Below are 72,089 nucleotides of genomic sequence, written 5' to 3' on the forward strand. Positions count from 1 at the left end.
TCCAAGAGGAAGATGAAGGAAGTGGTGGGTCCCACAGATGTGATTTGGTTGCAATAGAAAAGAAAAGGAAAATGTTATGTGCCTAATGGGGCCCACTATAGTGTATGGGCACTAGATTGGGCCAGCCTAGTATGGGATAAGCTTTTGCGTATTGGTCAAGTACCAACATTTTAGGTTAAAGGGCTTGATTTAACGATTCATCGCTCGAGCTTTGGCGTTGTCAGTACCTAACATTTGGAGAGAGGCAAGGTTCGAGTCACGGAAGGCTAGAGAAGGGCTACGGTAGAGTGAAGCCGTAAGAAAGGCTACTCCAGCAAAACCTGGAGCGAGTGAAGCGCGAAAGGGCTACCTACGCCAGAGTGAAAGCTACCTGAGTGAGCGCAGGACGCATGCGGGCGTGGTGGTCTGTTGCTAATGGGGCCACTATAGTGTATGGGCACTAGATTGGGCAGCTAGTATGGGATAGGTTAAAGGGCTGATTTAACGCATTCCATCACTGAGCTTTGCGTATTGGTCATACTAAGAATTGAAAAAGATACAAATTACGGATAAATAAATTTTCAAAATTATTTCTCTGTTCATCCAAAACTTTCAGGTTGATGAGAGCACGGCGGAAGGTAGGGAAGCAGGAATTGAGGCAGGGATTGATGAGAGCATGATGGGACGGGGTTGCAGGGGAGGGAAGAGTGAGAGTGGGATAGGGAGAGGGAGGGGGTGTTGCAGGATTTCTGAGGAGGGGAAAGTGAGAGTAGGACAAGGAGGTGGTGTACTGTTGCAGGTAGGGTTGAGGGGTTGCAATGGTGGGGATTGGTGCGTTTGTGGACAAAGGAGGAGAAGGAGGTGGTGGTGGGACCCACAAATGTGATTAAAATGAAAGAATTAAATAAAAATGTGTAAAAAAAAAAATGGAGAGACATGAAGTTTTGGGTTATTTTAAGAAACTCAATTTCGTTTACCAAAAAGAAATATTTTAGGAAATTCAATTTTAATTTTTTCTTTGAACTCCTTGGGCAATAACTGACTTTGGGATTCAATAAATCTTTTCAAAATCGTAACTAATGCATGTAAAATAAATTTTAAACTTTCTTATCTTGTAATAAATTTTTGGGCTCATGTTCTCTGTGCCGCAACACAGGCTGTGCCTAGACACATGGGCCTGCCACTCAGGAGGGCAGGGTGGTCATTGCGCCAGCCCACATGTGTCTGGGTGCAACCTGTGCCCCCGGCACAAAGAACATTCTCCCTTAATTTTTTGAGTAAACATCTAGTACACCCCCTGAGATTTGTTCACCTATCTTGTAGCCCCCCCACTATTTAAAACCTTACTTACGGACCCCTGAGACTGACGGAATATCCATTCCGTTAGGGTGAACTTGTTAAGTGATGATGTCAGTAGGCCATAAATTCTTAAAAGGCCAAAATACCCTTATATTGCTAGGAGTTTACCATAATACCCTTTTGAATAAATTAGAATCTAATGGAAGAAAAAATAGAGTTTGAGAGTGTTTGGGACGGTTGTAGAGGGCGGTGACGCCTTCAATCTGGACGATATTGACACCAACGACGATGGAACCCATTCTTGACGGTGGAACGTTTATGATGCCTGGAGCGGTGGTTGCAGATGAGGTGTTAAAAAATCTAGAACATCTCCGACCTCTGCAAATTGCCACGTTCTTCTCCGGCGTCTGCAAATCGTGAAAACAAAGAGGGAGACTAACACGGTGAAGCTGGTCTCCCTAAGCCAGGGGACCGTCATAGAACAACATCTATAGCCGCATTACTTCTAATGCTTCTTTCTCATTTTTGCTTCAACCCCCGCCATGACCATCGACCTCTGCCATCCCTATTTTCTTTGATGAAACCCTCTTCATTTCCCATTTAACCAAACCTGAAATCACCTACAACCCATCTCGGTCCTTCCTCATTTTCTCCCTACGATAATCGCACGCTATCTCCATCAACACCTCAACCTAAACCCACCGACAGAAACCATTTCCATCTCCCAAATCCCTAACCATTTCCATAGCTAAATACCCCTCTTCTTCTTCTCCTAGTTCTTATTTTATTTCGGTCATTAAACCCCCAGTGGGCATGATTGAACTCTCCAAACCCAGACCCTATGTATCTCTGATTCCGCCATCTTTGATACCAATCTCACCATGTCATCTCTCCTTCACTCTCTCTTCGATACAATCGAAGTCTCTCTACTGTTTAGATAATTATGCCATCTCTGGACAAGGATAAGATTAGAAAAACTTTAGGGTTGAAGATTCAGTGGGCCCAAGATAAAACCATAGTTTACCCCATGAGCATTACAGGTGAGAGAGAGAGAATTTCATTATCTATAGATCTGCTACAAGCCAACGACGGAGGTTGCAGGGCCACAGAGAAGAGAGATTTGAAGCTGGGAGAAATCGATTTGCAGAGCCCTTTCACGGAGAGAGAGGAAGATCACCAAATATGGTTGTAGAGCTTGTGATTTTGGGCCGATTGTAGATCCATGGAGAGGAGAGGAAGAAGACGATGATATTCGATTTTAAAAGGCCATCTCTTTCACTTAAGGTTTTGTTTTGATTTGGAAGAAGGTCTACAAAGGCTATTTTAGTCTTTTACATTGTAAAACTAACACCTAACTAACACCGTGAGGTTTATGGGTCTATAAGTAAGGTTTTAAATAATGGGGGCCTACAAGATAGGTGAACAAACCTCTATGTTTACTCTAATTTTTTTATGGGAAGCAGTTTTCTGTACTGGAGTATGGCCTACGCTTGCATTCCCATGTGTTTATCTCTTTCCTCGTTAAAATAAGGGGGTAGAGGTGTCTTTTCACACGGGGAAGAGAGAGATAGACTCATGGGAGTGCTGGCGCAGGCCACATTCCCGGACGGAGAATTTTTTTCCTTTTTTTATATAATGGTGTAGAAAAATTTCCTCTTTTGTTATCCGATTTGGCCCAATGACCCCGACCTGGACCAACACGAGCTCTCTATTGAGAGAAACTCCACTGTACCACATTTTCTCATTACAAACCTCCCCCAAATAAATTCGCTATATGGTCATCCTTCGTGGTTCGGTGGAAATACAAGGGCATTTTTTAATATAGCACAGAACATAGTACAGAATCATTCACAGGGCAAAAATAAATTCTTGTTGGAATCCGCGAGTATAAAGTGCAGCTGAAAAGCGCGCGCGGGCAAGAGAGAGAGAGAGAGTGTGTGTTGCGAGAGAGGAAAAGTTGCAGAGAAAGGAGGAGACGAGAAAGGGTTTTGGTAAATGTAGACGAGAGTCGGACTTTTCGATCCATAATAACTGGTACTCGTTCTTCATTTGGTTACATATTTTAATGTGAAGCTGTGGATTAATTGCAGAAATTGGTTTTCTTGATTTGGTACTGGTATCTGTTTCGTTAAGAGTATCATTTCCATCTTCATTGGTGTAAAACATGAAGAAAGCTTGACTAATGCTTCGATTCTTGTCTTTCTTCATGGTTTTCTGTAGCTAGACACCAAATTTCTTTTAGGTAGTACTAAATAGCTGAAAAGTACACTTCTTTTACTTTATTATGTGTCTTTCCTAACCTGATCTTTGTATCTTCTTCCGGTTTTCTTCCAGAATGTGATACCCTTGTTGAGAGTCTCTTTCGTTATTTTCTTTGCATTTTAGCTCTAGTTTTCCTTTTGTTTTCAGTAATTTAAGTTGTTTCGTAGAGTAATCCTGATTTTAACTTTTTTTTTGGGGGGTGCAAGCCCACAGTGGGGAAAAAATTACTAAGCCTCATAGGGCAAAAACTGGAGTACAATCTTGAGGAGATCCTCAGGGAAACAGGACTCTCAAAGATCCTTGTGAGGGTAACTCAAAGTCCACTGCAAAATAGCGTGAGTAAAATCATGTACAGACCTATTAACATGGAGAAAAAACACATGAGAAGCTTGATATCCATAAGGATGGAGTAGATATCATTGGGCGGTTGGGATGCTTCGGCAATGAACCATCACTTGATTTTCTGAGTGGAAAACAACACGTCTCAAGCCAACATGAAGAGCAGTCGTCACCCCTAAACGGCATGCTAACGTCCTTGCCAACGATAGCCAAACTCGTGTACATATATGATCAGTGGCAACAAATAAAAGCTTCCGCTGGTCATCAAAAGCAATGCAGCTCAACCCCATAGCTTTTGGTTTTGTACAGAGTGGTGCATCTGAATAGATGAGGTGGTAGCCTAGGCTGTAGACATGATTTGGGGGGGGGGGGGTAATGAATGACATGTACCCCGTGACTCTGGAGACCCTGAGAGCAATGACTTAGCCTACTCCACATTTCTGTTAACTATTGCAATCCATGTGCTAAAACCAATGGAGATTTTCTGAACACCATTGCATCTTTGTGCTTCCATGTCTCCCACCAATGATGGCATGAGTAGTGAATATTTCTTGCTGCTCTTTCTTTGTCATACCCAAGCTCTTCCCCATTTGAGGACCCATTTAGAAATTAACAGGCTTGGGTGTGAAGCAGTCAGTTCACAACGTTACACAAGCTGCAAACCAAGTTTGTTGGGCATTGGGGCATTTAAGGAGAGTGTGCTCAACAGTCACAACATAGGCATAACTCAAAAGGAACAATATTTCTGTGCTTGAGGTTAGCATGGACTCCAATATCATTTAACCAAGCCTTCCACCTGAAAAATTGGATTCTAGGAGAGAATTTTGAGTTCCACAAAATTTTCACACTACCTTGGGAATAAGGTTAATCCATGCACTTGAACTTGATTATGAGGGAAGTAAAGCGGATCCAAACCTAATCTGACTTCATTAAAATGAGGCCTTTTGGGTGGGGGCCCCAATGGAGTGTATCTTGATAGTCTTCTAAGCTACTATCTATAAAATAGAATCCATTTCATCATTCATGAAAAGCCTTCTTATTTTTGAAACATTCCATTTAGAATTTGTAGTGATGAGATCTGATACACATCTCTCTGTGCAGTTTGCTGGCTTGATACTCATACTTTGTATCCATCAAGTAGTGGAACCCAAGGCTATCCCCAGATTTGAATAGATCTACCAGTACCAACTATCTAAATCAGCCCTTTCTGTAAATGCCCTTTCGGTAAATGGTTTATGCCTTTAAGAATGCTTCTCCAAGCCTAAGATGGTTCACTAAGCTGCTGAGCTTGAAGGAAGTCTTCATTTGGGAAATAGATGCTCCAGAGAAGCTTTGCCCACAGAGAATTTGGATTACCTAGCCGTTGCCATCACAACTTTGCTACCATGGCATCATTTTGAATGGTGAGATCTCTCAACCCTAGGCCTCCCTCCGGCTTGGGTTTATTTTGTTTCTTAGCGTTTTAGGCATCTTTGTTTATGAAAGCTAAAGGGTGCTTTACAATGCTTGGTGGTTTCATAGCCGTGTACACTGTTACTTTGTGCGAATAACATAATATGTTTGAATGGAATAACTAACATATAATATGAGGTTGATAAATGGTGGAGGCACAGACAAACCATGAAAATTTATTGTGTAAGATGGAAAGTGTCTTATGAAACCATCTGTGAGAAATGGTACCTTAGCCAAGTATATCTTAAAATCTTCCTTTATTGTTAGCTTTGCCCCTTGTCTGTTTCTTTCCACAGTATAGTTTTGCTGTGGGTACCAACGTCCATCCATTTGTTCAGAATCCTTGGTTTTAATGCTCCCACAAAACTGAAGACCTATCATTTTTTATCCAAATTGCAATTAGAGCCAGTGATGTACTTGTGATTTTGTTTTTGGTCGATGTATTCTTGTTTTTGATCTTCCCTAACCCCAATGTTTATCTTCCAAGAAAGATGCTTAGAAAGACTAAAGAGCGAAGAAGGAAGCAAAATGTCCACTTTCTAGAGCTTTTTTGACAACTATTCATTATTCAGTCCAATGCGGAATGTTGTAGTTAGAATGCTGAAACTTGTCAAATGAGTCATTGCACTAGAATTTTCTCTTTGAGGGGCATATTTTTTATGTCCAAGTGTGCAGCAGGGCTCATAGTATTTAAGTTCAGAGGAAACTAGCTCAGCTCTCTGCTGTAGTGCTGCTTCAGCACTATTGAATGGCGTCTGTAGTGGGGAATGAGGTACTGCATTCCCAAGAAAATCATCTGACCTTATGCATCATTTGTCCTATAAGGAGTTTAATGTGTTGGAAAGGAAAAAAATAGAAGAGCTTTAGAAACTTTTTAATAGACATCAATGATTGTCCGAGATGCTATTAATCATTGTGTATTTTCTTTTATTCGTGAATGATTTGTTGCAGTTCTTGTTACATTGTAATGGCATGATAGTGATTTCCACTGCAAAGAACAAAGCTTATGATGGGTTAGTAGAACTACACTTGTACAAGGGAGTTATGTGGAATTCCAGCTAGAAGAAAAGATGGCCCTATTGTTTTGGGCTTGGTTTAGTTTTTTTGTGTCCAACTGAATCTATGGTTCAAGTTTGGTTTAAGGTGGGCTTAATTTGAGTGCCCAAGGGATTGTATGGCCCATGGGCTTAATATTTTTGGTTTTGCTATTGTAAATTTGTAATGGCCCAATTCTATAAGCCCAAATATTAGGGAGTCAAGTCTTGTACGGGATTAAGTAGTTAGTTTCTATTTTGTAATGTTCTAGAATAACTTTTATTTTGAAGAGAGACTTAAGTTGTAAAGGATTCCTCTTACCATATGTATGGGTTGCCTCCTTTAGTAATTTCTATGAAGTTATAAATAAAGGAGAAGGGCCTAGACCATCCAATGATTTTGACAACCTAGTTGTTTTATAGCAGCAGCAGCCGAAGATCTTCATGCAACCCTAGTTTTTTTTTATATTTTATTTTATATGTTTCAATAGGTTTCACATACAACCAAATACAACAAAACCACAGGAACAAAAGACCCAAAGGAGACTCTCAAAACAAAAAACGGATCAAATCTATGGATCATTCACAGCTCTAATATCATGTTGCAGTTTCAGACCTGGAACAATCAATAAGAAGAAGAATAAACAGAGAAAGTGAAGAAGAAAATAAGGCAGCAAGGTACTGCCGAGAGAGACAAAGGAGAAGAGAGGAGAGAAAAAAAGGGGAGAAGAGACCGTCGATTAGAGAAAAGAATAGAATGACTCTATCGGCAGTCCCCTCATCTTATTATGTAATAAGTTAACTTATCAATAAATTACAAAGGACAAGTATCCCCTTACTCCCTTGCGTAACCTTAAAGAAAATAAACAAAACAGTACTGTAGGGATGACAAGTATACCCCTACTGTAGAATAAATAGACCACAACTTAACATTTATAACCTCATTGTAATAAGCAAAATAAGAAATCCCCCATGAGTGGAAAGGAGGAATCCCTTACAACCAGAATTTAGAAAGTCTCTAGATTTGCTACAATAGAAGCTAAGGGCTGGTACTTGTGAGACATCCATTCAGACTTCTAGAAGCAATGAAATAAAAAGAAATACAACTTAAATAAACCTCACGCAAGTAGTAAAAGGACTAAGCCGAGGCCTAAATTGTGGGTTCAGTTTTATGACAAAACCTGGTCCAAAATTTGGACCAAGAGTGCTGAACCATGTGGCACTTCAAATTTGGATATTGGGTGGTTCTTCCTCCTGCACATGTACTTTTGAGAGAACCTTGGATATGCATCATCTCTACCCGGCTTGAAATCATTCATCCCCGACAAATGCATGAGCATCATATAGAGCTAGTACAAATCTGGATTGAGGCGCTTAAGAATAGGAGCAGAAAAGAGGGGACAGTGGGATTATGGAATCAAACCTGGGAAGAAATTTGGATCGAATCAAGCAGGAAGGTTGAGAGGAAAGAGAGAGAAAAAGACTCCTATTCTCCTGATTGTATCCTGAAAATGAAACTGAATTGAACTCAAATTCTATCCCCTACGACTCCTTTTGTTGGCTAACAACTTATAATAATAATAAAATTCAACTTATAAGAATAACCCCATAAAAGGAAAAAATACCCTAGATATCCTTACTGAAATGAAAACCAGGTTTGGACCCTGTTCTTCATTGTCTGGGTTTTTAGACTGGGTCAAACCGGTCTACCCATGATACAGCAATTGCATCAACTGTCTGGCTGTAAGAGTTGGAAATCAGAAACCAGAAAATAGATGAAACCCAAACTGCTTATTTTTCAAGCTATAATCAAGGACTGAGAAAATGAGACAGATATTGTTGATCAGAACTATCAAACTGGTCCATAACCAGATCAGGAAATAGATTTATAGATCAAATAAGAGAAGAATATAAAAGAAAACCAGAGAAAGAGAAGGAATTGGAAGAATTGATAAGGGATTAAGGAAAGATAAAACCTGGTTGCAGAGAAACCAGAACTAGAAGATAGAAGATGTTGATCAGGTGTGTTCTCACCAGTCCATGCATCCACAGTCCAGCAACAATCTCTTAAAATTAAAAAATTAATGCTCTATTAATTAGATTAACTTGATTGATGGGGGGGCGAATTATATATAAATATGCTTTGAAAATACTTAACTTCACTCATACTTGGACTCTGAATCACAATATTGAAAAAATAACCAAACTCAATTTATAACTACTACTAACCAGTCCTATATGGTCTCCTAGGACCTAAACTGACTCAAACTCTTAATTAAAATTGAAACTAAGAATGTCAAATACCTGTCAATTTCTATAAGACTACAACAACAACAACAAAAAAAAACTCAGCCTTATCCCAACTTAATGGGGTCGGCTACGTGGATCCAAACAAAACAAGTAGGGAAAACTGAGATATACACAAAAAGGGGATGAAGAGATGGGAAAAGAGGGATGGAGGATGAGATGAGAAATGCAAAAATGGAAAACTACAAATGAAAGATAGGAAATAAAAGGAAAAAGTAAGATGTAAGTAAGAGGAACGAAGCACAGCCCAGTAAGTCGGGGAAATCTCAGCTAAATGGGCCTTCGATTCTATGTGTTTTCTTTGTAATGGGCCACTTTAATGGGCCTAAAATATGGGTACAAGGAAGGCATACGGGATTAGGCTTAGTAGCAGCTTATTTTCATATATCTAGGTAGTTAAGTGTCTTTTCATATTCTTAGGCAGATTTATTATTTCTTGTTTCTAGTTCCTAGGTTCTTGTTTATTGTTCTTAGATGCATGGGGGGTGCTTTCTATGTAATGGGTACTCCACTAAGTTGGGAATACCAACAGTCCATTAATTACTTACATGTATCTAAGGGGTTTTTGGAACTCCTTCCTCCCCTATAAATTTAAATCGTGAAAGGCTGCTTTGGCATTCCAGAATTCTTCAAACAAAAAAGACTTAGTCTTCTTCTCTTTGAGAACATGCTTGTTAGTTTATCAAGTGGTCTAGGTGGGATTCCTATGGTGGGACACTAGTGAGATTCTAGTTGTCTGAATTATTTATCCTTCTACTATTTCAGTCTTAGACTATCAATTACAGCGGACAATCTTCAAGTAAGTTCTTCAAGCTATCCTTTAATCAGTCCCTGCACCCTCTTCCATTTGCAAACCTTTTTCTGCCTTTAAAACCCCATCCATAACCCTCTTTTATAACCTTCTAGCCGTGGCCTTTTCTTTATCTTCCATTAGAACCAGCAGTCAACCACCCCAATCAACCCTAGCCTAATCAAACCAAGCTCAGTTCAAAACCCTATTCTCTACTAGTTTTCGATCTTGGCTTGTAGTCCTTTTAGGTCTACACCACCATGTTTTGGCTTAGGCTGCCAAAGCCTATCCTCTTTATCAAGCCTATCCATAGCCCAACAACTTCATCGGAGCAGCTCACACAAATAGAGGTTGAAGAGAAGAATGACAAGTGAAGAACAACTTACAATTGGTTGAATTGAGTATCTTTGATGAAATTTCGAATGCTTTGATTTTTGTTTTATAGATTTCAATTACTTCAATGTTGCTACAACCTTCTTCAATTGTTGGAAATTGAAAATCTTGGAGCTTCATTTTGTCTTTGAGTTGCCAGTGTTAATTCTCTTGAAACCAAAATATTGCAAGGAACTAAAACTTGTCTCAAGTACATGTTTCGAGCTGGCCAAATAGCGAGTTGGGTCAAGATCGAGTTGGGGTAATTTTTTTTCCAACTCAATGGCTCGTTTCGCTGGGTTTTAGACCTATTTTGGGGCAAAAACTTGGTACTCAGTGATGCAGTTGCCTTAGCCTGGCTGGACCCGCATGACCCACTTTGGAAGCCCAAACCAAGGACTGGTCCTAGACCGGTTTTCTGGTCTGGCAAGGGCTGGTAGTTTAGTTTAGGATGCAATATTTGTTTTATTTCTTGGGTAGATTACGTAGGAGCTTATTTGGAAGTTTCCTTTTCTTAGATATGTCTTATTTTGGTAGTTTCCCTTTCTTAGATATGTCTTATTTTGGTAGTTTCCCTTTTGGTTAGTTTCTATTTTATGTAAGGGTATTTTCCTTTAAATTGATGTACTACGATAGAAGAGTCAGCTTTGAAGATTTGATTAATAGAAGTTATTTGTGAAGCTCAGTTCCCTCTTTCCTTCCCTCCTTTCTTCTAATTCTTCTACTGTTCCCTCTGTGAAGCCCACCATAGCGGACCACCCTCCCTGGTTCTGCATTATCTGGTATCAGAGCCGAAGGATCCATCTACTTCCCTGTCCATCTATCTCATCCCATTCTTCTTCTTCTCTATACCCTCCTTCCGTTACTGTTCTGCTATACCAGAAGCAGCAGTGAAAAAAAAAACTCAACTACCCCCTTCGATTCCAGGCAACCACACCTTCCCTTTGTCTCCACCCCCTTAGCAAAACCCAACCCCTTTCTGTTTCCCTTTCTTCCTCGCTGAACAGCGAGGCCCACTCTTCCTGTCGATTCCAGCAACCCATCCCACCCCCTGCGATTCCTACAGACAAACCCCCAGTCCCATCTCTCCTGATTTCCCTTAGCAGAACCCCCACTGCCTTCCCCTTTCTCCCTGTGAACCGATCGAACATTCCCACCCTTCGGTTCCAGCGATTGGAAAAAAAAAAAAAAGCAGCAGCATCAGAGACGAGATAGTGAGAGGAATCGAACCAAAAAAAAAAAAAAAAAAAGAGGAACGAGAGGAAGAAGAAAAGAGAGACAACAAGCACAAAAAAAAAAAAGGTACCTGTTTCAGAACTGTTGCCTCAGTCGACTTCCCAAATCAGTGCCATCCCTCGATGTCGCATATTCCCGTCGAAGATGAAGTTGAAGTCACCGCCTCTTGCTGGTTTCAGTCCTGTCAAAGTCCACATCTCTGCCCTTTGAAGAAATCATCGCCTATTACTGATTTCAAGCTGAGTGAAGAACTCTTCTGCGCACCCAAACCCCACTCTCTCCCTGCCAAAGTCGAAAACGGTAACCCCAAGCCTAACCCACGATTTCACTTTTCTCTTTTTCTTATTTTCTATTCCTAAACTGCCCCTCAGTCTTTTTATTAATTCTGTTTTACTCCATTTTTCACTTAGTTTCCAAGATTACCCTCCACCCTTCCCCATACGACTTACTTATTCTATCCTTCTTAAACTTCGATATTACAGTTTTACCCCTTTTAGGAACTTCTACTTAATTACAGTTCTGCCATTAGTGTCATAAAATTCCCTTTTATTTACTGTTTTGCCATTCACCTTTTGTCTTTAAGTGTTTCTTCATTAGCTTAACCATGGTAACCAACAGTGAACTTAACCAACAGCTCAATTCTTATAAGGCTGAAACAGATGCCAAATTGGACACTCTTACCACCACTGTTAATTCCATTCAAACAATGATGGAATCTATGCAAGCTTCGATTGATCGATTGGTGGCTTCTGAGAAAGGAAAGAGTCCCATGATATCTGTGGATTCTTCGAATTACACCCCTCCACCACTACCACCATATGGGGCTAGACAATATGAAGGAGTGGACAAAGCAGCAAAGTTGGATGTCCTTGATTTTTATGGGGACCACGACCCGGAGCAATATCTTGGCTAGGTTCATAGCTTGGAAATTTTCTTTAGATGGTACAATTTGCCAGAGGCCAGGAAACTGATATTTGCAGAGGGTAAGTTGAAAGGCACGGCCCGAGTTTGGTGGATCAAACACCAACAACAGAACCGTACTCGAGGTCTTGGCCAAGTTACTACATGGGCTGAGATGCACACTGCAATGGACCGAAGATTCCAACCAGCTGATTACAAGCAGCGTGTACACCTCAAATTTGTGCAGTTGAGACAAGATAGTTTGTCAGTTGAGGAGTACATGGCCAAGTTCTATTACTTAGCCACTCGATCTGAGTTTGAGTGGGACGAGGAAGTCTTAGTGGCGCAGTTCCGCAATGGCTTACATCCACAAATCAGTGCCGCAGTTGCTGCCAGTAGACTACCTACCATGGAGGAAGCAGTTCAGATGGCCTATTAGGTTGAGGAAAATTTGAGGAAACCTTATAATCGAAGAGATTTTGGTGGCACATATTCTAGAGGTGATAGTTTTTGCCCACATTAGTCTTCTTTTCAGGAGAAGTCAGCTTCGGTTAACAAACCACAGGCTAGTGATTCTTCTGTGGCACCTACACGACCGGTTCGTCCTTACTCTCCACCTCGGCAAGGTTCAAATAGACCTTATTCTCCACATGGGCGTGGATATGACAGAAATTCGGTGATGCCGAAAGCAGCTATTCAGTGCTTCACGTGCAAGGGGTATGGCCATATAACTGCTCAGTGCCCTAACCGTTTGGTAGCCCACATTGACAAGGATAATTTTATACCATTTGATCCAAAGGAGCAACGACCCACAGGGACAGTCAATCTAGTGGCTGAACATGCGTGAGCCTAGTGAGGTTGATGATGATGATAGTGATGGCGAGCGTCAGTATTGCTATATTATTTGCCCCCTCTTGACAACACAGAAAGTTTCTAATGAGGAAGATAAAGATTGGCGGCGTAACAGTATTTTATAGACCAAGGTGCGATGCAATGACAAGCTATGTGATATGGTGATTGATTCAGGCAGTTGCACCCACGTTGTCGCTGAAGATGCTGTTCGCAAGTTGGGTTTAAAGACGGAACCTCATCCGAACCCCTACAAGGTTGCATGGGTGAACAACACAAACCTCAAGGTTAATGAAAGGTGTTTGCTCACATATTCTATTGGTGGACTGATTGATCAAGTGCAGTGTGATGTCCTCCCTTTGAAGGTCTGCCACATTCTTTTGGGACGCCCATGATTGTATGACAAGAAAGCCAAGCACTGTGGTTATGAGAATACATATTCCTTTCAGCATGGTGGCCTTGAGATGAAATTCCTCCCATCTAAGGATCTTCCACCTATCAAACTCAAGAAGACAGTTGGTACATTTCTCCTACGGCGAGTTGACTCAGACAGCATTCTTGGGCCCTATGCGAACTCGTCGGAGTCGAGTTCTTTTCAGAGGAGGAGAGCTGATGCAGTTGCCTTAGCCTGGCTGGACCGGCATGACCCACTTTGGAAGCCCAAACCAAGGATTGGTCCTAAACCGATTTTCTGGTCTGGCAAGGGCTGGTAGTTTAGTTTAGGATGCAATATTTTTTTTATTTCTTGGGTAGATTACATAGGAGCTTATTTGGTAGTTTCCTTTTCTTAGATATGTCTTATTTTGGTAATTTCCCTTTTGCTTAGTTTCTATTTTACGTAAGGGTATTTTCCTTTAAATTGATGTACTACGATAGAAGAGTCAGCTTTGAAGATTTGATTAATAGAAGTTATTTGTGAAGCTCAGTGAGAGCGTGTGTGTGAACGTGAGTTCCCTCTTCCCTTCCCTCCTTTCTTCTAATTCTTCTAGTGTTCTCTCTGTGAAGCCCACCATAGCAGACTACCCTCCCTGGTTCTGCATTACTTAGCCTATTTTAGGCCATTTAAACACAATGGCATTATCAGATTTTGCAAAAACAAAGTCCAAATAGGAGTGTCACATCGGACCCTAGGTTAGTAGGCGACGACATACTAATAAACCCTATTCTACACATAATTTAGTAATTAAAAGCAATCAAATCATACAATTAATATAAAACAACTTAAATAAACATTACAAATGTTAAAGTGTACAATACATCTATCTGTTTAACATATCACATCTCTCATCCCATAAAATGTGACTGAATCACGTATTCAGTCCCATATTGTTCCACAAAGTCTTCCCATGTCATAGTGCTGATGTAGTGTTGCACATAGATTGCCACAAGACTCATATAAGTGTTGTCATCAACATATTCCAAGTTCCCTGTCTTAGGGTATTGAAGAGCTGGTTGCGATGAGGGCCATGAGGCGTGAGATCTTTCAAAGGTTCCTCACAATTGAGCTGAAGAACCACAAATCATGCACAAATCTTGCACCACAGTAGCTGAATGATGTCTCCGGCAGCTTCTACGACAAAATCCAGGCGAAAAATGGCGAAAAATGGCTGGCAGCAGCTTGGGAGCAAGGTCTGAGCACCTCTTGGTTGAGATAGAGTCGAGAGTCGAGAACTGGAACTAAGATGCTTGATTTTGGGTCGAGATCTGGGTCGGTGAGATCTTGACTCGACCCGAGATCTCACCGAGATGGGGTAATAAATGGTATCGCCTAAGATCTCGTCTCGAGCTCACGAAAAAGCGAGATTTTTGTCGAGATCTTGTGAGATCTCGCGAGTTTTAGTTCCATGAAATATTGTCAAAATAGTTATAGTGACTACATTATGGCATTATGCAGTTGTTAGATACTTAATAAACAACCAACTTTACTTCATAACATGTATGCACACATAATTGAAAACATATATATACACATACTCACCAACCTAGCCTTTTATAGTTGTGCTTTGGTCTAGGTGCTTGATGACCTCATGCACTTGACAGCACGGATAGTGCTTCTTTTGTTACTGTCAACCCTATATCATGATGAATTGGTGTATGCTTTGCACTGAATGAATGCTTTTTTTTTTGTTTTCTATTTTGTAGTTCATTTTAGTTTCTTCACTTCATTATAGTAATTTCTTTTATTTTGTTTTTCGTTTTGTTCTAATGGTACTACACTATTACTGTTACAGGTGCACTAACATACGAGTCTCTGCAGCTATTTGGTTATAGAGGACATGGTGCCATAAGGGCACTTTATAAGGGGATCTAATGTTATGTAATGATTAGTGGAATGATGGACTGTTTTAGGGCCATTGTTCAGTGTAATGGTAAGTTCTTGAGAAGTTCACTATTTCATATGAATACTTTGGCACTTATTTTGAGTTTTAGTTGCCTACTTTATTACCTTCTACCATTGTGAAAATGGTTGAACCTTAAATTGGGATTCTCTTGCTTTTTGTTAACATTTCTTTTTAGTTTTTCTTATAGATATGATATTTGGAAAATTTGGTGGTGCATTTCTTACTCTAGAGTCTAGACTAATACCAATACCCCATATTCCTCAACTCAAGACCACAGATAAACTTGTTTATAGCCCTATTAATGGCCTAATGGGTTTCTAGTCTCCTAATGAGTTAGGGTTTAGAAAACACAGGAAATTCCAGGACCGCATGTGAGGAACAAACCAGATTTAAGAACTTACTCAAAACAAGGTTGAGGGGTCAATAAGAGAGGAGAATGGCATCAGTAAAATGATTTGAATCTGATTGTCAGATCCCAAGTTGATGAGGAGTCCTAGGTGCTAGGATTCTAGTTTAGAAACCTCGAACAGCAAAATTGATGGCAGGGCTTAAAGGGACAAAACCAGAATTGAAGGTCCAGAAACTAGGAAACAGAAATACAGTTTCAGAAAGTTCAGATTTGAAGAATTGGAGTTGATTAGGATTTCAGAAATGGCTGGAGAAAACTGAGAAAATAGAAACTAGTAATTGATTAAACAAGTTGATAAAATGAAGCAGCTGCGATTGGTTAGTGATTAACTCAACAGCTAGGAATTTTACTAACCAGAAACTGAAACTAGAAGATGTTAGCAGAATTAGAAATCTCAGCGAAGAAAGTTCAGAAAATCTGACCTGATTTGTAGACCTGGTATCCCACCAAGGCCAATCCTGGAATCCACCAGACCTTCTACTGGATCCACAGCAGAAAGGGTCTGAAATCCACAGAACTAGCAAACAGAGCTTCTCTTTATTTATAGAAATAGATAGAGTCCAGGTAAACTTCACAAAGGAGAGTCTAGAGTCTTTTGTGGATGGAACAGGAAATAAAGAAAACAAAACAAACTGGGAAACCCTTCAATCGATAGCTGTATTTGAAGATTTCTTATTGCATTTAGGAAACTGAAAAAAGAAAACTGACTCTAAACCGGTCTGGAAGTTATAATTCTTATTCCAGCCTTGACAAAGCAATAGAATAATAAGAAAATTAAGAAAATAAAGAATCTAAACAAAGCCCACGATTCTGGTTTTAGGAGCACTAGAAACCTGAAACGCAGGGCCAGAATTGAACCAGAAAACTGGTCCAAAACAAGAATATCATGGCTAGGAAGGACCAGCTTCTTCATGTTGCCGCTGGCCCTTCTTCTTCTTTGAATACTTAAGCTTGAATCTTGATTCTACATCAATTCTCCCTGGCTTGAAATCAAGTTTTTTTCTAGAGATGTAAACGGATAGTCGAAAATCCGCATTCGATTCGTATTCGTATCCATTTAAAGGTATCCGTATTCGAGAAATCACTATCCGAGAACTATCCGTATCCGTCCGAAAGTTAATCAGATACGAATTCCGATATACCAATTTTCGATCGGATATTATCCGATCCGTTTAACTTTAAATAATATATATAATATATTATATGCCAAATTGATTGTCAATTGTTACATATTATATAATAGTATATAAACATCATGATTATCGACATTTGACCATAATTCATGCAAATTTGCCCCACCGTGTCACTCTCAATTGACCTTTTTAATTTTAAATTACCCCCATAGCCTCACTATTTAGTTTTACAACGTGTATTTTGGGAAGAGGATTTTGGATTCCTCTCGTCTTCTTCTACTTTCTTTGTTTTTTTTCCCTGTTTGTTGCTGCCTTGCTTCTTCAGAATGGCCGCTTGTTCGTTGCTCTCTTTCCTTCTTCAACAATGGCCGTTGCAGATGTTGAGTTTGGAATCTTCTGATGCTTCGTTGGTGGCCTAGCACGAGTGATCGATGACCAAACCCTTGAGCGAGCTTTCAGTCAATACAACGAGATTATTGTATCAAAACTCTCTTTGTAGATTTGTAGATCGTATCGATTCAGCCTTACTGCTTTTCTTGGTGTTCTCTGATATTGAATGTCTTTCTTGCTCTGTTTTCTACCTGAGTACCTATTTCTTTGTTCTCTCTCAGCCAAAAAAACCCTATTTCTCTTCTCTCTGCGCCAAAAAAACCTTGTTTCTCTTTTCTCTAATTGATTATCGGAAACCCTAATGCTACTCCGCCACTAAACTCCTCTGCAATCAAAGATCGAAGCCGGGAATTTAAGCATCACCGCCACTACACTCCTTTGCATTCATCAGGTATTGGGATTGGCAGAGTAGTTTGGTGTTTCCAAAATCATCGTTCATCGAATCTCGGACGACGATGGTAGCATAGCTTGGTAAATGAATCGAATCGGATAGTATCCGGATATCCGATTATAAAACGAATTCGAATTTGATCTCACTCTGTATATATTCGACGGATAACTAACCGAATTCGAATACGGATATTGCCATTTCCGTACCGAATTCGATCTGTTTACATCCCTAGTTTTTTCCTAATTATAGTTGTCACGACGTCTAGGCCACCCAAGGAATTGGAGGGGGTACAAAATCAAGGTGAAACCAATTAGGCAACCAAGGTGCCTGGACGCCTAGGCATCGCCTTGACAACTATGATTTGTCGTTGTACCTCTGTATGCACCTCTGTGGTGAGGCGTATGAACTCATCCTCTTCAATGCTAACGTGTATGTGAGGCGGCAAGGTAACAAGATCAATAGGCCGCTTAGGGTGGACTCCAATATCAATCTCAAGTTCGAGTTCAGATATTAGGGCGTCACACATTCCCTACTCTACTTCAGGCATACAACATGGTGCAGTCAGAGGACGTCGTCGAGCTATTATGATGCCACCATTTGCTCCGGTGAGATCTGCCTTGCTCACTACACCTCCTCTACTACCAGTTGTGGATTCCTCCAAGGCTCCCTCCTCTACACGGGAATCAGTTAAATGTGATTATTGTGGTTGCCCTCATCATACACAGGAAACTTGTTGGAAGCTCCATGGACGTCCCAAAGGGGGATGCAATAGTAAACAAGGTAATGTTCGTTCCCAAGTTCATCTCTTTGAGGCTCCTAACAGTACCTCTGCTACCTCTACTACGACACCTTTTTCTCCGGATTAGATGGCTGCTATCCAAAAATTGGTGACACAATTACACACTGGTTCTTCCTCTGCTCCTGTGACCAACCTTGCTTAGTCAGGTAATTTCCATGTGCTTCTACTACGTGTCCCTTTTTGTTACTTGACTCGGGTGCTACAGACCATATGACTAGTAACTCAGAGGTTTTCCGTACTTATTCTCCTACTGACCCAGATAAGGTGTGTGTTGCCGATGGGTCTGTGTCCTCTTATCTCGGGTAAAGGTGCTGTATCTTGTTCCCCCATAATCTCTCTTTCGTCTGTTTTACATGTCCCCAAATTATGTGCCAATGTACTATCTTTTTATCGTTTGATAGTTGAATTGAACTGTTCTATTCATTTCTTCTCTAGTCATTGCCTGTTTCAGGATCTGGTGACGGGCGCAATGATTGGGTATGGTCCGGTCCATGATGGTCTCTATTACTTGGAATCTACACCTGCGGTGACCTTCCCTACTTCAGCTCACACCCTTTGCTTTGATAGCGTACATACAAAACTCCACCACTGGCACTGTTGTCTCGGACGTCCATTTTTTCATGTTTTGCGTTCTATGTTTCCTGATTTAGCTAAAGTTTGTGGATGGAACAATTTCATTGTGATGTGTGTGTGAATTTGCTAAACACACTAGAACCTCTTATCGCCTTGGTGATAATAAAAGTGATTCCCCTTTTTCAATTATTCATTCTGAAATATGGGGCCCTTCATGGACTGTTGATCGTAATGGTTTCCATTGGTTTATTACTTTTGTTGATAATGGCACACATCTCACCTGAGTTTATCTTCTCCATAATAAATCTGATGCGTTTTCTTGTTTTCAATCCTTCTATGCCATGATTCAAACACAGTTCAATGCCAATGTTTGGGTCCTTCGCAGTGATAATGGTATGGAGTATATCGATGGTAGGTTTCAGCAATACCTTGACTCTCACGGTATTCTCTCCTAAACCTCTTGTGTTAAGGCACCATAACAAAATGACATTTTTGAGCGTAAAAATCGTCATCTCCTTGATGTGGCCCGTGCCTTGATGTTCACTACTGTCTGTCTCTTCATCGACTCTGCCACGGCCCATGGCTGTCTGCTGTTGTTCGACTGAGAGACTCGTCTCACCTCAAATAAAATAAACATGTGGATTATTAAATAGGAGCATTATGGGGAATACAACAAAACATATCTTGTTTTTTAAAATAGGCAAATATTTTAGGATGGTGAAAAACCTCAAACAAGACTATCTTTGTGGAACAGACGGAGTACTTTTTTTATCCGTGCTGTACAGATGCCTGTACTTATATTGCCATTGGTAACAAAAAATCAATTCTTTTCATTCATGTTGTACTGCTGCCTGTACATTTTTGAATAAATGGTAAGCAAAATGAGACTGATTGTGTCAGGATTTCATTGCTTGCTTATTCTCTGCAGTACTCTCTTCATTCCCTGTATGCTTAGTTGCATTTGCAGATGCCAAAATGTTGAAGCATGCTAATATTTTCTTTCAGGTTCTATGTGCCATCGGTTCTTGTTCTTTTCCATCTTTTTATCTAGTTTTCGAGATGTAGTGGCAGTGCAGACACAACTTGAGCCTGGTTCTCTCATTTCCGCGGCTGTGCTTGCTGACTCTCCCAGTAGTGGGCTTTTTGATCCTATAGAAATATCACCCGCTGTAATTCCACATTATCCAATTCCAGCAGAACCGTTGCCACCGATGTACCCGTCCTTCCCTACCACTTACGAGCCAATCTTGACTGGGAAATGCCTTGTAAACTTTTCTGCTATATCAAAAATCATGGAGAGAACAGCATATGACTGTGCTGCACCTTTGGCAGCCCTTGTAGGGAATGTAATATGTTGTCCCCAGGTTAATAGTTTGCTCCGCATCTTCCAAGGTTATTACAGTGTCAAGTCTGATGAACTGGTTTTGCATAAGGGATTGGCCAATGATTGTTTTTCGGATATTATTAGTATATTATCCAGCAGAGGGGCAAATAATACTATACCTAAACTTTGCTCCATAAATTCATCGAACCTTACTGGTGGGTCCTGTCCTGTGAAGGATGCAACCACATTTGAGAAAATGGTAAATGCGAGTAAATTACTCAATTCATGCAGCAATGTTGACCCCCTTAAGGAGTGTTGTAGACCAATTTGCCAGCCTGCTATTATGGAAGCTGCTCTACGCATTTCAGCGACAGAATCAACTATTTCTGCAAATGCAGATGTAACTGGGGAGTCTAATGGGATGAATGTCCTTAATGATTGTAAAGGTGTGGTGTACTCGTGGCTTTCAAGGAAGCTGTCATCAGATGTGGCCAACACTGCATTTCGAATATTATCTGCCTGCAAGGTTAACAAAGGTACGATATTGATAAAGTTGTCCATGGCACACTCATAATTTACACTTAAACTTTTACTCAACTTTCTTATATTTCAGGTTATCTCCTGTGTATGTCTTCCGCTATATGTGATCCTTCTGTTTAACATTTAAAATGGATTTGAGACTTTGAGAGTATCGGTGGTTGTTGAAGTATTACTGACTTGGTTAGATCTGTATATTGATTTATTTAGTTCTTCCGTTTACGCAGCTGCCAACCAGTTGGCCACCTGCCCTTTGTAGTTTCTGACATTACGTAACTAAAAGTAATGATAGAATCTACCACAGTAGTATGTTCTCCCAATGCAAAAGACCCCTATTTGGTCTTTAGCGTATGCTTTGTTTGATTTCCCTACCTCAGCTTTAATTAGAGTGAGGCATACAGCATAAAGGAACCTCCACAATCCAATAAGAAACCCCATACTATGGGGTTGATTACTTTGAAACCTTTTCCCCTGTTGCCCGCCTTAATTCTGTCTGTGTTCTTATTTCTTTGGTTGTTAATCATGATTGGCCTTTCTTTCAACTTGATATCTAAAATGTTTTTCTCTATGGTGATTTATCAGAAGACATTTATCTGGAGTGGCTTCCTGGGTATGTTGCTCAGGGGGAGAATGCATACAGTTTTTCATCTTCATATATCCATCCATGCTTTGAAAAATCTCCACAGGCTTCCATAAATTCATTAAAGTTATCTTTGGTTGTGGCTTTTTGCAATTATACTCTGATCACTTTGTATTTGCTTCTTGTTGTGGTTCTCAGATAATTATATTGATTGTCTATGTTGATGATATAATTGTTTGTGGCAGTGATCTGTCTGGTATAGACGATGGAAAGGTCTATTTGCATCGACATTTTCAAATAAAAGATTTAGGGGTTCTCCGGTATTTTTGGGGTATTGAAGTTGTTCGTAGTAACAAAGGAGTCGGTCTATTCCAGAGAAAGTATGTTATAGGCCTTTTGACTAAGACCGTAATGTTGGGTTGTAAACCAGTTGATACTCCTATGGATCCCCATAAAAAATTTGGAACTTGTTGATAAGTTTCAGTATTGACGTTTGGTTGGTCAGCTGATATATCTTATTGTGACCATACCAGGTATTTACTTTGCTGTTGGTGTCATCAGTTTGTTTATGGAGGAACCCTGTCAGAGTCATTGGGAAGCAGCGTGTCATATTTTTAGATATCTTAAGGTCTTTCTGGAAAGTGGACTTATTTACGAGTGCCATAGACATGCTAATATTGTTGGTTATTCAGATGCCGACTAGGCCGGTTCTGATGGTGATCAACGCTCTATGATTGGGTATTGTACATTTGTTGGAGGCAATTTTGTTATGTGGCGAAGTAAGAAACAGACTACAGTGGTCCAATCTAGTGCTGAGGCGGAATATAGGGCGATGGCTCACACTACAGCTAAGTTGATGTGGCTGAAATCCCTACTCCATGTTCTGGGTTTCCAGCCACTATGCCTATGAATATGTATTGTGACAATCAAGCAGTAATAATGCTAGTAATCCAGTGTTCTTGAGCGTACTAAACCTATTGAAGGTGATTAATTTGTCATGTCATTTTGTGAGGGATGCTGTGACGAGAGAGTTGAGTTCTATTCCCTTTGTCGGATTCACTGGTCAGTTTGCTGATATTTGCACTAAAGCTTTATTTCGTCATGTTTTTCTTCAAGGGTGTTCCAAGCTGGGCATGTGTGATATCTATGCTCCAGCTCGAGGAGGAGTGTTAACAGGGTTTACCACCACTTAAGGTGTTTTGGGTATTCTATTATTGTTTACGGGTAGTTATGTACTGTGTATGTTTATTAGTGTCCTTGTAATTTTACCCAATAGTCATCATAGTTATCAAGGTGGGAAGGCGACCATGGCGTTTTAGAGGGTAAAAAAACAAGGCGACACCACCATGGCGGCAAGGCGCCCACCATGGCGCCCAAGGCGTCCAAGGCGACCAAGGAGTCTGGACGCCAACGCCATGGCGACGCCTTGATAACTATGATAGTCATTATAAATATATTGTGGGGATCTCAACTAGGTCTTTAGACAAGCCATGAACTCTCTTTTCTCCTCTTCTCGGTTTTTCTTCTTTCTCCCCGCTTTCTCTCTGATCGATTCTTCTTCTTCTTCCTCCCTTCCTTGCTTTCATATGTGCTGATCTCTTATCCTTGGTACTGTTACTGATAGATTGCGAGTTCCTTGGATAAGTCACATTTCAAATTTGGTGGCCCACCATGTGTGAGGCTTTTCCCTTCTTTGTAATTGTCCCTTTACTTTAAACAACTCTAGCTTTTTCAAACAATTTTAAAACTTCATTTTTGATCCATAGAGAAGTCAGATTGGTTTAACAATCAACCATGACTAGATAATAATGTGGACAAATGTGCATAGAGTTTTGTCTGGAATGCTCATAGAGTTTTGGCCTAACCAGACAATTCCATGTGGCGGAGAGGACTGTTGATGTTGGAATGCCTTTCCATACGCCACACTGTTGATATAAGAAACCCTCACCCATAAGGTAAAAATATTTTTTTTTCTAATGATCACCAATAGCTTTTCTGTCGTCTTATCGACCCAATTCTTGTCGCTTTGTGAGTTGCTGCTCTTTTCTGGATCTCCCTCACTGTGTATCTGTTTAATCCCTAAATCCTAGATAAATTGATATTTTCAAATGATATTGTTGGCTTAGTGGACTAATATCCTGTGGAGAATAGGATTAATCTGTATTAATTGAGCTTTTTTTTTTTTGAATTTATTTAATAATGTTGAATTTATTTAATAATGTTATTTCTAGAGATGCTAAGTGAATCAGCCTGGTTGTTGGGGATCTTTGGACTTGGCTTGTTTCTATGGACCCATTACCCGAAGGTTTTGTTTACTGTCCTGCATTATTATTACTTCTTCCTTAGCATTATGTCATATGTGTTTTTTGTTTACTTCATTAAATCTGAAAAGCTTGATTTTTGCAACTTATTATGAGTGTTATTGTTCTTGGTAACCAATGAATTCTATAACTTAGGTGTTGTCGTGTTTGGTCATGTCAATTTTGAGTTGTATCAGAATTGCCTCATCCCTAATTGAACCTGTTTCTTGATCGTACCAAAGTATCGTAACACTACCTGTTTATTAATAGGTCATGTTCGTGTCAACCTGTGGCACACATTATGTCAATAAGATATTAGTTTTGGATCAATAGGATGTGTCGGTTCATATTAAATTCATGACCTATGACTTGTTTTATGTTAATTAAAATTAAAACTTCCTTATAAAATGATAATGAAAATTCCAAGCTTAATGCATAGAAATACATAAACAAAACATCGAGCTACAGACTTCATCAATGTCCAGTTGTTATACTTATAAACATGTTCTTTCAAGTATTTGTACATTGATCCAGTCTAGCTCAACCTAACCCGAAGAGATTTGTACATTCGATCCGGTCCAGTTCACCTTTACCCGGAGAGATTTTGTACATCGATCCGGTCCAGTTTACCTTCTTTTAAAATCCCTGTGTTTGAGACTAAGAATTACTGATGGCAATAATCCTATATTTTCAATTTTTACTGTTCTTGGTCTCTATCATCAATGTTCAGGTATTATACATTCAAACATGTTGTTTATAATATTGAAAAGTGATCATGTTAAAGGGTTGAGCGGGTTGCATTTCAACCCTAACTTTACCTGATTATGTTCACTTTTTGTCGCGTCAAATTTCCTTCAACTCTAACCTTATAATTCCATGTCGTGTTTATGTCCAGTTGTGTTGGAAATCACCACTCTTACTATAACAAGTGGTTGGGATTATGCCATACATAGATTGTGAACTATATGGGAAAGTTTGTCTTAGAGGTCTTCCCAAACACATATGTAAACTACGTGCTTCAAAAGTCAACCTAAGATTCATAATCTCAGAATTCAGACCCTGTTGTGAGATGTACATGACCATTTGAAACCCTGACTAATCTAATCCTATACTATTTGACCGTCCCCAACTGTGAGCTATTTTCTCTTAAAATATGTGTTTGAGACCAAAACTTGCTGATGGCAATAACCTTATATTTTCAATTTTACTGTTCTTGTTCTTCTGAATCATCATGTGTTCATCTTCTCTTATTTCACATGCATTCTGAGAAACATATCATTTTAAATCCTATCGAGTATAGATATGGTGGCTATCTAATTACCCAAGGTCTGGGATTAGGAAACCAACACATGATCTAGAACCGCAGGTCAAGACTATAGCCATAATAGAGAGAAATCCAGCAACCTGATCGAGGTGGGATCAGATTTGGCCCAAGCTCTGGTTGAATGGCCTAGAAGATGTAGTGATTAGTTCAGCAAAGTTTGGTGTCCATCCAACAGTCAGATTTGGATACATCAAGGGATAACCAAAATAGTAAGTTACTAAAACAGGATTTCAGATTTAGTAATCACAGGAAATCAGCAGCTAAATCACAGAGAAAGTGAAAATCAAAATACAAACTAAGAATGGAATTAGTAAGTAACAGAAATTAGCAAGTGAGTATTAGGAAATAGAAACTAGCAGAAAATTGGAAACCAAGGAAGAATGGGTCTGCCGCAGACATCAAAGAAGGCAGTGAACAGCTAACCATTTGGGAAATCGATGGGATGTCTTAGAATCTTCTATGGCACAAAAATCTGCTTCAAACTTAAACTCTTAAAGAGGAAAACTCAGTCAACCGTTAAGAGGACAGAATAATACTAGAGATAGAAGAATAAACAATATGTGTACATGAAAGGAGAAAACAGAATCTGACCTTGGGTAAAGGAAAAGAAGATAGAAAAGAAAGGGATATGGACTAGGTCTCCCACCTAGAACTTGGCCAGTAGCTCACTATTCTAGTGGGTTTTCCATCAGCTACCTTAGCATCCCACCAAGGTTGCATTTACATCTCACAAGAGCAAACTGCATCTCACAACAAATCACAGCAAAAAGCTATAGTTTTTGTAAAAATTGTTGGTGGGTCTAGGCCCTTCTCCTTATATATAACTTCATAGCAATTATTAAAATAGGAAAACCCTATGTATGATAGGAGGAATTTCTTACAACCTAAGTCTCTATTCAAAGTAGCAACTATTCTAGAACATTACAAAATAGAAACTAATTACTTAAGCCCGTATATGACTTAAATCCCTGATATTTGAGCTTATGGATTTGGCCCATTAGTAGACCCAAAAATATTAAGCTCATCGTCCACACAACCCATTGGGCACCCAAATTAATCCCAACTTAAACCAAACTTGAACCTATGCTTCAGTTGGACCCAAAAAACTAAACAAGGCCCAAAACAACATGCCCATCGTCTCTTCTTGTTGGAATTCTGCATCAACTTTCCCAACTTAAAAAAAATTGACCTTGTTTGTATAGTCCCTGATCAGCTTTGTGTGCATCTAGCTTCAAACCATAACAGAACTCGTATAGATAATGGATATTAGGAATGAAATCCTCAAGTCTTGGAGCTCGTTCTTCAAAGAACTTTGGTGGAATCACAAACTCATGATCTGCATCAAATGTGAATGATGTGTTCATGAAGTCCTCCACATTTGTATCTTCAACGTCTTCATCCATTGTCTCAATTTCCACTGTCGTACCAAGCTCCTTGGTTTCTTCATCACTGTTGTCCTGAGTAATCTCTGTTGATAGAACCAAACATAAGAAATGAGTTCCATGGGTCACTGTACCGTCCTCATCATTAGCCAGGTTGTTTCTCAATCTCCTCCTTGGGAGGAATTCCATCATAGAACTACATCTCTGGATTGGCGTCAACGGCTGCCACGATAGTATTCTTTGGGCATCGGGGGCATAACTTATCAACATGCCCATATTTGGCTTCAAAACTGTGCTCGATGGCAGTCATGTGGTTTGATAACTTCCTGAACTTGTCACTGATCTGGTTGAGAATATTTGTGGGGTCAGAGTTCCTTGAACTGGGTTTAACCATAGTTCTGACACCAATTTTGTGGCTATCTAATTACCCAAGGGCTGGGATTAGGAAACCAACACATGATCTAGAATGGCAGGTCAAGACTATTTTATAAAAGAGAGAAATCCAGCAACCTGATCAAGGTGGATCAGATCTGGCTCAAGTTCTGGTCGAATGGCCTAGAAGATGTAGTGAATATTTCAACAAAGTTTGGTGTCCATCTAGTAAACAGATTTAGATATATTAAGGGATTACCAAAATAGTAAGTTATTAAAGCAGGATTTCAAGTTTAAACCACAGGAAATCAGCAACTAAAAATCAAAATAGAATTTAATAATGGAATTAGTAAATAAGAGGACAAATAGAAAGTGAATTTAGGAAATAGAAACCATAGTTGTCAAGGAGTTGCCTAGGTGGCCGCCTTGGCATCCAGGCGCCTTGACAACTAGTGTTGCCTTGGTTGCTTAGACGGATTTTTTGGTTCCCTTGGTCGCCTAGACACTGACAACTATGATAGAAACTAGCAGAAAATTGGAAACCGCAGGACCTCAAAGAAGGTAGTGAATTGCTAACCCCAGACCCATTAGGGAAATCGATGGGATGTTTAGGAGTCTACTACAGCACACAAATCTGGTCCAAACTTAAGAAGAAAACTCAGGCAATCGTTAGGCGACAGATTATTACTAGAGAGATTAGAAAAGAAGAGTAAACAGGATGCACACGAAAGGAAAAAAACATAATCTGACCTTGGGAATAGAAGGAGAAGAAGATAGAAAAGAAAGGGATATGGAGTAAGCCTCCTATATGAACTCGACCAGCATCCCACTAGTCAACTTGGCTTCCTACCAAGCTACCTTAGCATCCCACCAAGGTTGCCATTGCATCTCACAAGAGCAAACTGCATCTCGCCGCAAATCACCACAAAAAACTATAGTTTTTGTCAAAAATTGTTGGAGGGTCTAGGCCCCCCTCCTTTATTTATAGCTCCATAGCAATTACTAAAATAGGAAATCCCCATGTATGGTGGGTCCCTTACAACCTTAGTATCTCTTCAAAATAGGGACTATTCTAGAACATTATGAAAATGACACTAACTATATAATTCCCTCTGTAGGACTTAAATCCCTAATATTTGGGCTTATAGAATTGGCCCATTACAATAGTAAACCCAAAAATATTGAGCCCATCGTTCATACAACCCATTGGGCACTCAAATTAAGCCTAACTTGAACCAAACTTGAACCTATGGTTCAGTTTGACCAAACAAATTAAACCTAGTCCAAAACAACAAGCCCATCTTCTCTTTTTGATGGAATTCTGCATCATGATATGCATAAACTGATTATAGAAACTAGAATACAGCTCTACAAGTTATAATTTAATGTCTTTCAAGCTTATCGTAGCTTATACATCTGTTCATCTCAGTGTTTGCCTTCTAACTGAACTATATCATCTGCATGCCTGCAGTTTGTCCTCTGGAATTCAAGCAGCCTTCTGCAGTAATCAAAGAGTGCCATGACTTTGCTGCTCCCAATCCATCCTGCTGTAGCTCAGTGAACACTTATATAGCGGGGATACAAAAGCAGATGCTGATTACAAATAGGCAGGCCATAAATTGTGCTACGTTGTTTGGGTCAATGTTACAGAAAGGTGGTGTCATGACAAATATTTATGAGCTCTGTGATGTTGACTTGAAAGATTTCAGTCTCCAGGGTATATTTTTTATTTTCTTTGTTTTATTTGTACTATTTTTGTAGTGGCTTATAAACTTTAATCAGCTTCTTATGCCCTTTATCTAATTCATAATTTTGTGTCTGTTTTGCTGATCTGCACCTTGGTATTGGAGCAGCATATGGTCATCAAGGTTTGCTATTATATTCTGCTTCCTTCTTGTAATCTTATTTTACTGTTCTTATTCTAATATTTTAAAGGATCGAAGTCTGCAAGCATCACTTATCTAGAGAGTAACAGGACTTTGTCTTGGACAGCGGGTTGTTCAAACCCACTGATTTATGTACAGCACCCTGGAGGTCTTATAGGTTGCACATCATATCTGCCTGGAAGGATAATATGAAACTATCCTGTCAGTTGACTTGCATCTAAATGCTTGCAGCTTTCTTTCTGGAAGTATGAAAGAATGAGACAGTTATGATCTTTTTCAACCAAAAAGAAGAAGAAATGAACATGATTTTTTTATAATTTTGCCGTAGGTAGTGGTGGTCATTCTTCAGACTTATCTCAACACTTTTACGTTGCAAAATTGCATGCGTCTCTTGTATTGCGACTTCTAATTAGTCTGTCAGTGGAGTACTGACATATGAGCTGAGGGCAATGTTTGAAATTTCGAGCGGAATGTGTTGAAGTTTGCGAAATGTTTTTTTCCCCAGGGGTCAAAATCTGCCAAAATTGGTGAAATTGCCAAATTTGAGCCAAATCTGTCGAAATTGGCAAAATATCTGTTTTTCCCCAAGGTTTGAAATCACCTCAGCGGTTGAAGTTTCAGATACTGGCTTAGGGACTTTTGAAGCTTCTGTATGATAAGGAAAACTAAATGCATGTGTTTTCTTTGTTCTCTGTGGGGGTCATTGTGTTTCCATATGCTCACAAACCAGCCAATGTCTTATGTTTTATAGTTTCTGATGATTCAACTGGTGTTGTTCAGAAGATCTCCAAGTGTCGCTCAGTGATCTGTGATTTGTGCTGCATCTTCAGATATTCTGTTGCTTGCTTAATTTTGATCTATTGATACAGAGATTATATAGTCACACAATCTCTACATATGTTGTGATAATATCTGAAGTATAAATTTTATCCAGTTGCAGGGTGTCTGCTTCGAAGCTTGCCTGCAGATGTGGTGTATGATAACTCCACTGGTATTAGCTTTACATGTGATTTGAGTGACAATATTGCTGCACCATGGCCATCATCTTCCTCAGTTTCATCATTATCGTTCTGTGCCTCTGGTAACTTGCCCTATGATCATCACATACTGAAAAAATCAATTTAGTGTGTGCTGGCCAACTGTTCTCTGTTATGATTTGCAATTTGAAGCCTGCAGTTAAAGGGTCTCCTGCCTGGTGAAGGTTTGACATGGCAGATCTACTTTTTAAATATGGGAGATCATCATTAGCCATACATAAAATTCCTTCTCATTATCATCCCTGTTACTGCCTCATTTAGCACCTTGGATTTTTAGTAACATACCATTAATTTTCTTGGGTCAATAAAAAAAGCTTTAAAAGTGAATCATTTTGTCACATGGGGCTGTGGAACTGAGACTGTGCCATGGGAATATGTGTAACCTGTTGTACTTTGGAAAATTTTAGGCTGCTCTTCTGCTACAACAGGTCAACAATCCTTCAAAAATGGAAACCGCTTTGCTTTTTTCATCATGACCTGGAAACTTAGCAATTAGAATTTAATGGAGACGGATTAATAAATGATGCAGTAGGATAGGGTTGAATTTGCAAGTGCTATTGCTATGAGTGGTTTCCGTTTTGGAAGTATATCTCCTCAAATTTGCTCTTTGATTTTTGCAGAGATGTCTATGCCTGCATTGCCAACTTCAGAAACCTCGGCAAATCCTGGTTGGTAACTTTTGGAGCTAAACACAATATTTACACTTGTTTCTGAATTTTTTATTTGATTATTCACTTGAAGGGCTTCTTATAACCTATTCCTGAGTTAATTTAATGCTTACCATAGTACCTGCTGTTGCATATGCAACCATCCTCGTAATGGTATTACTTGGATGTTTCAGTATTATACCACCTTAATCTTTGGGGTATGCACTCTTTTTGCTTATTTGTTTGATACATTATTATTGACGATTCAAGAAATAGCATTATAGCAGCAAATTATTTGTGTGAAACATTTAAAGGGTAGACTATAAATATGGTTAGTTCTTCATGCAGTTAAATGTCAGCACAAGCCAATTTGCTGCTATCCAAAAAGCTAGTTTACTGCTATCTGAAAAAAGGAGCCAATTTACAAGTGCTCCATGTAGCGATAATGTGCAGGGTACAAATGTGTGACTTAGTGAAGTTATGGGAAGAAATGTGGGTTGGGGTGATAAACCACAATGTAATATGCCTTTGATGTTTAACTCATTGATTGAAAAATAAGGAGGCATGCACCCTGAGGATATTAGTATTGTCTAGTGATTGAAAGTGCCAAACACAACTCATCAAATATTTCATTATGGCATTTGGCTTGAATTATGCTGCAATTTTAGTTTTGAGCCCAAACTGCTTTTAATTTTACTGGCTAGTGAGTTGTTAACCTGTCTAGAAGCTGAAAAATTGCCTGGTATCTGCATCTGCATAGCAACTAAATTTTTTTTGGGGTTCTATGATGCAGGTTGTTTTTCCAGAGGATTTGGATTCCTTGTACCCATTTTTTGGTTTTTTCTTTCCAATATACTGAGCTGAAGACAGTTAGCTGAGGGTCGGGTCCAGCTGGCAGATGTTAGAAGCCTGGGATATTTTATTCCCGCGTCTGGGTTTCGTGTAAATTTGAGCCTCCATTTCTCATGTATAGCATCTTTTTCTTTACCACCCCCCTGGGTTGTTTTCATTCTCCACTTTTGATGTTCGATTCATGGTTCATTTGGTTTTCATGAATGGGTTGGAAAGAGTGATTTTAGGGTGTCAAATGTAGGAAACTGGTACAAAAACCCTTCATTTTTTAAATGAGAAAAACTGAATACTTGAAAATATAATAGATTTCTAATTCTTTGTCCACAGAAGCCGAGAGCTTATGCACTTGCTCTGTTAAAGACTTGGGTAGAACTCATCCTTAAAAGCTAGCCGTCAAGGAGAGGGTGCCCAAGTACCTATTTACACATCTACATCTCCATTCATATTTGATGTAGGATTGTTTGTTTTTGGTCTATTGTGTGGAATCCCAACAATCTCCCCCTCCACATGGGGGCTATCGAGATCTTCCCCATCTCTCCCTCCATGCAGTAGCATATCGAGATTACATTGAGTTTTCATGCCTTAGCTTTATCTCAAGTTTAGTCCTCCATACGAGAGTTGCTTAAGTCCTTAACAAGTGGTATTAGAGCGAGGTTTGTTGGATCGTCGTAGAAGGTGTGTTGAGATCTTGGAAATGTGAACCACCCAGGTTCTATTTAAAAAATCACAATGCAAGGAAGTTATCGTGGTTCGACAAGATTATTGACATCCACCTAAGAGAATCAGAGATTTTTCGCTATTTCTTGAAATATTCTCTACAACATTTTCCACTTCATATGGTGTTCCCTTTCGTTTGTTACCAGAGTTTTTCACACAAAAACAATATATAGGGAAAATCAAAACCCGTGATTATAATTATACCCTCGTACATGTAATTGATGTAAAACCCTCTTAATTACAAATATAGACCAATTATAATTATGTGAACCCACAGAATACAAGACATACCTAACCCCAACAATCTCCACCTTGGCTTGGGTTTTGTAACCTACCCTAAAGTAGATTGGTGTTCATGTCGTTTTTGCAAACTCAGCCATTGTCTCTGCCTATCTCCCATGCCCAAATGGGCATTGCCCACACCCCTGCCCGGGGTATGCTTGCCTGGCTGCCATACACAAATCGGTATGGCCTCCATCCCTACCTGGGGTGTCCCGTGCAGCTCATCATTGTCGTACGATGTGATGTGGTTCCACCTCTTCTACCGTTGTAGTCAGCTCCGAGAGATCTACCACTTACTAAATCCGAAGCGAAAGACATCCACTTTTTTCCAGACTTGCCTTTGTTTATCACCTAAACCACCTGCAGTCTCTGTTCTCCACATGTACCTCTTGCTTGAGTTCCAACAAAAGCTCTACCTGTTTTAACATTCCCTGCAAGCCTGTACAAATTTCCAATCATTCGTTCGAGCATAACAACTATGGACCCTCTTGAATCCCTGAGAACTCCACCTTCAGATGAGCATTTGAAACCTCTCGAATCCAGTGTTCCCAGTGAAATTAGATTCTTCCTTGGATCCGACACATGTCTAACTGGAGCAGCCTGGTGGAAGCTACGGATCGGGAGAATCGAGAATGATAGGTTCGTCACAGGGCTGATCAATCAAACAAGAACTCGCAGCTGTAGGAGTAACTATCTTGAGCTTCAGAGACTAAAGTCTCAACTATTTTATTTCAATCTTCACTGAGGATCAATGTCACTCAGATATTACGTTTATAATCCCAAAGATCTTAAACATAAAATGCAAAAATAAAAGAAGAGAAATAAAATCTGGACAGACATGTGCCAAAAATTGTGGAAGGCTTGGTTGATTCCTTTCCATAGTTTTGGCTTTCTTCTTTGGGAATGGCTAGCTGTAGATGGATCTCCTCCAATTGATTACCTTATTTGCAAATATAGGATCACCCTTACTTAAATTAAATCCTCCCAAATTGTGTAACAATACCGAGTCGGGTTCTTCTCCTATCCGTATCAAATAGAACATTCTGAGCAAAATCTTCTTCACGTAAAACTTGCTCTGTTTAGATCGGAAAAATTGTACGAATTTTATGAAACCATGTGCTATGGTTGGAATCCGTAGTCAATCCTATTTCCGATAGGAGCAGTTGACAATTGAATCCCATTTTTTTCATTGTTTAAACCCTGAGAGTTGAACCCATAGCCTTGCTTCTATGACTTGCGACCTTTTCTTTTCTTTTTCTTCGCGGCTGGTTCGTTTTAGGAATGCTCTTGAAAGTCACGCTTCGGTTAACTTTGAATTAGAGACTCACGTACTACCAAAATGGGAGAGATTCTTGATTGATTGTCAATCAACCAAGAATGATAGGTGCATCAATCAAAGGGATTGGACCCTTAACTTTGGCCAAGTGTGCTCGGTTCTTCTTGGTCTTGTTATGGGCTATCCTGACCGATCTACTTATGGCCTTGGTATGCTCGGCCTGGTTGATAACCTGGGCTTCATATTGCAGGGCTGCATCATTCCCTCCAGGTTGGAAAAGAGTTCGAGGATGAACTCTTGGTCCGATCAATGATGTTCACCATCCACCAGGGTCGAATGGAAACCAAATAAAGCCATTGGTGATATCTTCAATTGAATAAAATAGAATTTGTAACTCAACTTCAGATTTGATGATGATAATAATTATGTTCACGGCTCGAATAAATTAGGCATTCAAATATAGCTTGTTGACAATGCTTATACTTTGAACAAAGTGAAGTAGTGACAGAAAATAAATATTAGCCAAATATGGATCATCATACTTGGCAAATGTCGATCCAGTAGAATGTGTCTCCATTCGTCTTCTCTCCTCCATCATATGCGAATAAATAAAGAAAGTGACGCACTTGTAATGGTTTCAAATATGGATCTCGATACAATACTGTGTTCATCGATTCCTTCACAAAAAAGTCTTCAGAAACAGAAACTGATATGCATGATGGAACCAAATCAAAGACTTGAGAGGTGATCTCCTCGATGGGAAGATCGGTGGTCATTGGGACTGTTTTGTTGCAAGGAAAATAATCACTTACATTTAATGATGCTGGCTCACCATGTTGTGCTTTTTTAACACAATTAGATTCAAAGCTTTCAAAACCGCCGTGCTCATCGATGTACTCATCCTGATACTCGTCACACTTGGGAGGTTATCTCAAATTAACTTGGGTGACGAATCGATCACCTTCAATGTCGACTTGGGAAATCGAACTAGTAATTTCTGGTTCATTGTTGATGAAGCTCATATTCCATATTGGTGGAGTCCAATCTGGAGATCTGTGTCGATAAGTACTCTTTATTCAAATAGATTTTTGACTCTTTGAAGGTGAAGAGTAAGTAACGGACGTTTCCTCATTCGGACTCGGACGTTGTGAAGCTTTCCTCAAACGTTCATTTTCGATATCCTCCACATGGACGACATGACCTCCGCATCTCCTTGGTGTCATTTTCGTCTCTCGTCCTCCTCCAAAGCTCTGATACCACCTGGAGCAGCCTGGTGCAAGCTGCGGATCGAAAGAATTGAGAATGATAGGCTCGTCACAGGGTTAATCAATCGAACAAGAACTCACAGCTGCAGGGGAAACTCTCTTGAGCTTCAGAGACTAATGTCTCAAACTACTTTATTTCAGTCTTCACTGAGGATCAATGTCACTCAGATATTACATTTATAATCCCAAAGATCTTAAGCATAAAATGCAAAAATAAAAGAAGTGGAATAAAATTTGGGTAGACATGTGCCAAAAATCGTGGAAGATTTGGCTGATTTCTTTCCATAGTTTTGGTTTTTTTCTTTGGGATTGCCAATTGCAGATGGATCTCCTCCAATTGACTTCCTTATTTACAAAGATAGGATCACCCTTATTTAAATTAAATCCTCCCAAATTGTGGTGCTACCAAAATGGGAGAGATTCTTGATTGATTGTCAATCAACCAAGAATGGTAGGTGCATCAATCAAGGGATTGGACCTTTAACCTTGGCCAGGTGGGCTCAGTTCTTCTTGGTCTTCTTATAGGCTATCCTGGCCGATCTCCTTATAAGCCTTGGTATGCTCGGCCTGGCTGGTAGCTTAGGCTTCATATTGCAGGGTTGCATCATTAACCCTAGTCAAAGTTCGCATAATCCCATCAAACATGCGAATTCGTACAGTTTCAATCCCGACAACCTTGCTTTCCACATTATTTGCCATTTTGACAGTACCACTCCCACATGCATGATATGTAGCAAACTGATCCTTGACTGAACGCATATGAAATGAGCAACTAGAATCTAAAATTCAATATGAAGTATCTAACCTGATGAAGTAGTGAGATAAACATCTCCATCATCACTCTAAGACTCTTTCACGATACCAACAGTGGATGATTTACCTTCCTTTTCCTCTTTATACCTTGGATAATTCTTCTTTATATGACCTTCCTTCTCGCAATAATAACATTTTATTTTTTGACCTTTAGACTTTGAGCGACTCTTGTACTTGCCGAACTCCTCTAGTCTTTCACTTGATTTGCCTCTACCCTAACCACCACATACAACCAAGACACTACCCTCCTCTGACGTCTCAGCACCGTTATTTTTTTTCTCCGTGTCTCATTCATCAGCAAAGCAGAAATAACCTCGTCAAGTTTGAATGAATTCTTACCAAACAATAGTATAGTCATAATGTGATCAAATGAAGGAGGTAGTTAAATTCATAAAAATTCAAGATCTAATAAATCAAATAATTCATGACGTCAACAAGAGAAGTGCCTTGTCCTCCTCTCCGATCTTCACATCAAGAGCCTACAATTCCGTCGATATTCTGTTGAATTCATCCAAGTGCACCTCAAACTTTGCTCTCTCTAACAACCGAAGATCATATAACTGTTTCTTAAAAAAGAACCAATTTGTCAACAATCTTGATTTGTACCTGCTCTCGAGTTTTGCCTAGACTTCCTCTGGATCTGTCAACCTAATGACCTCATGAAGAGTGTTATCCGCAAGATATAACTGGATCGTAGTAGTTGCTAAATCCCTTAACTCTTGCTACTCATCGTCCCTCATCTTCTCTGATTTTTCTTATTTCTTCTTAAGAGTAATATTCTTTATCCGTTGTTGTCACAAGGTGAAATCATTATGGACATTGAAAGGTTCCATAGAGAAACTTGAACCCTTTACCACCATTCTATTTACCTGATCTATGACCTCCGTGCCCGCCATCAACATGAACAAATCGTATTAACGTTGATCTTTGCATAAACCCACAATATCTATACCACCGAAGCGGAATCTGCCTGATCCGTTCCTTCAAAAAATCTGTAATGTCAAAAAACCTTAGAAACAGCTAACCTCCGTACCACACCCTTTGGACAAAATCAAATTTATTGTACAAACCCAACCTATATGGTACCGGCTCGACAACTTTTTTTCCACTAAAACCTATTTCCTCATTTTCTGCAATATTTCCTCTTTTTCAGATTTGTAGTTTTTTTCCAAATTTTTCTTTTTACTTTTTCATACGGACCTGCCACTTTTTTTTTTTCAATCGAAGATTAGGAAGAAAAAAAACCCTTACTTTGGCAGCTTTGTTTCTTTCCTAGTACTTTCTGTATGAAACTACAATTCCCATTCCATTATGCGTGAAACCCGATCGGCATCTTCTTCTGTTTTTTTTATTATTTTTAAATTAGGAACTTATCTAGATATCTTTGGTCGGACCCTAAAATTTTATTGATAGAAAATAATTATGAGAAAACAAGGGGGATTATAGCCCGCCTTACCCGAACCCGACATCCAATGGCTAAACAAAATTAGAAAATAAAAGCCAATACCCAACCCAAATACGTAAACAAAGGAAAGATGGACTTTACAAATCAACCACAAGACCAAACTATTATATTCTAATGAAGGTAAATCGAGAATCATCATCCTTGATCGCAATCTTGATTGCGTTTGAAAAAGAAGTGTACTCTGTGAACCAAGAATTTGATCGACTACGAACAACAAAATTAGCACAAGCATTAGCCACTCTATTAGTTTTCCTCAACGAATGACGAATATAAATAGACATTGATTGTACGAGCTTAGAGAAAGAGTTCCACCAATACCATGAGTTCCAATGAGCAATTTTACCCTTAGAAGCAACTCTCTTGTCCGCGAGATACTTGAGGCGATCTTGATTTCTTTAAGTGCAACTCAAAGTAAGAATTCCTCGTACAAATCGAATCTCACAACCGTATAGTGCTTTTCCTTTCTTCCTCTCCTTGCATACTGCCTATTTCTTGAATCTTAATGCACCTTCTACGACGATGCACTGAACTTCGCTCTGATACCACTTGTTAGGGACGAATGCGCAACCACAAGGAAGAACCTTAGCAAACACAACACAAAGAATTTACATTGGTTCGGCAAGGTTACCTACATCTACCTCAGAGAACCAAAGATTTTCCATTATTTCTTAAAAAACTCTCTACACCATTCTCCACCTCACAAAGTGTTCCATTTTGCTTGTTACCAAGGTTTTCCATACAATGCCAATATATAGGGAAACCCAAAATCATAATCCCCACACAATTACAATTCTACCCTCGTACATGTAATCGATCTAAAACTCGTCCCAATTACAAATACAGACCAATTATAATTATGTATACCCGCAGAATACAAGACATACCCAACACGCCCTATCTGTCCAATTATGAGCAACATAAACATCATTCTTAGTTCTCTTAACCATACAGACATAATCAAAATATTTCATGAGTTGATAAGCACCATAGAGCAAATTAAATAGTCTACCACATCTTGATAGTTCGTCTAAACCACCACACGTGCCTACCTCTGTTCTTTTGCTCCTTACATCCTCTAATAAACTCTTTTGTGACTCAGATTCTTATAAACTCCCTACAAGTAAGACAACATAATAGAAGCCTAGTCCACATGTCCATTTATTCTCATATAGTTGCCACGTACCATAATTGATAAGACACGACTCTCCTTTGATAACCCACAATTCCATACATCATCAATCTAACATAGGAGTCTAACTTCATAGAAATAATAGAAAGGATTTTCAAATTGTAAATCTATTTCAAATTAGTTTGAAGTGATAAGGATTGTTTGGGTGTCTGACACCTCAAAACAACATTATTTCGGCATATCTAGAGGAAATAATATTTTGTCATTCATTAATTTTCCTTAGCAATTATTTTCTTTGATGTTTTGGGTTTAGAATAATCATTGCTCTCAATAATGTATATATATTATTATTATTTTTTCCTTTAGAGAAAAAGAATGTAGCTTGGTTGCTTGGCCCTAGCCCCCACAATATCATATGAAGTTATCGCTTTGCCCCCCGTAAAATAAGAATCTCATCCATGTTGATACCCTTACATGTGTTCTCATTGGCCATGCGTTGGTGCAAGAGCCATGCAACTAAACAACGATTTCTTGCACTTTTTTTTTTTTGGATCGAACTTGATTGTTATTTAATCAAGCTATCTATGTATTATTGCTATTTCAAAGGATTATGTCATATTGTAGTTTAAATATATCAAGTCTCCTTTAGACATGATATTTCTTTAGTTGATCTATAGTAGTTAGGTGTGGTAATTCTATTCCATTTAAATCCACTAACGACTTTTTCTCGGAGTATCCATTGTTTGAATGGACAATCCAATTTGGTTTGAACTTCCCTTGTGGATTGTGTATGAATGTCGTTTGTTCTTTAAGGATTACATCAGCAACTTGTCTTTGACAAGGTAAGGTATGACTTTCTTGTTGAATGCTCGAACTATTCTTTATTGATAATTTTTTTTCATGTTATCCATTGTATGCCTCTTAGGCTCTTATTTTCATCTATGAGATTAATTAGGCTTTTCATACCTCGAATGAAATCATTTGGTTTCTAATAGTTCATTATCCATAAGGATTCTCAAGGAAAGTATTTCCTCCTCTCCTCTTTGCCATTTTGCAATCACCCTTTTCTCGGATCCAAACAACAATGGTGGCATCATCAACATCGTTTCACCTCTCAAACTAAAACCATCTCCCCAGAAACCTCTGAGAGGCCACAACCTAGAGATTCCTCGCTAAAATCCTAAATTCCAATTAATATTAAGGTTTGATTTGTATGATTTCTATTTCAATTTCATGGGATGATTTCTGTTTCAAAAATTCAGTGATTTGATTTTTACAATAAAATAGAAATTTTGAAATGGGAGAGGGTTCCCTACACTCCCTGAGTGTAGTTTTGTGCGAATAAGGGAACCTCCTTTGGAATCTAACAAGAGGAGGAGAGATATTTATGACATATTTACCCCCTCACGTGAACAGTGATATGTGAGGGGGTGTGCAATTTTATTTTTGAGTTGATGTTGTATAAAACTTTTTCCCTTTCGAAATAGACGAGGACATGAAAAAAACCAAAAAAAATAGATGAGGACATGAAATTGAAACTAATTTCCCTGTTGAGCTCTTTCAATTTTGAAATTGAAACTAATTTCACTCTTGCTCTTCATGAGCACATGGTTAATTTCATGTTAAAAATAAAAACACCACTGATAGCACAAGAATTAGATAGTTACTTAAGTCCCCCTGACCATGTTAATATCTCTTGGAACCGTTTAGCTATATTTCTGGAGGTGACAGAATTAACTCTTAATTTTACATCCTCCTACTTTAAACTTTGTAAGGATACATCTATAATTAGATTCCTAGAAAAACTGGCCATAAGGGCCACCAGGATTACTGTTGATCACAATCCTAACTCTTCTATATTTTCCCCCTTTTTGATATATTTTATTCCTCATAAAAAAAGAAAAAAACACCAGCCTTCTTCTCTTGATGGTCTCACCATCACCATGCCACCACCTCCTCCATGCCACCACCACCACCACCACCACCACTCTTTCCCAAATATAGAAAATTTATTCTCAAAAATTAAATTATCAAACGAATATTTTATTCTTAAAATATTTCTGATTTACGTAATAAAAACAATTTTAATTTCTTGACCAAAAATCTATTTATTGATTATTTCATAAAATCAATCCGAAATCGAATTAGTAATCATGCCAACTCTGAGAGAGGTGTCGTATGAATTTGGAATTTGCTGCAAAGTTCATCAGGCATACCAAAGAATCAGAAATTAAAAAAAAAATTCATCAGACATACCGAAGAATCAGAAAATTTCGGGAGACAACCAAATACCCGGTTCATTACAAAAACATGGTTGGACCGTTAGAGCACCAAACCAGAGGAAGGGTAAAATGGAGATAAAAAAAACTCAAGCAAAGAAACCAGATTAGGGTTTAGTAACAACACTAGCTCTATAAAGTGTACGAGCCGTCGTCTCTCATACTTGAAATTTCATTCGAAGCTGCTCAAGGGTTTCAAGCTCATCGACTGAATCTCTGAGAAAAACAAAAAAACATGGTACGTTGATTCCATTTCCTCTGTTGGCTACTACTTCGATTAAATAATTTTTTTATTTTTTTTGCATAATTTTTGCTGCTCTGAATTCATATACTGTTCTGTTTTTGTTTTTATTAATGGCGTAATTCTCAATCTGATTCAATCTGTGTAGTTACGTTAGGGTTGCGACTTTCTGTTTAAGCGTTTGGATTCGTGTGCATTGTAGTTTTGCTACTCGTTTTTGATTCATAAGCATTGAAATTTATTTCTGAGGTATTTCGTACTTTGATTCTAGTTGAGGTATTATTTTCGTTTGTTTATTTATTAATGTATTTGGATCTACTTTTTTCTCCGAAACGTGAAGTTCCTTTGGTTTTGTATATTTTGATTCCAGTTGAGGTATTGTTGGCGTTTGTTTATTTATTCTGGTGTTTGGATCTGCTTTTTTCTCCTAAACGTGAAGCTCCTTTGGTTCTGTGCGTAACTATGCTTTGAGATTTTGAAGTGGATGTTGGCCTCTTTCAGAGTGTTTTACTTGTTTGATTTTGATCTATGTATCGATGCTTTGTTTGCATAAGAGCGGCTTTATCTCGTTTGATCTTTCTCTATGTATTGGTAAATTATGTAATTTGATTCTTTGCCCCTTTTCTGCTGCTATTTTCTTGATTTTTCTATTGGAATGTGCGGAATTTATTTATTTATTTTTTTGCGATATTCAGTTGTTCCTTACTAGGCTTATTCAATTTTTGAATTTCTTCGTCCTCATCCTTTACTTGTTACCTTTTTTTTTTCTTGAATTTCTAACTAAACACATTACTTCTGGATTTTTTTCTCTCATCATCATTTATACATCTGTGCAATGTAGGTCTTCGTTAAGGCACAAAAGTCGAAGGCCTACTTCAAGCGTTTTCAAGTTAAGTTCAAGAGAAGAAGAGGTATTTGTCTTTCCTTTCCATTACTCATTTTTATGTTCAAAAAAAATTTTCAGTTCCTTCCTCATATGTTTAATTACATGATAATACAGAGGGGAAGACAGACTACCGGGCTAGGATTCGTCTGATTAATCAAGATAAGAACAAGTACAATACACCGAAATATCGGCTTGTTGTTCGATCTGTATCCAACAATATTTCCGTTTGTAAGGTGTATCTTGCACATGGCTTAGCTAGCATCCATTCTACTTGTGTAATATTCAAAAGCAGGGTAAGCATCTTTGAAATGGCATTACTTGTTGAAGACAGTAGAATTCCATGATGCTCAAATTGTCTGTATAAATAATTCAAAAGTTTGGAGCTTAAGTATGGCCATAACATTGTATAAAAAGGTAGGTGTGCCTGTTGAATAAGTTACCTTGCGCCTATTTTGGATTGACAAAGAATTTTTATTTTGAATTGATGACCATGATTCATTTGTTGTTTGATATTTGCGTCAGTTGCTTCACTGATGATTATGTTTTCAAGCTTAACATTTTATTAGAGCAACAAGGATGTCGTTGCGCAAATAATATCTGCTAGTATTGCTGGTGACATGGTTCTTGCAGTTGCTTATGCTCATGAGCTTCCACGCTATGGGCTTGAAGTTGGTCTGACCAACTATGCAGCAGGTATTAAATCCATTTTTCATGATGCATCCTTTTTCTCTCTATACCTTGTCTTAAAAAAATTAGTTAACAGATGTTGTTACATTAATATTAACCAGCTTACTGCACTGGGCTTCTCCTTGCCCGCCGGGTCTTGAAAATGCTTGAGATGGATGAGGAGTATCAGGGCAATGTTGAGGTATCTGTTAAATTCTGAAGGTTTATATTGATTTTATAGTTGTATTTTTAGAGGATTTTCTAATGGATTGCATACACTGTCAGGCAACGGGTGAAGATTTCTCAGTTGAACCTACAGAAAGCAGGAGGCCTTTTCGTGCCCTTCTTGATGTTGGCCTTGTGAAAACGACGACTGGGCAACGTGTTTTTGGTGCACTTAAGGTATAATTATATAGCAATCTTGTTTAATTGGATGTTATTCCCTAGCTTCCTAATCTTCTGGGGACTGAATTCAGAATCGAGGTCTGTGCCTTTTCCAGCCCCTCCCCCTCACAAAAATCAATATTTCCTTAGAAAAGAAAATGACTATCAAGCGATGGATGTGCGTTTGGAGGCCATTCCTGGTAGTGGGGGTGGTGTTACTATTTTTTTTAATCTTCTTTTAGTTGTTTCTCAAAACTGTTCCAATTGTGTTCTTTTTACCCATTTCATTTCAAAAGAACACAAAAACTGATGGGTGTCACATACGTGTTCTTTTCCAAATGTGTCCAAAAAAACACAAAAGCACCAGAAGTTTTTTTTTTTTGAACGTTGCCATACAGATCATTAGCTTCCCACTAGTTTTTTCCATACCATTTCAAAATAACCAGGGGTCTCTATAGTTGGTGGGAAACAGGAGATGTAATTATTTGAGACCGTGTGAACTCCAATGCACCTACCTAATGTTAGATGTGCGAACATGTGTAGTTATTATTTTTTCCTATAACAGGGCAGTTGTATGCATGGTTTTAGTAATCGGTAAAAGCTAGTAACTCCTGTACTTGAGCTTTCCGAATTGGTTAGTTTCTGTTGTTTGTAGAATTTGACTGTAAAATTTGTCACTGTTACATGATGAGGTTGTCATTGTGATCTATGACAATCATTGGTTATAGCTGTGCTGATATTGTTTGTGAGATTCTAAAATATTACTTTCCATTTGAAACTAAATTTTTTTGTATCAAATGCTGAATGAAAGGTCTGTTTAACCAATTGTCAATTGTGTCTTATTTGTTATTTACATTTGTGGCATCAATTTCAGGGAGCATTGGATGGTGGACTTGATATTCCTCACAGTGACAAGAGGTTTGCTGGCTTTAGCAAGGATGACAAGCAGCTCAATGCCGATGTCCACCGCAAGTACATTTATGGTGGCCATGTTGCTGCTTACATGAGGGTGAGCCCTGCATTTACAACCTTATTCATAACTAATTCGAAGAGAGCATGCATGATGATATCTTTTATGGACTCCAATTTCTTAGTTTCTCACTTGAATTAGAAATCTGCAGCAATTGATGGAAGATGAGCCAGAGAAATACCAGGCTCATTTCAGTGAGTATATCAAGAGAGGAATTGATCCTGATGGGATGGAAGAGATGTATAAGAAGGTACATGCTGCCATTCGTGCTGACCCAACCTTGAAGAAATCCCAGAAGGAACCACCCAAGGAGCACAAGAGGTAAGGCCTTTGTAATGTGTATAAATTGTTAGGTAAAAGGCTGGGCACACTGCCGGTATGCTGTGAGCTAGTGTCCAGTGTGTCTATCTCTATCTCTCCCTTTGAAGCGACCCCCCTGCCCTTCTTGTATGATCACTTGTTCCGCACCCCTATTGGTGCTGCCTGCTAGCTTACACCACACGGGTGGTGCGCGTATCCCTCAATTTGTTGTGTTTTTCCTGGTCTACATTCTTTGAGTTAGGACATAGCACTTATTCCATCCATCCATTTTACTTAATGTGCAGTGCATTGGTGTCCATAGATAGATGTAGTGTACTCGATAATAACTTCTTGTGAATCTAATTATGGTTTTACTGCTTTTGCATTACAGGCACAACTTAAAGAAATTGACTTATGATGAGAGGAAGGCTAGGTTGATCGAGCGGTTGAATGCCCTGAACTCTGCTGCTGGAGCTGATGACGATGAGGATGATGATGAATAGTAATACTGACTCAAAGAAGTTTTGAAAGAGATTCCATTTTCTCATCTGTACATCTATAGTCGCATTTTGCAGTAGTTTTCTTGGTACTCAATTTTGCTCCAATAGCAAGTTTTCATGTGGTTTTTTCATTGTCTTTGAGATACTAGCTGGTTTTGGAGAATTTAATTATTCGGATAAAATCCAACTTCAATTTTGACTTAATAGGTGATCCTTTGCTGATTTGGAGATTTTTGTTATTGGGAAAAAAAACCAATTTCATTTTTTTTTGCCTTGAAAGGTAATCCTTAATTGCTCCCTCCATTCCACATTCCTGTTTAGGAAAAAAATCCTGTGCAGTGCACCAATCTTGCGAAGCACTGCAGTTCGGGTTTGAGAGCTCAAACCGTATAAGATTTGACATCCAATAGTGCCAAGCTCGAGAAGAAAAAAAAACTGGCTCAATCGAACTTTTGCACCTTTGGAAGAACCTTTCATGGTCAGGCCCGAATCGTACTGCACTGCAGAGGATTTTAATCCTAGCTTGTCCTCAGCTTAATTGTAACGCTATGATCTATTTAGTAGAATATCAGACGGATAACCCTACCCCACAAGGAGGTTTTCCTCCTCTCCTTTGATGGCTTTATGGTTGTAACATTGTTGGGTGGCTGGGCTTAAAATCATCAAGGCATGAGTCATCCACTTGAATGTTGGGAAATAATATGTTGAACATTTTGTTTCTGGATACGAAACTTATAAGCTGATCAAAAGTGAAAGGGTGGCAATAAATAGAGACTGCTACGACCCCAGAGTGCATGGGGCTATTGTGAAGAGAGAGAATGTGGGATGTGGGTTATTATGAATAGAGGATGTGGCTGGGTAAGGGTGTCAACCGGTATGGTTTCGATACGGTACAAAAAACAGGTATCCAATATTGATATTGGATCGTACAGTTTAAAAGCCATATTTTCAATGCTGATACCGGTTTTGATGCAGTATAAAAATGGTACATAAAATGGTATGAATTCAGTATAGAAATGGAATAAAATTTGGTTGGTATTAGATAATAGTGTAAATTCGGTATAAAATGGTTTAAAGCCATAACTCTACCATTAAGAAGAGAGACTTTAAAAAAAACCAGCTGTCGTGTGGTCTTCTTGATGATATCAGTAAGGCGAGCTGTAATTTTCTGTGGGGTCAGAAAAAAGAGGAGAGGAAGATCCATTGGGTGGGAAAGGACTGTCTCAATCTCCCTAAGCTTGATGGAGGTCTTGGCATCAAAGACCTAAATATTCAAAACCAAGCTCTACTAGCTAAGCTTGGTTGGCAGCTGATCACTTGTGAAGGTTCTTTGTGGGCTAGACTGTTGAAGAGTATCTACTTTCCGTCTTCCTCCTTTATGATGGCTCATGCTACTGGGAGATCCTCTTGGGCTTGGAGGAGTATCCTTCATGGCTGACAACTTCTGAGCAAAGGTTTGATGTGGATTGTGGGGAATGGCCTATCTATTTAGATTTGGGAGGACTCTTGGATTCTAGCTGTGGAAGGGTTTAGACTCCACCAGCCTCGCCCTCCGAATTGCCCCTTTGACCGAGTTGCTGATCTCATCGATCCCCATGCTAGATAGGATGTTGTGAAGTTGAGAACTTTCTTTTAGCCTTTTGAGATTGACTGCATTTTGCAGATTCCAATTAGCTCTAAAAGGTGTGAGGATAACATTTGTTGGGGTCCAGCAGCAAATGGATTCTTCTCGGTCAAGTCAGCTTATAGGCTGGGCACCCAAGGTCTCATGTGCTCATCCAAGTCTGCACTGAAGGCCTCCTCTGCTCCTAAAGAGGTGTGGAAGTTTATTTGGAACTCTCTTGCTTCCCCCAAATTGAAGACCTTCCTCTGGAAATCTTGTCTTGGTGCTATTGGAGTGTTGGCAAACCTGAAGCAGCGTGGTGTCATGGTTTCAGATGTTTGTGTTGGGTGTGGGCTTGATGCTGAATCAGTCGAACATGCACTTGTGTACTGCCCACTGGCCAGGCAAGCCTGGTTTGCATCCAGTGGTTGCCTTGAGGGTCGATGCTCGGCCTAATCTTTCCATTTCGGAATGGATATTGGAATGGAGCAAAAGTCCGGGTGCATCTAAGATGGAGCGAAAGGTGTGTTTCACTTCTCATGCGATGGTCGACTAGGAGATTTGCAAATTGAGGAATGCTAGATGCTTCAAGTCCTCGGTTCCGACCTTTAGCTCGTGGATCTCTACGGTCAACAAGGGGGTTGAGGAGGTTTTGTCTATACCATTAAGTTCCTCCTGCCTGCTGCTTCTGGCTCGAGGATGGCGACTCCCTCCCCCCCTCCAGTGGGATGCTACTCCTTCTTTGTGGATGCGGCTACTGGCTTGAGGCCTAAGGCTCTGGGTATTGGGTGCATTGCTTTTGATCCGAGGAGAGATCTGTTTGTTTGCTTCTGAGCATTTTGCATTGGCTCCGACGGTAGTTGGTGAGGCATTGGCAATCAGACTGGCTCTTAGTTCTGCTAGGAAAATGGGGATCCGCTCCATCCTAGTCTTGTCGGATTGTCTCTCCCTCATTGAATGCCTGTCCCCATCTCCCCCCCCCCCCATCTCCCCCCTCTTTCTCTTGCATTATTCAGGATATTGGTATCCTCAAGGCTTCGTTTACTTTTTGTGATTTTGTCCATGTCAACAGGAGTGGAAATGGCTTGGCCCATGCCATTTCGAAGTAGGCCCTCTCTTGCCCTTCGGGTTGTTTTTGGGAGCGCCCCTTCTCTAGGGAGGTCTTGAACACTGTAACTCCATGTTTGAGCAGGTTTAATGAATAGATTTATTCGCACAAAAAAAAAATAAAAATTTCAAGCAATCCAAATGAGAAACGTGTCTATATCAATTCTGCAAAATGTAGTAGTATCTCTTCCAACTAGTCAACCAGGTCTTGTTGTAGATCAATTTGACCACCAAGCAACGGAGCACTACACAGAAGTTTCCAGAATTGTGATATCAGGTTATTTTCAAGCCCAGGAACTCAATAAATAATGATACAAACTTATAACCTAATTTCAAAACAATGTTTTTAATTGATTCGATAAACGAAATAAGATCTAAAATAGATTTGGTTCAAAAGCAAGATTGCATGAAATCGATCTGAAATCAATCCGAATTCGATCTTTAAACCCACTCTCGAGAGTAACTTGGAAAGTCCAACAGAAAATTGATTTGCCGCACAAAGGACGAAGCAGAGAGAGAGAGAGAGAGAGATTTGATATGTACCCTTTATCGCCGATAAAGTCCGCAGTAGCCTCCTCCGTCGCCCACAACCATAGCGCCGCTGGTTATCGAAGCGGGGGAGGCTCCTCCGTCACCCACAACACTGATTTGTTTCAATCCTATCGTCATAGATTCATAGGGAACCCTTGTCAAAGGATATTGCCGAATGCGACGAGTCGAGAAGGCTTATTGAGTTGGTTGCTCAGATGCGAAGGGAGCGAAGTGGGAAGCCATCATCTACAATTCTGAATCCTGAAGCCTAGTGCTCACTGCTCAGTCGAGGAGGCTCTGCCGCTCTGGGCGCCGCGAGGAAGCCAGGAAGGGGAAAGAGAGACTGGGAAAGGCCGAAACGAATTAGGGATTTAGGGCTTATTGTAATTGTACAAGTTTACCCCTAAAAATGGTACGGTTTTGGTACATACCGATGGTATTTATTTAAAAACCGATACTGTACCATACCGAGGCCAATACCATTTTTTTATACTGTACCCTACCGTTGTTGCAACGGTACGGTTTGGTACAATTTTGTGCGGTCGATTTTGGTTCCAAATTGATACCCTTAGATGTGGGTCTCCTCACTCATGCTCCTTTTGGAGTGGTGGTGTGTGGCTAGGGTTTTAGAAACCCTTGTTCGATGGTGAAAGTTTGTGTTGACTTTACTTTGATTTGCAGATTCAAGAGTTTACCTCTTTAAATCCCATCTTTACTCAAGTGTGGAAGAACTATTATCTGGAGGAGAAACTACATTTACCGTTTTCACGTAACCTATGTTTTCCATTTAATTTTTTGTTATGGCAAAAAATCTCAAACTTGAAGACAAAGGAAAAATACCCAATTCATGTTCTGCTACGCATTCGGGTAACTAGATTGGTGGTTGAATCCCAACAATTGGTATTAGAGCCATGCCTTTTCGTTCAAATTTGAGATGGTGTGAAATCATGTAAATTTTCATGTTTTTGTTCTTATTTCCCATAAGAGTTATGAGATGATACTAGTTAGGGTTTCAATTTGTTTTGGTTGGAGTTTTCTTCAACCCTTTCAAATAAGAATTTTTTTTGGGACTCAACCTGGCCAAACGGTGTTGCCAGATTGGGGGCACAGACAGAGGCATCGGCCGGACCGTGCTGCCAACTTGGCAATGTGGCCTGAGCTGTGTTGCCAATTTAGCAGTGCAGGCATGGGCAGAGGCCAAGCAGTGCTGCCAGCTTGGCAACATAGGTAGAGCCAAATAGGACGAGCACTGCTAAGCTAGCAGCGCCGACTGGTTCTGCCCTTTTCTCTCTTTCTTTATTTTTTTTTAAAAGGAGTTTTAATTGTTTTGTTTTGTATGGAAAAAGAGGGAAAAAAAAGAGGAAATTGATATAGAAAAAAGAGTTTCTCGCGTTACGTAATCCCATAGAAATTCCCATGTCAAATAGTTTGATAGGAATGGGTTATGTGTAACTGTTGAAGATCCCAAACACCTTATCTCCCCACATAAGATGTGAGGAGAACACACAAGTTTTTATGTAATGGACATGTCTCTTTAAAGAGACATCCCTTTGCACAAAGTTAATAAAATATGTGTACACTTACAATGAAGCACACCAACAACCTCCGAACTAGCTTCCTCCAACATCTCAAAAGCGAACTTGTCAGCACAACGAATAAAATATAATAAACAACGGTATTGAAATGCGGGGCATTACATCCTCCCTTCTTTATAAGAATTTCGTACTCGAATTGCATACCTCAATCATTAAACAGTTGGGGATATTGAGCCCGCATATCGTCTTCATGCTCTCTAGAAGCCTCTTGACTTGAATGGTTCCTCCAAAGCACCTTCACTGGTGGCATAGCTCAGTTCCAAAGCATTTTCTCCTTCCGGTCTAATATTTCCATGGGTTCTTCTTCATATGAGAGGCCCTCTTTCAGTTGCAATGACTCATGATATAATATGTGTGAAGAATCCGATACATTCTTCTTCATCATTGACATATGGAACACATCTTATTGAATGTTGGCCAAATCTGGTGGTAGGGAAACTCTATATGCTACCAGTTCAACTCTTTCTAGTACTTTGAATGGTCCCACGTACCTAGGGTTCAACTTGCCATTCTTTCCTAATCTCACAACTCCCTTCATTAGTGCTACCTTTAGGAAGACTTTACTACCCACATCAAATTCTAAAGTTATTTATCTTCACATCAACATAACTCTTCTGCTGACTTTGGGCAGCTCTCATCCTTCTCTGTGTTAGTTCCACCTTTTGACAAGTCTCCTGTACTATCTCTAGGCCCAAAATCTGTCTCTTGACAACCTTACTCCAACAAATAGAAGATCTGTGTTTTCTTTCATACAATGCTTCATATGGAGCCATCTCAATGATGGACTGATAGCTATTATTATAAGCAAACTCAACAAGTCATGGATTGCGGTAAATCCCTCGTGGTGTCATCAAAAGGACGGATCACACCATAGCATCCGCACAGGCATCATCACCGTGACGTCATTGCGATGCCACGAAAGTGAAGGTCACCCCTATAAATAGAGTTGACCCCCCCTCATTACACACTTGAAGAGGCCTTAGCCTCCCCTCCACTCCGTTCCCATTCTCTGGTTTATGCTCTTTTGAGCCATTTCCAAGTCTTTGTCTTTCTTTGGTCCCCTTCCATTCATGAGTTAGACTGCAGTCACTTTGTCTGAGGTCTAGGTCTCCTAGGACCCCCCCTTTTTTTGCATTCCCTAGCTTACATCTTGTCCATTTACAACCATTATTCTGTCTGCATCAGAGTAGTCAGAGCCTTTTTAGCTGTTATACAGCCGTTACTCTGCTCGAAGTTTGAGTAACGAAATCTCTTTTACCTAGCCATTACTCTGTCTGACAAGAGTGAGACAAGTTGATCGTCCGTCTCCACCTGAGTTATGGAGATAATTTATATTTTGTATCTTTTGCATTTTCTTTACTTTGGTTAATTTCTCTTGCAGGTATACATCTTTAGTTTTCCTTTTATTGTGAATACAATATAGACCATTAAAGTAATTTACTTTAGTATACATAGTAAATGATTTTTTATTTCTTATGTTTGATACATCATAATCTAGCCTTGCATGTTGGTATAAGACGTATTATTATGGGATAATCTTCTACATTTAGCAACTAGTAGAAATACCGATTTAACCGGGTGAGATTGGGTGCTAATACCTTCCCACGCTCGTAACCTTACCATTTACCCAGAATATCTGACCAGACAATATGGAATCACGTAACCTTTTTTGCTCAACCTGGATGGGCTATACCATTGGGTCCTAGGCCCGAATCCTAGGTGACGATTCTATTTATTTTAATTTATGAAGCATGATCCCAACCCCTTATGTCGATACATCGAAATGTGATGCCATTCATAACCTTTATCGCCAAAGGGTCTCAGGAACCAACGAATCCGTCATCAAGGCGGAGAAACCCGCATCCAAAGGCCGTGGTACCTACACAATGGAATCTCAAAAAACAACTTACACAAACAAGGTAATTCCCACTCTCCGTCACTTGATTCCCTCTCTCTTCCCCCCTTTTCTTTCTCTCTTTTCTCTTATCTCCTTTCTCCTTACGTTTAGGTTGAATTGGGAGTTTTTCGTAAGTCATATCCTACTTCAAAACTTGATCCTTAAGCTTCCCCAAAATAAGGAAACTTCTTTTTCTCCCACCATTAATTTCATTGACTAGGATTGACTATTTTTAAAAATATCTTCTCAATTTTTTTTATAGATAATATCAATTTATTGCCAAACAAGGAAAAGAGGGGGGGGGGCAGAGGAATGTATAGACCCCAGCAAGGCGACTTGCACAATACAATGCACTAGAGAAGTTCCAAAAGAAAAGAGGCTGCTCTACACTATAAAAAACACTCATTAGTAAATGAGGTTACGAGCTCCTATCCTCACTCTTGCCACAAGCCTTGGATATCCCGTTTACTAGAAATATATAGATTCCTCCTGGAATGCTGCCTTCGAGGGGAGTAGTCTTGTATTTATCACGAACATCCATCATTATACCTCTGACTATTTTAGACTTGGTTTTGTTTTGGAATATCCTAAAATTTCTCTCTTTCCATAAATGGAATCCAATGGGGTCTCCTCCAAATACTCTAGAGCGCGTTTGGTTGAAGGTGTCGTAGGAGTCGGATTCTTAAATTGGATCGGGTTCTTAAGAATCTGGTTCATGTGGATTTGGATTCTGATAAAAAATTTGTTTGGTTACCCAAAATCTGTTAGGTGGAATCCAGCTGAAAAACTATTTGGTTGCCTTGGTTCTGTCAGGTGGAATCCGACTGAATCCATATGTAAGACTGTTCGGTTACCCTGAGTCAGTCAGTTGGTTTCTACTTGAATTTTGTCTGAAAAAATATTTTAACCTTGTTTTGTTATACAACATATGCATACATTTAGTATGACTTTATAAAAAATAAGATAATAAAAAAATTGGATTAAAATTCTCAAAAGAAAGTCTTTCCCAATTTTTCATGTGTCCATAAAAATTACAAAATTAGCGCTAATTGGTGTTATGTTACTTCAACAAAGCAAAACTCATAGTACGAGCATTTTCAAACAACAAAGATCTCTACATATGGTAAAAAAATCCATATAAATTTAATTTACGTACATACATATAATTTTTTTGTGAAATTTCAAAGATGTCATTAAATTTGGGTTCTTGTGTGGATTAGTGTCATAACTGACTACGCTATGAACGGTTGAATAAAAAAGACCTTGGTGGATTCGAACCACCATCCCTGGAACATGCGCATGTTCCAAGTGCTCTACCAATTTGAGCTAAAGACCCATCAAGTGGAGCTTGGAATTTACAAATAACTAAAATAAAAGAAAAGACTAATAAAAAACAAATCCTATGCTTCCACCATACTCATTCAAAGCCTTTCCAAGTTAATTCTCCAATTCTGAATTGAAGCTCACAGATCACAAGAACCATTGGTCCAGTAAGTCCAGAAATGAAGAGAGAGCAGCCACTTACATTAATAGAGAAAAAAGAAAAGGGGAAAAACTGCTATTATTAGGTACCTAGAATAAACCATGGATCTATTTAAGTATTGAAAAGGAAATGTACGTAAACATAGCCAGGGTGAAAGGACTCACAGTAATGTAGAATAGCCAGGCTGCAACCAATTCTACAGGAGGATCATAAACTCTTCAATGAAGAAGAGCATCCACAGGGCATTTTGATTCTTTCTTCAATCAGCAACTATGGTAGCATGAAATCTTCTATTGAATGAATGAATCCCAGCAGTAGTTTGGAACCTCAGTTGATCTCAGGGTATGTAGCCTAATCATTAAGCACATAATACTACATAATATCCAAGTCATACTACATAATAGGCACATAAGGCCGCAAGGGTATGTAGCTTAATCCCCATCCTCGGGGCAGAAATCATATCTCATTGTCCATAGAGAGCATGGTATACCAAAAAAAGTATGTGCATCTGTGGCTCAGTAAGCTGAGTATCTTCTTAACATGATGTATAAGAATAAGCTTTTATACTTGATTTCTAAAAGCAGACAAATTCCTACCTCACAAGAACCATATGTAATGACAGAAGATTCTGACTTCTAGGATTTATAATCACGACATTTCCATTAACATCCCTGATTCCCTGTCCCTAACTCAAAAAATAGTAATTCTCCTTTGATCCTTAGATTAACCACCTTTTCCAAACAGCCTTGTGATCATCAAAAGAACATCAATATCTCCAAATATAGAGGCTCACATCATTATTTAACTCAAATCAGAATGCTATATCATCAAATGAAGTCCTCAATCCTCTTAGCACATTAGAACTCTTTGCAGCTTATCAGCAGTAGTTTTAAGAAAGCTCTATGAATTTCATTTGAATTATGTTTTGAGAAAGTCCCGAAGACTTGACTAGGGCATGACCTGGGAACTCAAAATCATTGATGTGGGCTTACCACCTAACTTGTGAAGCATGTATGGTTTTTAAGCATACATATGTTTGTTTGAGTGCCTTTATTAAATATCTGTTCTTCTACAGGTCAAATCTCTCTTTCTCATTCCAATGTTACAGGAGGTCTTTGAAGAGAAAATGATATATTGGAGAAGATGTAACTTTCTTCCGCATTTCACTAATGATCGGATAATTTGATTAGTATTCCCAAACAAATAAGAACAGAACGAATGTAATTCATCCCCCTCCATCACATGATTGCAATCTACACTAGGCAGGGATATACCTCACTTCAGAAACTAGGAAAACATTTAGGAAAGAAAATTACAGAAATAAACAAGCAAAACAGCATAAACCACAAATTAATCAGTTTACCAATTAGTGTGAACATTATAGGACTCATAATAAATGACAAGGATATTTGCCACGAGGAGAAGCTTAACAGATTATATCCCCCAGAAGATCTATTTGTTCCAAGTTTTACAAAAACAGACCAGTCCAACTTCCTGATGCCTCTCATCAGCATCTTTCCATGTTTACAAGAAATATCAAACTGAGTTAATAGTCTAATACATCTACATCCTAGAATTAGCCACTTGATGTTTGAGTTTGACTAATCTAAATTTATTTAATTACCTTATCTCACTCCACTAATCTACTTGGAATGGAATGCTGCCTACCAGATTACTAGTAACCACTGAGTGGATTGACCACCTTATTATGTAAGGACAAATTCCAGCTATCCAAACCCATAATTCCAGGTACTCATTCCCAATTGTTTCTATCTCATCTGCCACTGAAAAGGGACAGAGCAGCTTAGGCTGAATTAAAAGCATAAGTTTCACCCTTTTCAAATGGAAATTAATGGTTTTTTTTTTATAAAAAAACTGTGACCTTTTTGTACTTAGTTTCCAACACCAACCCATTTGTATTCTCTGGCTCGGAACATTTATCAACCACAGAGAATAAATTCCAAGTGGAAGAACACTATCCTCTTGTATGCTCTTCATTACTTACCATAACAAAACCATCTCTACCCCTATTGCAATGCATCCAACCATTACAGAAATAGTCCAAATCAAATTTTATTGGCTGTTTGATGTATAATAACTGATAAAAGGAACATGAAACTAAGTTATGAATGAGTTTGGAGCATAAATACCCTATAGTAGCAGCAAGTTTACCTACTTAACCTATGTATTTTTAAAAAACCATAACTATAATGCAGCTGTCTCAGAGAAGGGAGAGAGTGAAGAAATGTGCCATACCTGCGTTAATCCAAGATGTTCCTTCCACTGGAGATTCTCAAAACGACTCTATTGAACTTCCTAGAACCTGAAATGGAGAGAAAAATTGGTTAGCAATCAATTAATTCCAATTTTTTTTTTTAAAAAAAAAACCCTAACTACAATCGAACGAGAATGATAAAGGGAGAGACAGGGAGATACATAGACACAGAGAGAGAGACAGAGATAATGTGAGAGAGACAGAGACAATGATAGAGATAGAGAGCGAGAGATAGAGAAACAAAGAGAGAGAGAGAGAAAGAGATAAAGAGAGTAGTGAGGAACCTTGTAGACGAAAACGAGATGGCTGAATCCTGGAGTTGCAGATTCGTCTTCGGTTCCTTGGAGAAGAAGAGGAGATGGCTGAAGACCAGAGAGAGAAAGAGAGTCGTGAAGACGAGATGGCTGCAGACCAGAGAGACCAGAGACCAGAGACGAAATGGCTGAATCCTGGAGTTGCAGAGACTATCTTCGCCTTCGGTTCCTTGGAGAAGAAACGAGAAGGTTGAAGAGAGAAACCCCAGCAATCGACTTCCTTCGTTTCAATCCCGATTTTTGGAGTCCACAAGATTCCATCCTATGTATATGAGGGCTTGGAATCCTAGACTCGATTTGGAATTCACCCCAAGGGGTTACATAGAAAAATGGATTTTCATGGATTCTTGGAATCCAACACGGAATCGGGTTCCGAGAAACCAAACACGTGAAAAATTACGGAATCCGGATTCCGTTGAAGCCGACTCCTCAGAATCCTTCAACCAAATGCGCCTCTAGCTACCCACTGGGCTTCCGACAGAGCATGAACCATACTACCACTGACCAATCCACCCTAGGAGCATGCTGCTGAACCAATGAATCCAATGGGGTCCCTATTGGTTTTCGTCTTTAATTGCTTGAACATTAATGAATCATTTATTTTTGATTATTTTCTTCAATTTTTTTTTCCGGGAATTTAATGTAGAAATCCATTTGATTCCTTTTGGTTGTTTACATGATTATAAGATTTTCCTGATAATCTGATATACTGGAACATTTTTTGAGTGGCAATGGAATCACACCATTATAAATATAAAATGGTAAATCATTAGAGGGATAAATTAGTTATACGTCCCTTAGCAGGTTTCCAGTAGATAATATTGATTATTTGAGCAACAGTTGCACCTGATTAATCTGCTAATTCTAACTTGCGCCTAACTTTGATTTCAATGTTGAAGTTTTGAATAGAATATCCATGCATCGATATTTCCATAATTAAAAATATTTTATGTACAAAAGGAAAATATCAGCCATGGCCATGTCAGCCACTGTGCAAACCAGCTGCTTGTAGCTCACCCCTCACGAACTAGCTATCTCAACTGCGGTTCCTAGTATCCCCATCATCATTTGAAAAGGAAAATATTTTCTTTGTCGGCATTATTTTTAGTTTGCAGATTTAGCTCCACGCTTCTAGCTCTTCTAGCTCTACCTGATGAGGAGGGAAGGATAAGTTGAGGCTGATAAAAAACAATCATGCGGAACATTCATGGAGATCAATGAGCATACACATAAATTATGGAGGTGCGAATGGCGTACCTGGATCCATGGCTGAAGCATAAAACTTGCTTTACGATCCCCTCGCCGCACACGAACGCCGTCCGGTCTCCCCTCTTCCACTTGGCTTTAGATTTTCTCTAAGACGTCACTTAATGGGCCAGTGACAACTATTTATAGTGGTGAGGGTAGGGACCAACCCCGCATAGAAACTAGGGTTTCCTTCCCATTAAGGAAACAATACTTTAGGTCCACACATGGTAATGGACTCATACCATTAAGGCGCTCCCATCAACACAACTAAACCGGTTTTAAGAAAATAAAGTGGGACTATGCCAGCCCACCTTATGAAAATCTTACAATCTCCCACTTGGGCTGCATATGTCACAAGTTTTGTTTTGAAACCCATTTTAAAATGACTCTCCGGTTTAGACAAGCGATTGTGGCCACAAAAGACAGTGTTGAATGGAGTACACCTTAAACCGATGCCTTGGTCCGAATGAAACTACAAACACCCAACAAGTCGAGATCATCACATCTAAAAAGACATGGGACCTAACACGTCAAAGTGCTTATTGCCTCACCGACTTGGGCTTGAAGATGAGAGTGTGGTATGAAAAATACATGAGACCGTGATCGCATGCCAATTTTCCAAATTGGTCCGGGCTCGAAACCAAATGAGCCACATGAGACAAAACTGAAGGTCTCATCAACCGCAAGCGTCACTCAAAACGCTTATGCTTCGCCTAAGGAAGCTCATTGGGACTGAATCCGGATGTTCCAAGACACTAGCACCATTTCTCAATCCAAGTGAGACTTTTGCTAGTAACTGGATGTGCGTGTATTGACTGGAATCTCGAATACCAAAATGAGGTAAATACACCACATATAACCTCAATTTATTTTGTAGGAGGCAGTTATTCAAGTGTATACACATAAACAAATGGCCATAAAACAATGCATGTATTCTCGAGAATAGTAATAATAAGATGGGATAACTGAAAATTAAAAGTAGCTGAATACATAAGTAAAACTCCCACTAATAAAATGCATCAAAAGAGCAAACTAATCCCATTTTAGTAACATGCTCTGGAAAACTTTTGAGTCAAACCCTTAGTGAGAGGATCAACAATCATAATATTTGTAGTGATGTGCTCCATTGTGACTGTGACTCTCCGAATTTTCTCTCGACGAGAAAATACTTAATGTCAATGTGTTTGGAACAGAAGTGCTTACAGCGATTATGAGCAAAACGAACCGCAATCGAGTTGTCACAGAACATCCTTAATGGCTTAGATATAGAATCAACAATATGTAGCCCGAAATGAAATTCCTCAACCATAATGCACGAACAGGTGGCCTCATAACACGCCACATACTGCCCTGCATAGTAGAGGATGCGGTAAGTGTCCGCTTGACACTCTTCCAAGATATAGCCTCACCGGCCATGAGGAAAACATATCCAGATGTAGACTTGAGATCATCTGGACATCCCGCAAAATCGCATCGAGTGTAACCAACCACATCAAGAGAATCGGATCTTCTATAAGTAAGCATGAAATCTTTGGTGCCCTGTAGATATCTCATGACTTTCTTGGCAGCTCCCCAATGCGCTTCACCAGGATTGCTCAAGTATCTACCAAGTACACTAATGACATAGGCAATGTCGGCCGTGTACAAACTTGAGCATACATCAAATTACCAACAAGCAGATGCATAAGGAACATTCTTCATCGATTACGTTCCAATTCATCTGTGGACACCGAGACTTAACAAATTTATCCCCCTTCACAACAGGTGCCTTATTGGGTGAACAAGCTAGCATGTTAAATCTTTTCGATATCCTCTCAATGTAGCCTTTACGAGACAAACCAAGAATGCCACGAGACTGTTACGATGAATCTCAATACCCAAGACATAAGAGGCTTCACCAAGATCCTTCATATCAAAGTGACTAGATAACAACTATTTTGTCTCATGCAAAAGACCAACATCATTCGCAAGGAGAATGTCATCAACATAAAGCACAAGGAAAATGTACTTACTCCCACCGATCTTGAGATAAATACACTGATCCACCGATTTTCCTTAAAACCATAAGATGTAACAACTTTATCAAACTTGAGGTACCACTGTCTGGATGCCTGTTTCAAACCATAAATAGATTTCTTAAGCTTACATACAAGACGCTCACTCCCAGTCTGTTCGAAACCAGGAGGTTGCATCATGTACACATTTTCTTCTAGATTTTCGTTAAGGAAAGCCATTTTGACATCCATCCAGAAGCTCCAAATTAAAATGCGCTACTAAAGCCATAATGATTCTAAAAGAATCCTTGGTCGAGGCGGTGAAAAAGTTTCCTTATAATCTATGCCCTCTCTCTGATTGAATCCTTTTGCTACAAGTCTGGCCTTGTAAAGTTCAATCTTGCCTTTGGAGTCCCGCTTGGTCTTGAAAACCCATTTACAACCAATCGGTTTACTTTCTCCTGGCAATTTCACCAAATCCCAAACATCATTGATTGACATGGAATCCAATTCCTCCTGCATAGCAACCATCCATTTTGAAGAATTTGGACCACTAACAGCTTGGTCAAAAGTAATTGGATCAGTATCCATGCCAACATCATACTCATGCTCTTGCAAATAAACAACATAATCATTAGATATAGCAGACTTACGAGCTCTTTCAGATCTCCTCAAGGGAACATCAACTACAGGCTGGTCACGAATGTCATCAACTACGGGTGGTGCGGCTTCAACTACTACGGGCTCCATAGGTTCTTGAGTGGGAACATTATCTTGTATAGTCTGAGGCTGTACCACTGTAAGCGAATGTGTCAAGGGCACAAGCACAAGAACACGCTCATCCTCAAAAACCAAGTTACGTGGTTGAGCGATCAATTTCCATATTATCTTCAAGAAAAATTGCCCGATCGATTCCACAACTCGGTAGAATGTGTAGGACAAAAATGTAACCCCTTGATCTTTCGAATAACCAATAAAATGACCACGATAGTTTTAGGATCAAGTTTCCTTATCGATGATTAAAAGGTCTAACCTCCGCACAACCCCAAACATGTAGGTGAGACAAATTTGGTTTCTTGCCACCCACAACTCATAGGGAGTTTTGGGAGCAGACTTACTAGGCACTTTGTTCAAAATATATCTTGCTGTTTTTAATGCATCACCCCACAAGAAATCCGGTAAAGATGAATTGCTTATCATGCTTCTGACCATATCCATAAGGGTACGATTTCGCCTTTCAGCCATCCCATTCTGCTCAGGGGATCCTGGCATAGTGTATTGAGCGTCAATCCCACATTCTTGTAAGAATTTGGCAAACGGTCTAGGGTTACGCCCAGTTTCATCATATTTGCCATAATATTCTCCACCACGATCAGACCTCACACTCTTTATCTTCTTTTCCCTTTTAAATTTTGAAAACATCCAAGGAATCTGATTTTTCTTGAATAAGGTAAATATAGCCAAAACGAGAAAAGTCATCGATAAAGGTAATAAAATATCTGTAGCCACCCATGGCAGCAGGAATGAATGGACCACAGGTGTCTGTATGAACCAGCTCTAGTACCTCACCTTTCCTGGTTGCACCCTTCCTTTTAGCTCTAGTGTGTTTCCCCTTAATGCAATCAACACAAGTTCCAAAACGAGAAATCCAAGCGAGGAAGAGTACCATCCTTAATCAACCGTTCTATCCTCTCGTTGGGAGATGTGTCCTAAACGTCTATGCCATAACATAGAACAATTCTCATCCACCTACCACGTTTAGAACTAGAAGCTATATTTGCAACAACATAATTAACAAGATTGGGAGAGGTAGTGTCCAAATCAACTTTATAAAGGCCATCACACAATAATGCAGATCCAACTAAAAAGGAACCAGAATAGAGAGAAAGTTTTCCACTACCAATATTATAAGTGTAACCACAATCATCAAGTTTAGAAACTGAAATCAACTTCCGCCTAAATGATGGTACATAAACCACATTGTTCAAATCCAAAACAAAACCAGTAGAAAAATATAATCTAACTACTCCTATGTATTCAACTTGGGTCTTCTCTCCATTCCCCATGTAGACCACCATCTCTCCTTCACTTGGTTTCCTCCCTGCTTCTTAGTTCCTGCAAACAATTAGTGATGTGAATAGTTGCTCCAAGTATCAATCCACCACGAATCGGAAACACTTACTAAATTTGATTCAAGACACACTAGAGCTAAAGGTGTACCTTTCTTCTCAAGCCATTTCTTGTATCCAAAACAATGCATCTTCCTGTGCCCATCCTTCTTGCGAAATAACACTTTCCCTTGAAAGCTTCACTCTTTGGTTTCAAACTCGATCAATTTTCTCAAAATTTTCATGTTGGTTACCTGACTTCTTGCCTTTCCAATTTTTCTTGAATTTCTTCTTCTTACCCCCATTATTGGAAACAAAATGGGCTGAATTTGCTTTCTCCTTTTTCTTTCTTTCTTCTTCCCGCACCAATATGGTAGTCATCTCCTCAAGACTCCACTCCTTTGATTAGCACCATAGGAGCTCTTGAGACTTTCAAACCGTGATGGAAGTGACTTCATAATCTGCCACACAAGAAAAGAATCGATATGGTCACTTCCATCTCTCCCAACTTGTTGGCATAGTTGGTCATCTTGAGGATATGGTTGCGTACACCGCTTGTACCATCATACTCGATGTTTGTGAACCATTCCATGTAAGTACCCTTTTCAGCCTTATCATGTTTGGTGAATTTCTTGCTGACAGCTACAAGAAAATCCTTAGCCTTTTTAGTTGCTGGCACACTCTTCTTTATCATCTTGTCCATGGTGTGCTGCATAATCAATAAGCACAATCTATTTGACTCCTCCCATTTTTCATAGAGAGCCTTTGCTGCAGTGTCACTATCATTGTGGGCTTGGTGGGCTCATCAAATCTCAGGGCAAAATCAAGTCGCATAATCCCAAGAGTAATAATAAGAGAATCTTTCCATTCCTCAAAATTTGAACCATTGAACTTTGATGGAAGATAATTGGGAAGTCATAAGCGGCAAACATAATTACAAATACTTACCAAAACTTACAATATGCAAAAAGCGGAAGCATATCAACATCCCAAGAATATAATCAAAACCGATTAATTTGAGCTCATTAATCGATTTATCCCAATTTTATTTTCAATAAGCTGTAAGAAAACATAAACTGGGGAAAGATCCGGCGTCATCGGGGTCACACCTGTGGTGGTAAGATTGCCTAACACGCAGTGGAATCTCTCACATGCAAGGTGAGATGCTTGAAACAACACCACTCTGAAGATTCCGTCACCTGTGGTGGCAAGACAAAAACCTCCAAAGCTGTGAAGCCCAAAACGTCACCCTTACACTGTCAAGCGAAACCGACCAAACAAAGACTCACCTGTGGGGGCAAGAGCACATCGTTCGTCACATGGTTTCCTTGACTGCAATCCATCTGGATGGTCAATAGCGATTTCGCAACCTCAACAATCAGCCCACTAAGTGGAAGCATAATTATTAAAATTACGGAACCCTATAGACCTGAATCGTTACTGTATGCCCATTTAATTTTAAACAATTTCCATCAAAGATTTATACTGTAATTTCGAACACAAAGGTATGAAACAATATATATCCAAGGTGTTCATATCATGCCATTACTGATGCAATCAAGTAAATAATATACCAACACAATGACAATCACAAAGTCTCACAATGTGAAAATTGGAAACACATCAAAATTTTATGAGTGTTAGTAGCTATGTGTTCCCTATTGTGACAGATCAGAATAGCACAAGGTAAAATAGAACCAGAATGGAAACCAAAACTTCATTGTTTATTTCTATTTATAAATGAAAGGAGAAATAAACCAGAAATAAACTATAAATAAAAATCAAAACAACTTCATTTCTGTTTCTGTTTTCTGTTTTCTATATTCCGTTTCTGTTTCTGTTTCTGTTTTCTGTTTTGTTTTCTGTTTTCTGTTTTCAGTTTCTGTTTTCTGGTTCTGTTTTTCTGTTTCTGCTTTCTGATCAACGGTCAAAGTTTGACCGGTCAACGGGGCAGTTAACCTGGGGCGGGTCAAAATTCGGGTCATACACCCGGGTCACCGGGTCGACCCGACCCAGGTGCACGTTAGCGAAACCCCCAAAGGTGCAAGTTAGCAAACCCTTATTACTTTTTGACTTGTTTGAATTTCCTTTTTTTTTTTTTTAAAAATAAAACAAGTGGGAATCAGACGGGGGAATATTCCCTCATCTTCTTCCCTAAAATAATCAAACTGAAAAACCGAAAAGATTTTTTAGATTTTTAAGAAACCCATCACCGCCGACTGTCTCTGGTGGCCAAAACAAGGGCCGTCGGTCAAGGAAAAACCCCGACGAAAGTCTACCGTACTCCGGGGACCATAAACCATAAATTTGATTCCGGTAAAAAAAAAACCCTCAAACCGCAACTGATTTAAAAAAAAAAGAAAACAACAAAAAACGAAAATTGGGGTTTCCCTTCGTGGTGGTCGGACCAGCGGCACGGCAGCCACAGATGACCCCGGCGAGGGATCCTTTCCCTTCAGCGACCTTCATGCCGAGGTCAAATACAAGGAAACCCTTTTTTTTTTTATTTTTTAAAACCACCACAGCAAAAAAAAAAAAAAAAACAACTACGGCCATAAGCCATGGCTGTAGCAGGGTTTTATTTATTTATTTATTTATTTTTTAATTCAATTCCTTGTTTCTGACTGCAAAAAAAAATAGAGATCATGCCGACAGACTTGTTTGTTCACACGTCCATGGTTTCGGCCATGGACGATGTAGATTTTTTTTTTGGATCTATTGGACGTTTTCACATTCAACCAAAAAAAAAATAAAATTGCTACTCATTGATCACCCATGATCGGCTCTGATACCATTGATAAAAAACATCATGCGGAACATTAATGGAGATCAATGAGCATACACATAAATTATGGAGGTGCGAATGGCGTACTGGATCCATGGTCAAGCGTAAAACTTGTTTTACGATCCTGCCGCACACGAACGTTAGTGGTCTCTCCCTCTTCCACTTGGCTTTAGATTTTCTAAGACGTCCACAATGGGCCAGGTGACAACTATTTATAGTGGTGAGGGTAGGGACCAACCTGCGTAGAAACCAGGGTTTCCTTCCCATTAAGAAAACAATACTTTAGGTCCACACAAGTAAGCTGGACTCATACCATTAAGGCGCTCCCATCAACACAACTAAACCGATTTTAAGAAAATAAAGTGGGACTATGCCAGCCCACCTTATGGAAATCTTACAGAGGCTGGATCCTAGTGAGAATAAGGATTTTGGCATTTAAAAGGTAGGTTTCACCTTACTAATGATTCTTTGAGTTCCCATTTAATATTTTGATGTTTGTATGGAACACTATGGGTGTAGATTGATATTTTAAAATGAGTATGAGTGAATGGGGAGAGAACCCATCAAGATTCTAGAAAAAAAGGCAGAAATCCCATCCCAAATAGGTTTTTTGCCACATTCAACCAGTTTGACCTAGAGGTTGACCGTTAGACAAAGAAGAGGTCTTTTGAGGTTGTTTCAAGGGGATTGTGAGATTTTGCATACTAGGTTAGGTTCACTTAAGAAAGACTCTAACAGATGTGATTTATTATGTAGGAATCAAATTGATGCAAGTGACTTGGAGATCCAAAGAATGTATTTGAGTAGAATGGTAATAGTTGTAAGATACAAAGCGAGGGAATTCTTGTAATGTCACTATTGTCTTTATAGCACTTCATGTTTAAGATGTTTTACACATGTTTTGATATTATAGCATCACATCTTATATAATTTATATGACATGAAATATATGATATGTTTAGGATAACATGTTATTTTGTTAAGTAAGAGATCTTATAGTATGTCAAGATCCTAATAGTAAGATAAGAAAGAAAAGAGAATAGACACTGAAATTTCATCCATGTGACTCTCAAGATGTGACCTAGATCTTTGAGTTCCACAATACGGGCAAGAAAAGGGAGAGGCGTTGAGGGAGGAGAATGTGGGTGTCACTCTCGAAAAAGAATAAGAAAGTAAGGAATGGAAAAGTAAAGAAAAGTTAAAGAAGAATAAATATTTTCAATAAGCATGGTTTCCCAGTTAGTTTTTAATGTCATGCATTTTAGTGTATGTATGATCAAATATGTTATATTCCAGATTGATGTATTCTTGAAAGCATCATGTGATTAATATGATTTTCTCTTGTATGTATGTTTTAGTCCATTGATGTGACATTCTCACAGGAGCTAGTTGAGCTCACCTCACTTTTTATGATTGTTTTACAGATACAGAGCATGTACAGTGCCAATGTGCACAATGAGTACTATTTGGAGGTTGGGGGAATAATACGCATCCCAATGAGAGATGATCAGGAGAGAAAGAGAGACACCTTGAACTTTTGTCAAAGATTCATAGGGGTGGATGTAATTTGATATTCAGTACAGTCAATATGCAATTAAAGAGACAACCTTAAGAGATTTTATGTGATACCAAGGGCAATGCATTTGAATTTGATAATTTGATTTAATATATGTTTTATGCCACCAGAGCATTGTTTAAATGTTTAATGATATTATAGAACTTCCGCTGATGCATGATTGTGATATGAAGATAGATATCCGCAGCGTGAGTATAAATTTATATGAAATGAATGATCAGGGCTTTATCACACAACGGCCCATGAAGGCTAGCACCCATATCTTTTACCTGTTTTTGGGGCACTACAGAAGTTGTTCTTCCCATTGAACTTCTCGATGTCATACTTGACACTAGATCCCTTCCTTGTCATCGTGATAAAAAAACACCCCAGAAAACGAAAAACTTGGAAGCTCTGATACCAATTTACAGAAAAATAAAAACCTAACACGATGCAGAAAAGAATGGAAATCACAAACAATAATCACACAATCGAACACAAGGATTTACATGGTTAGGTGAAATTTCTTACGTCCATGGTGAGATGAGATCTGTTTCACTATCAATGGAGAATAGGGTTATAGCCGCTCATCCTCACACCTCTCTCAGAATGCATTTGTAGAGAAAGAACCCTTGCTGCAAATTTATAGAGAAACCCTACACAAGAATTTTATTGAAATACCCAAATAGTCCTCAAAAAAAGTTTTCTCGAGGCCTACGACCACTTAATGGCCCTTCGGAATCACCCCACAAATTCAAGCGATGGAATATAATACATTATAACCCAACAATAGATTAATGTGAGGAACCTAAAATAGAGGAAACGGTGTGAGGAGAAACAGACACACTTTCATATAGAAATGTGTATTGGTATTTAGTTTTGAAGCAATCAAGCTTCTTGATAAAGAACATGATAAAAATAAAAGCATCCCCTGTAACAAGCTTCTTTGAGCTGACAAATGTACTCCAACTAGTGATAAACAAGTGGCACATTGGTTTACCCTACAAATGAACAAAAAACATGTATTTTGGAAACTAAGGTGGATGGAAGAGACAAAAACCAATAACAAGGTTTTAAAGAAGAAACACTGAACACTCAATCAATCATATAAAATAAATTATAAATGAGAAACCAAATAAATAAAGTTTGACTCTAGGCAACCACATAATATCAATATCGACACTTGAATATATCCACAGCTAGACCCGAATCACAAACAATAAATGTAGGAACTTTAAGGCAATACTTACCACGATAAACATGGTGGAAGCGCCACACTGCCCCATGCAAATCATTTGTCACAAGATCCTATGATGGAGTTTCGTGGGACATATCCTATGACAAGAAACATTATAAAATATAAATCAACCATCATTATTTAAAACCATTAAAAGAAAACACTGAAGGACAAAGGACTCTAAAGAGAAATAATGTTGCCCTTAACGAATATAGATCTTAAAACTGCATAATAACTCCCATTGTAAGAGTTGTAGGAGTACTCGCCACAATGACACTGCGGTTGGATGATCTGTGTAAGGAAAAGAGAACACCTAGATCAATCAAACTACATTAAGAATTCACTTTTCACATGAATGTGATAAGCATATCTACCCTAGATTAGCTTGCGGGTGTGTTTGAAGCTGAGAAGGAAGCGGGTGAGGAGGATGATTATGTTGATGAAGCTCAAGGATAGAATGCTCGTATAATCCCTGAAGCTGTGACAAAGGACCCACTATTACAAGTGGGTGGAAAGACTTTTGCTGAAGTAGTGGGGAAGAATACTCTTCCAAATGTAGCGGCTTTGCCAGAGTCGATTCATGTGGGAATGAACACACAAATGTTAAAATCCCTCAAAGTACCTACGAATCCCAGATTCAAAGACTTAATTTTGCATTGATCGGCAAGTTGAATCTTCGTTAGGTTTTACTTGTAGATTTGAGGAAGGCAATCAAAGATTCATGGAGGTTGAAGGAGGCTGTGGAGACCATCCCTATTGGGAAGGGTTTTATTATTTTTTGGCTTCTGTTTGGAGTCCAGATATCTTATTATCTTTGGCAAAAGCATTGGGCAATCCGGTCGCTCTTGATCGGAGAACCAGAGCTGTTTTAGTAGGCCATTATGCTAGGGTCTTGGTAGATATGGAGATCAGAGATTCAAGATTTGATGTAATCTTGGTGGAGAGGTAGCAAGTGGGCTCAATAGAGAATTTTTGGTTCAAACAGTTTGTCGTCTACGAAGATGATATGACGTAATGCAATTTCTGCAGTCGCGTTAGTCATACTTTGAATGCTTGCAAGGAGAGAGATTGGGAGTTGAAGAGAGGAAGATCACAATTAGACTGGGGATGATGAGGATCATGTTTCTTCTCACCCAGGTTCTCCGACGTCAAATCACATTGAGAAAGCCAGGTGTCTTGCATGGGACGACATTGTGTCTGATGATCTCTCGCCGGCCTTGGTGTCCAGGGTGCCGAAATCACATCTCTGGTGGCTTAGGGGGGAGAGGGGGGAACGAACATCCAGTTTTGGAAGGTGTTGACATGGGGAATATTCTGTATATTCCAAGGGTAACGTTTCCTATTAGGATGGAGGAAGATGACCCAAATTTTAGGTAATCTATTTCAAACTCTGTCGCCAATCACTCTATATTTTTGGTAAACAAGTTTTTATTAGAGGATAAGACATGCAAAACTCATGGTGTGCATTTAACGACAAAGCCCTCCGAGTCAAGGAATTAGCCACGCTGTTAATCTCCCTTGGAATAGAAAAGAAACAATAAGATACAAAAGAGGAAGATAGGTGAATAGTATCATCCACAGCCGCACGAATGTGCAAAGGTGAAGTCCCACCCCCCCTTGATATATGAAATCAGACTTGCATTGTTGGATTCGATCATAACCCGCCCAAACCCAACCTTGATCATCTCCATCATCGCAAAACAAACTGCGATAGCTTCACCCACTAAAATATCTGAAAAGGGAGATGGGTTCGAAGCAGCAAGCATAGACATGGGCACAATCTGTTCAGCCGTATCCCTAGTAGAGGATTTCTCCTATTATTTTGAATTGTCCAAGAGGTGTGGGGCATGTGTCACATCCTAATCCAAACAAAATTCTACCTCGTGGTCAGGGTTGTGGGTCGAGTCATGGGGCTCCTGGTTTGAGATCCAAATCACCATCTCAATATGGTGATGATTCTGTTCAAACAAGGCTGGTTCGGCCCACACCAGAGGCCTACTTAACAATGGTTCTAAATAATAAGGATTGCAGGGAAGATGCTATTATTGAATTCATTACCCCCTCTACCCTTCGGGCGGGTGCCATATTCTCCATGCCCCTTCTGTGTCTGACATTGATAGTGCGGCCCAAGCAGCTGAGAAGGAGGGTGGCCAAGCGGAGGTGAATGAGAGTGGACAAGCGCCAACAAAGCAGCGTAGGAACAAGAAGAATCAAGAAGGGGATCAAACATGCCGTAAGAGGTCTGATCGTTTGGCCGCCAAATCTTCTGTTATCCCATGAAGGTTTTCTTCTAGACAGGTCGCTGCCAAGATGGCTCTTTCATCTCTGTTAAAGGAGAATAAGCCCGATGTTATCTGCATTGTGGAACCAAAAGTGGAGGTCAGTAGATTTCCTTTCTTTTTTTCAATAAATACGGATATGTAGCTGATGTTATTCACAATAATAGACCAGAGAGAGTCCCTAATCTCTGGGTCATTTGGAAGTCTGGGTTGGGTCGGCCAGTTATTATCTCAAAATTTTGTTACTTTCATACATGCATGCTGCCTTCGTACCGGCATAGAGATTTATGGATGGGTCTGGGTGGGTTAAATATTGTTTTTGCTCCCTGGGTGGTGGTTGGCGACTTTAATGCCACATTATCTTCCTCTGAAAAGAGTGGTCCAGTGATTTTTTCAATGGGTTTGGCTACAGAGTTTGGGAACATGCTGGATTCTTGTTCGTTACTAGCCATTCCTTCACAGGGTAGGAAATTCACGTGGTCAAATAATCGATATCGAGGCCACGCTTCAGTGGTTTTGGATAGAAGTTTTTACAATGCTTCCTAGATTGATTTTTTCAAATCTAGCAATCAAAGAGTGTTGTAGTGTATTGCTTCGGATCACTCTCCTCTACTTCTTGTGTCTGAGCCTTCCACCAAATCCACAAATTGCCCCTTCTGTCCACATAAATTTTGGTTGGAACATGCAAGCTTCGTAGATGTGGTAAAGAGTTCGTGGTTGCATCCGGTTGTTGGTTCTTCAATATTTGTGCTTTCTCAAAAATTCAAGATGCTGAAGCCAATTTTGAGGAGTTGGGCCCACTCTGAATTTCCTAATTTTGATATAGCATTGAAGGAAGCTAAGGTAGTCCTTGAGGATGTTCAAGAAGTTATGGATACCATTGGTGTTAATGAGACTTTATTTGGGTTGGAAGCCGAAACTAAAATAGCCTATCTCAATGCTTTGAAGAATAGCGAGAAACTCTGGTGAAAAATCAAGAATCAGATGGTTGAAGGAGGGCGATAGAAATACTAAATTTTTTTGCCTACCGACTATGATTAGAAAGTCAAAGAATCATATTCGATGCCTTAAAAAAACAAATGGGACCCTAGTAGAAGATTCTACTGATTTGGCAAATTATATTAGTTGCTTCTATGAGGAGTTCCATAGAGCTGCTCCATTACTTGAGCATCTTGAGTTACAATATGTTATTCCTCCTACTTTTTGTGTGGCTGATATAGTTGGGCTAGATGAAGTCCCTGGGAACGAGGAGATAAAGAGGGCAGTGTGGGACCTTGATCCGGATAACACTGCTTGTCCAAATGGTTCTTTGGTGCTTTCTTTAGACTTTGTTGGGACATTATCGCAGTTGATGTTTGTAGGGCTGTGAAGAATTTTTTATTGAAGGTATTATTAAAAAAGGTACCAATAATTGCTTCATTACACTTATTCCAAAGGTTGAAAATGCAATCACTTTGGATAAGTTTCTCCCAATACGCATGGACAACTTCTTATGTAAGATATTGTCGAAGATTATGGCCACTAGACTACATTTTCTCTTGCCTAAGCTGATATCAGAGGAAACAAGGAGCTTTTTAAAAGGGTAAACTCAGTTTTTCAAATATTAGACAAGCTTCGGAGTTAGGGAACCTTATGCACAAAGCGGTGAGGAGCCGTGGGATAGGTATAAAGCTTGATGTTTAGAAAGTTTATGACTCCCTTTCTTGGAATTTCCTTTTCAAGGTCTTGTCGAAGTTTGGTTTTAGTGATTAGTGGATTGCTTGGCTGCATCAGCTTCTCTTATCTAGTTGCATTTCTGTCCTTGTTAATGGAGGGCAGGTAGGTTTTTTTGGAGTTGAGCGGGACCTACGATGGGGGAGGGGACCCCTTATCACCCTTGCTATTCATTATTACTGAGGAGGTGCTTCACAGAGGCCTTAAAAGGATGGTGGAGACAAACCAGATTATTTGATCCATTGAGAGGTCCAAGGGGTGTTCCAACTCCTGGGCATCTCTTATTTGCTGACGATGTTTTTATTTTCTTAAATGGCTCTTTCAGGTGTATACAATCGTTGAAGATCTTCCTGGAGAAATATCAAAACTTCTCTAACCAAAAACTCAACTTGGAGAAGAGCAAATTGTTCTGTGGGAACATTAGTCCCCCTAGAAGGATCCGTATATCAGAGTTGCTGAACATCCCTATCTATAAATTCCCTACTCGGTATTTGGAAGTGGAGATATTCAAAGGCAGAGTTACCATGGAAGTTATGCTGCCCCATGTTGATAAGTTCAAGTAGTGCCTATTAAGTTGGAAAGGGAAGCTTCTTTCCTTTGTTGGCCGGGTGGAGCTTGTGAGGTCAGTCATTTTGAGCATCCCAGTGCACAATTTCTCGGTATATTGGTAGCCCTCATCCTTGGTGATTTTAATTGAAAGATGGATTCACAACTTCATATGGTCTAGTGATGTGGACGTGAGGAAGGTTTTCACTATAAAATGGGATGAGGTTTGTAGACCAAAGGATGAAGGTGGTTTGGGTTTCGTAGACTCCGGAATATTAACAAGGCACTCCTACACTCCTATGTAAACTTGCGGGTTCATTAAGCATGATTCCTCTCTGGTTAGTCGGTTCTTTAGGCCCAGATTTGTTAATAAAGATGAGTCTCTAAAGAGGCATTATAAATCTCTATATGGCCTGGTATCAAAAAGGTGTGGGATGTAATTCAGCAACATGGGAGATGGGTCATTGGGAATGGCTCGTCAGTGAAATTTTTAAAGGAACGATGGCTCGGGAGTGAATAAATAGTGGAGGCTTCAGGATTAGACATGGATTTATTTTTGGATAAATCTATCAAGGTTTCAGAATTCATAAAATCATCCAATTGGCAGTTACCTCAGGTATCCTCAGGATTTCTTAATGATATTTTTTTCTTATGCCATGACAAAGCGTTGCCCTTTCCCCTATAGAGGACAAGTGCTTTTGGAATTTAACATCTTCAGGGAAGTTTTCAGTCCATTCCACTTGGGAGGATATTTGCAGGAGAAACCCAAAGGTGGCATGGTTTGATGTGATTTGGAATAAGAATCTTCTTCCTCAATATTCAACTTTCGGGTGGAGATTAATTCATGGAAAAATTCTAGTAGGTGAGACTTTGCAGTTAAAAGGAGTTTATTCTGCTTCTCGATGCGAGCTCTATCATCATGATTTTGAGTCTCTTTCCCATGTATTTCTTGAGTGTGATTGTTCCAGCCAGATTTGATGTGGCTTTCTTGACATGTTTGGCTAGCAGTGGTTCTCTCCTTTCTCTTTCGAAAATCTGGTTCTTTCGTGGAAGAGAAAGGCAAAAGTAGTGCATCTATATGACGCTTGGGTGCTTGCATTGATTTTAATCCCATATGTTCTTTGATCGGAGAGGAATTGCAGAAAATTTGAGGGCACTTCAAGGGAAGCTCGATTCTCACTTAATGCAATTCTCAATCTATTAAGAGAGCTCTCTACCTCTTTTAAGTCTCTGGTATGTTATGTTAGAAGTTAGGTTTGTGCTAGGAAGCTAAATATTTGTATTGTCCCTAAACCGGTGCAAGTTATTAGGGAGGTGTTCTGGTGTAGAGCCCCAAGAGGATGGATCAAGATGAATGTGAACGGGTGTTCTTTTGGTAATCCTGGCAGGATGGTGGCTGGTGGTATCCTTCAAGATGATTCGCTCTTAACCATGGAGTAAAGACAAATTATGTGGCAAAATTTGCAGCGGTCATCCAGGGCTAAAGAGAGCTAAAGACCTTGAGATTACAAGACTGTAGATTGAATGTGATACGGTGGCACTCACTTGT

At 39.3% G+C, this 72,089-nt stretch overlaps 2 protein-coding genes and 2 long non-coding RNA genes across 9 annotated transcripts; 2 read left to right on the top strand and 2 right to left on the bottom strand.

The window, feature by feature from the left end:
- Positions 1-3,140: 3,140 nt before the first annotated feature.
- LOC122667391 (uncharacterized GPI-anchored protein At1g61900) lies at positions 3,141-31,230 on the top strand. 6 transcript variants are annotated; one of them, XM_043863658.1, is made up of 7 exons: positions 3,141-3,312; positions 19,862-20,716; positions 28,147-28,392; positions 28,529-28,543; positions 29,502-29,642; positions 30,219-30,266; positions 31,039-31,230. In XM_043863658.1, exons 2-7 carry the CDS (start codon positions 19,867-19,869, stop codon positions 31,107-31,109), a joined length of 1,371 nt encoding a protein of 456 aa, XP_043719593.1. In that variant the 5' UTR covers positions 3,141-3,312; positions 19,862-19,866; the 3' UTR covers positions 31,110-31,230. The 6 variants fall into 6 exon arrangements, with proteins under 6 accessions (XP_043719593.1, XP_043719589.1, XP_043719590.1 ...); XM_043863654.1 differs by lacking the exon at positions 3,141-3,312 and adding an exon at positions 15,061-15,188 and having other exon boundaries at positions 29,496-29,642; XM_043863655.1 differs by lacking the exon at positions 3,141-3,312 and adding an exon at positions 15,061-15,188.
- LOC122667393 lies at positions 3,152-15,190 on the bottom strand. Its single transcript, XR_006333791.1, has 3 exons — positions 15,061-15,190; positions 8,619-8,623; positions 3,152-3,315 (listed from the first exon to the last, which is right to left on the bottom strand). It is a non-coding gene; the product is annotated as an uncharacterized LOC122667393 (long non-coding RNA).
- On the bottom strand, positions 28,434-42,114 carry LOC122667394. The gene is made up of 2 exons (XR_006333792.1): positions 41,982-42,114; positions 28,434-28,474 (listed from the first exon to the last, which is right to left on the bottom strand). It is a non-coding gene; the product is annotated as an uncharacterized LOC122667394 (long non-coding RNA).
- Positions 40,480-44,482, top strand: LOC122667392 (60S ribosomal protein L5-like). Its single transcript, XM_043863660.1, has 9 exons — positions 40,480-40,561; positions 41,406-41,475; positions 41,565-41,656; positions 42,017-42,143; positions 42,239-42,318; positions 42,402-42,518; positions 43,375-43,509; positions 43,622-43,791; positions 44,162-44,482. The coding sequence occupies exons 1-9, from the start codon at positions 40,559-40,561 to the stop codon at positions 44,271-44,273; spliced, it is 906 nt and encodes a 301-aa protein (XP_043719595.1). The 5' UTR covers positions 40,480-40,558; the 3' UTR covers positions 44,274-44,482.
- Positions 44,483-72,089: the final 27,607 nt, after the last annotated feature.

Source organism: Telopea speciosissima, chromosome 7 (genome assembly GCF_018873765.1).
Source record: "Telopea speciosissima isolate NSW1024214 ecotype Mountain lineage chromosome 7, Tspe_v1, whole genome shotgun sequence".
Lineage (NCBI taxonomy): Eukaryota > Viridiplantae > Streptophyta > Magnoliopsida > Proteales > Proteaceae > Telopea > Telopea speciosissima.

Coding starts and splice junctions, on each gene's coding strand:
- LOC122667391 (XM_043863654.1), top strand. CDS start 15,140: ATGATTAGTGGAATGATGGACTGTTTTAGGGCCATTGTTCAGTGTAAT. Junction 20,717..28,146: donor TGCCTGCAAGGTTAACAAAG/GTACGATATTGA, acceptor GCATGCCTGCAG/TTTGTCCTCTGGAATTCAAG. Junction 29,643..30,218: donor ATTATCGTTCTGTGCCTCTG/GTAACTTGCCCT, acceptor TGATTTTTGCAG/AGATGTCTATGCCTGCATTG.
- LOC122667392 (XM_043863660.1), top strand. Junction 41,657..42,016: donor ATCGGCTTGTTGTTCGATCT/GTATCCAACAAT, acceptor ACATTTTATTAG/AGCAACAAGGATGTCGTTGC. Junction 43,510..43,621: donor ATGTTGCTGCTTACATGAGG/GTGAGCCCTGCA, acceptor AGAAATCTGCAG/CAATTGATGGAAGATGAGCC.